The sequence below is a fragment of the Notolabrus celidotus genome, chromosome 18 (assembly GCF_009762535.1).
Source record: "Notolabrus celidotus isolate fNotCel1 chromosome 18, fNotCel1.pri, whole genome shotgun sequence".
NCBI lineage: Eukaryota > Metazoa > Chordata > Actinopteri > Labriformes > Labridae > Notolabrus > Notolabrus celidotus.
This window is the reverse complement of record NC_048289.1, coordinates 26,055,282-26,127,370: the sequence shown is the minus strand read 5'-3', so window position 1 is coordinate 26,127,370 and position 72,089 is coordinate 26,055,282.

Sequence of the window (72,089 nt, the reverse complement as noted above, 5' to 3'; positions counted from 1 at the left end):
TTAAAAGCAAGACTGAAAAGGTCGGTCTTGAGTTTGCTTTTAAAAATGTTGATGCTCTGGGCAGCCCTCAGATCCTCAGGCAGGGTGTTCCACAGGCGTGGGCCGTGATAATAAAAAGCTGCCTCACCGTGGGTCTTAGTTTTTACGTTTGGTACAATTAAAAGTCCGCTACCTGAAGATCTGAGGGCTCTCACTGGCTCATATGATAAAAGCAAATCTGATAAATAAGAAGGCCCAAGACCATTAAGAGCTTTAAAAACCAATAAAATAATCTTAAAATCTATTCGAAAAGAATTTACTGCAGGTGCTGATATTTTTTTCTCTTATATTGTCCACTTTGGGTCAGCACTGATTGTTTTTAATTATTTTTGAGTTAGCATGCCAATTCAGTTCCTTATTGATGTCTAACTTAAACAACCAAATGCCTCAATAAAAGAAATAAACTGTTTTAGGTGTTGAAATCAGAAGGTGTACAACGTGTTATTATTGTGGCTTGGTTGACTACTTGCTAGCTAGTTTTTAGGGGTGGATTCGGGTGGGCAGTTCAAGCTAAGGCCATGAAAACTTGTTTGTAAAGCTCCCATGAAGAACTTTGTTTGAGTCGATTTTGGCGCCTCCTGTGGACATTTTGGTACACCTTCTTTTTCTATACAGTCAAATGTATCACTCACGGTGAGTTTCTGCTGTGGAATAAACCCTTACGTACTACCATTCCAGGCGTGATAACTAAGCCTCTGTTAATCTTAGACTGTAATGTGTAACACAGAGGCGGAATGCTGGAGTGAAGGTGTTCTGCCCCTGACCCTCCTCAGAGGTGTGGGGGAAAACAGGTATGTCTGACGCTGCACAAGAAACCTCAGAAACGAGAGATGTTTTTGCGCAGATATTTCAGTATGTTCAGTAGGTATGACCTTTATGTGATGAAATCTGTACTGGATATTGTCCGACCACGGCGTTGTAAATTGTCATATCTGGAGCATATCTGATCTCCTGAACGGGACCACTTTGATACTATCAGAATATGGAGTTAAGATATTTATGTCATATGACTAATGCCATATATTCAATGCCACACACGTTGCATTGCTGATGTCAGCTCAGTATTATCTGCTTCAATGATTAGGTGATACAAAACCCCCATATCATTTATCTCAAGATAAGGCATGGGTGCATATTTGGACATTTTATTTAATGTGTATGTAACATGTGACATATCGGGACGGACTGTACTATGAAGCATATCAGCAAATCTCCGGATATAAATGCTCCGGATGTGATCCAGATTATTGCAAGAATTGAAAAAATACCCTGGATTCCTGTGGTTTTGGTGCAGTGTGAATGTGTGTGTATGTGTGTTCCTCTGTGTGTTTACAAGCTGTGCCTCTCGTGCTTCCGCAGCGCCGTTATTACAATATGAAAACACACACTGGGACATCAGTCTTGCTCTGTTTCAGAATGCAGTGTGTAAGTACAAAGGCGTAGTGGTGATGGAACTCTCCTTCAACGCTGTTGCAGAATTGTAGTGTGTAAGAGGCTTTGGTCTCACAGCTGCCCAGGTTCTGTGTCAGGCACCTTTAAAGAAATTGTGATCGTATTCATTTTTAGTCTGTTTCATAAGCTAAAACACCCAGTCTGTCGTGGCTTCCTATCACTTTCATATTTGCTTCATGTGTGAGCCATCTCATGACAGCATTTCTTACAGGAACAGTCTGTGTTACACGCTGCCTCCACAGATCAGTCCTGGTTAGCAGGAAGCAGGAAGCTGGCTCACACCTGTGTGTCTCATGGCGGATGTTTCTGAAAAAGAGGAAACGTAAATGTAGAGTCTGAGGCAGGTGCGCTCCGATGATTAAAGAGAATGAATGAAATAACTGAGTGTTGAACAGATGTGTTGATACACCTGTAAAAGCTGGCTCAGCGCATGTTTTTTTTTATTGTGTCTGGTTTTTCCATTTACGTTTGACTGATTTTACTGTTTATGTTAAGCTTCAACGTGCAGTCCATTTTCACTCCTGCTCTGGAAGAAAGCATCGCTGTTAAGACGTGTGATTTATTTGCCTTTAAAGCGTTTTATAGCTGCTGCTTGTTTGTGTCAGCGCTAACGTGCTACCCCGAGTCCCTGAGTAATGTTGTTGTTCTGTGTAGGTTTTATACACACTGCACACATGTGTGAACACAGCAGATGGTCTAAGCTCTTTGCATTTATACTCTCTGGGTATACAATGCTGCAAAAGCAAATAAACAAATGTATAGATAATTGTGTTTTTGAATGTGGTGTCAGCAGGGAGAACCAAAGAAATTACTGCAAAGTCTGTTTTGATGTTCCACACAGAGCAAAAGAAATTGCAATTGTGTCTTATGACAATCTGCAAAACACACATCATGTAACTCTGACTTTACTGCAGCATACAGGGACATGTGTCTTATGCCAACAAGCAATACTTTCTCCCTCAGTATGATTACTTGTTCACTGACTGATGCAGGCCATGGTCATGCTTTCACACCATTTTGATGCAGTCAGATGAAGCTCAAACAAACTAGCAGCTAACACTCAGACTAGGTGGCCCAAATATAGAGTGAAAAAAGCTGCTTCTTTACATTATTTGGATTAAGAATGGAAGGCTGAAAAACCTGGTGTTGTGTAAAATATTGTGGAAACAGATGTACATAAAAACTAGGGATGAGCGTTTTCATTCAGTGAAACAATTAAACACAGTCATCCTTGCTAATCGGCACCAGACTTTAATATTTTGATCATTGCAGGTCTTAAATGTTGCTTCTAAGCTGTAGCAGAGAAACCTTTCAGTAGCTGGGGCTGTAGCTCGGCTCAGTAATGCTGTATAGCAATGTTTCCATAGCAGGACAACATGTTTCCTGGACTTCTTTCGGCATTCTCGTAAATTCTCGACATTCTGCGCCCCTTCCTAAAGTTCAGCAGTGCCCCTTATAAGCCTCCTCAAATCAACAGCAACAGGAAGTTCAGCATCAAATTCAGGGTCATAAGCAACTGTCCTGTGACATCTTGTTGACTGGCTGCTGCCATAATGCTATAATGCTCTACTACCCAGATGTAACTAAGCACAGATGACAGAAGGTATCTTGTAGCGCGGTGCAGATTTGCATTATTTGATCTAGATTATGGAGAAAGAATAGAATAGATCATTATGGTCATTGTTGTGAAACAATGAAAAGCAATTTAGCACCTCTTCAAAATAGCAGCACAGAAATTAACATTTAAAAAAAACACTGACAATAGACATAAGAACAAGGCATGCTAAAATGATAAAATACGTTAAGAAATAAATAAAACAGATAAAATGAACTGCACTGTTGCATGTAAGTAATATATATAACATGCACAGGCATGTGGATGTTAACCTGCAAAGAGGACTGAAGGCTGGTGGTGCTAGCTCTGCAATTGTTAGTTTCCAATCTGTTAGGATAGCTGCATTCACACATGTACAAAATTCCTCAACACGTCACAAAATTTTCAGGGTGAGCTGCATGTGTGAATGCAAACACAAGATTTCACCCAAACTTTACCCAGATTTTCCCTGCCTGCCCCTCTCCTGAAGTTCTGTGAAATCAGGGTGAGTTGATGTGAGAAAGCACCAGGAAAAATTCACTACAAGCAAGTGGGCGGGGTTGATCATGTGTCTATCATGCAACTCGTGCGAACCCAGAAGAGCCGCATGCAATGGGATGAATAAAAGTGTCTAAGGCTGGAGAAGGAGAATAGTGAGGATGTCTGCAAATCCACTTGTTTGCATGTAGCGTTGATATAAATGCAAAAACTGTCTTCATAGCGTTGCTTTGTGTTGCTTTGTCCATCAAGTCAAGCATCACACTGTGGTGACTGCAGTATGCTTTTAATGCCATGTCCTACCTCCAAGATCACCCCCCTTGTCTGACAGGTAAGACTTCACACTGTGAGGGACATGTAAAAACAAGCAACTCTAAAAAATTTGAGGGCAGAGGTCTTGAAAATTTGTAGCAGGAGTGCACATGTGGAAGATGCTCATGTCTGTAAACACCTCCCTGTTTGCAGCCCCTCCCTGCATCCTTGTGTGTATTTGTTTGTATGAAAACATCACTTGTGAGTGCCAGTTCCAATGTGCTGATGCACACTTGATGATGGAGTGTGTGACAGAGTGTGAGCGAGCTGAAGACAGTGCTCCACGTGTGTGTGTGTGTGTAGTTTGATTACTGCAGCACCCCCCCTGCTGAGACACTTTAATGTGGTCAGACGCACGGCGACTGATGGCCATCAATAATGCACATGGCGGTAGGATCGAGCAACTCTGCGTTCTCATCAGGGACAATTGGTCCGTCCCTGCTGGACTCCCCCCTCCCCCCTTCATCTCAGCACAGACGGATGGCTTCAATTTCAAATCCGATGAGGAAGAAATGCAGTAAAAAAGAGAGAGAGAGGCTCCACTGGCAGACTAGCCCGGCCCGAGTCTGTGAGTGAGTATCATGGCCCATCTAATGTGTGATTATTAACATTAAGCTCCTGCAAGAGACAGCCGGGGTGTTAGCGCTGGAAAAATGGGGCTTTATAACGGTGAAAACATTCACTAACAGATGAGGCAATATCTCACAGTCTGTCAGCAGGGGTCCTTGCCCAGCTGTTGGCATGATAATGTGTGGGAGATGACACTGTGTGTGTGCGTGAGAGAGAGAGAGAGAGAGAGACTAGGAGGCACAGACAGAGTCAGTGATGTGGGTTGTCATTTTTTTGTGATTAAAGCCAAGAAAATGTAAAAAGATTCAGTATTTCAGCACATCATTTCAGCCTCAGTGCTGTTTATATCTAACGGTTATCATTCTGTCATCAGGAATTATGAGTTTATCTGATATCAAAGGAAAGCCAAAGCGTTTGAAATGAGATTTCTGGAAGTCAGACAGAGGACTGTTTGGGAATCTTTCAAGCTAGACTTGTGTGACTAATTTGATATTTTCCTGAAAGATATTTGTCTCTTTTGTCAAAGCGGGCTGTGGTTGCGTGTTGCACGGGTTTGTGCATCAAAGGAGAGAAGAAAACGTGGGCACGTCTGTATGTGTGTGTGTGTATACGCGTAGGCACATGTGCATGCTGCCGTGTTGCCGTCACTGTAAACCACTGCCTCTGCCTCGGGGAGAACAGAGCTACGTTTTATCTTTGTTTAGGTGATGTCACATTCAGACTTCAATTAACGCTTCCAGTGTGGCAGAGCAAATAAGTACCACTCTCTGGTCTGGAAACCATTGCCATGCCACTTCCTGCTTCTGGTCAATGAACAACGTCCCACTCAGAGTCATAATCGGACCCTGATGAGAGCCGCCCGGCGTTCCTGCACGGCTGAGGGGACGTTTGAGGTGGTTTTTTGGTGATGGAGGTGGTTGAAAGTTCCCAGTGACTATATCTTACCCAGGTCCTGGCATGGAGACAAGCCTTATTTGGGGTTTTTCCTCTGGAGACGCGTGGACTAGGTGGATGGGGGGCAATATAGATGCAAGTGAGCTTGCATGAACCACGAGCTGAGCTTTTCCTGCCCCTGACTAATCACATGTGGAAGCTTTGTCAGCTGTCCTATGCTTCAAATATGAAGCTCTTTGACTACTGTAGCATGAGTTTGGAAAGTTTGAGCATTGTGTTACATGTTTTTATTGAACTTTTCCAATACAGACACATAAAGCAAACAATCAGAAATTGTCTAAAGGGAAGCTTATGCACATATAAAAGAGATCATATCTTTAGTGGACAGTGTCTGTTTTACACTTCCTTATAGTGACAGCATTGAAAACATAAAAATACACAGAGCAATACAAACAATACAAAGACAACCTAACCAAACACACAAAAAAGAACAAGAAAAAAGAAAGGGGAAAAAAAAAAGTGTGGGGGGGCCACGGCTCACATCAAAAATAGAAAGTTACAACTAAAGCAATTTTGGAAAATAAATAAATCCGAGACAGTATCCAAGTATAGCAATTCTGCACAGTACACCATCAACACTCATGCCAAGGTACCTCTTGAAGTTCTTACATTCCACAACAGATATTCCTAACTGTGGTCTACCAGCCCTTTAAACTTGTATTTTTGGAATTATTTAATTTTTAATTTTTCTAATATTCTTGGGCATTTTTGCCTTTATTTGATAGGACAGCTGAAGAAACACAGGAAATGTAGGGAGTAGAGAGTGGGGGAGGACATGCAGTAAATAGTCAAGGCTGGAATCGAACCTGCAATTTCTGCGACGAGGGCCATGGCCTCTATACACGGGGCGCGCACCAAGACCGCCAGGCCAACGGCGCCCCCGAATAATAAACATGTCTAATAACTTCTTTAATACACATCAGTCAAGTTAAGTAAGTTATGCAATGTTTAGGAACAATTTTACAATAAAGCTTGCAGACAAAAATTTTACATTTTGATTATTTTGGATGAAAATGATCATGATATTCGTTCGTGTTGACAAATCAATCAATCAATCAATCAATCAAGCTTTATTTATATAACACCTTTCATACAAATCAAATGCAACCCAAAGAGCTTTACAGTGATTGAAAACAAGAAAGAAGCAGAAATAAAATAATGGCAAGACATATTAGGGGAAAATAATAATCATAATAATAAACAAAATTAAAATAACATAAAATAAGATAAAATAGAGACTAAAACTAGAGACTAATGCACACCAAAAATAAAATATGTGTAATTTAAATAAGTTAAAGCATCAAAATTAAGAATACAAATAGTTAAAATAAACAGATTTAAAAAGGATAAGGATAAGAGTTGAAAATAAAACTAAGGCTAAAATTATCAATAAAACTGAGTAGATAAGTAAAATAAATAAATGAATGAATAAATAAATAAAAATAGAAAAGATAACAGTTAATATTAGTAAAATAGTAAAGCAACATTTAAATCAATATAACAGTGAAAGGTAAGTTATAAAATTGTTGAACCCTACATAAAAGCCAAACTGAATAAATACGTTTTTAGTTTATGTTCAAAATTCTCAATATGGCGCAAGGTTGCTTTTATTAATGTACTAAAACCACTTAATTCAGTTTAGGAAAACATCATGATCTTTGTTCACTGGTATCACAATGTACAAAACTCAAGTTATGTTTCTACAGTTACTTGAAAAAACTGATGACACAACAAGATTATTCGTGAGTCATGTCATCGCACGGATTTTTCATGCCGTGAGCAGAGAGAATGTCGTTTTCCGGAGCTCAGGCGTGACTACTCATGTCATAACTTCCTCTGCTGAGAGTTGTGGGAAGTGACATAACAGACAATCCTTTAAATATATTCAATAAAACGTTTTTCCTCCAAAGATGGTGTTCCTGTTGTTATTTCCATCTTTAAAGCCAGCACAAGAAGCAAAGTCCCCCCCTCCCCCCCATCGTCTTTCACCAGTGCATGAATATTTTTCATTTTTCATTCTGATCAACTCTTAGGAGACTATTTCATTTATTTATTTATGTATTTGATTTATTTATGAAGAGACCACGTACAATATTGAACATAAGTGTTACCATTTGATGCATTGTACCAGTTAGCTTAATCCTCCATGTTTGTTTCTTAGGAACAGCAGTCATTTTCCTGGGCCAACTTGACCCAGGACATATTTAATTATCCAAAAGTGTCAGAATCCTAAAAAAAATCCCAATACAATTTTTTAAAATCTCAATATTAACTCCATTACTAACCATTTAAATCAATATTTATTGCAATGGTCTTCTTTAATTCACACAGATCATGATTCAATGAGGATAACTCACTTGTTTTTCATGTGTGTGTTCGTGATTGGGGTGAAATATGTCACAAAGTTGCAAAGAAACATTTAGTATTTGACACTTCTGACTCCTTTTAGCCTCCACTTTGACAGCCAGGTCAAATTGACCCACGAACAGTATCTATGTAATATAAACATGCAGGGTGGTTGCAAATATATCAGATTAACCATTTTTATTTTATATGTTAATTACGCTAATTAAGCCAAGCAGAGGAAGTTTCATACCGAAAAAATACTTTTAACCTTTTTTCCTTTTTTAACTTTGAAATGAGTCAATCTGACCCGGTACATAACAGGAGGGTTAAAGCAAATTTACATCTGCAGTCCCTTGTAGTCCCTTATTCCCATGGCCCCTTGACCACCACACCAATGGTCTTTGGCAGCCTCCATTCTGCCCCACTGGACTTCCACGCTACAGCAGAACAATAACCCAGAGCTAAAGGTGATGCTATAAGAGGGATGTACTCAGCACTGGTCCTCTGAACAGGCTGCTGCATTTGACGAACAGGAAGTGAGAACTGTCAGATATAATTTCCTCTCCCCTTAATGACTGTTACACAAATTGCCTGCATCAGTGCGGCGTTTGAACGTCACTTACAGTTTTAAGGTCAGTACATTAGTGGTATAAATTTATTCATAGCCTTCTCGTGGCTCCAGGGGCTGCTGGGCATCTCCTTTAATAAGGCGCTGACAACTGTCTGCTGAGATTGCCCACTGAGCATCATCTCCCACAAATGGAGGCCAGAGACCCCGAGTGTGTGTGTGTTTGTGTGTCATTGTTTCTGCAAACAACACACACATATTCACACACAGTCATATTTGGCTGCATGCCATCAACACACCATGGAGACGGGAGTGAAATGAACACATTACCTCAAGTCATTGAGCAGCCTGCCACCCATACAGAGTCATACCTGTATTTAGCGTCTGGTCCACCATGTGGCTGCTGTTTCTACCCATGATATTGAATACTAATGCATTTTTCTTTGCTTCAGTAGACACATATGTAACTCGCCATCAACAATCATTTGAAACATGCAATCTCTTCATTACATGGTAGATTTTATTTCCTCTTTCCCTCCATTCAACATCTTTCTCTACACCCTACTGCCTTTGTAATTGCACTCACACTGGCAGGCAGTGTTTCTGAGCAGATGCTAGTATATTCTATTCAACTCTATTCTATATGTGATATACACACATAAAAGGCCATTATTCCTTCCTCTGTACCATTAGATGCCATTCTGATCAAACGTTGGGAGTCATGGATAGTTCACCAGACTAAATTTATACATACTAGTTTTGAAGTCTGGTTCAAACGATCATTTTTTTTTCTGTCTTCAGGGCAACAGCTCCTTCACACTAGTTCAAAGGCGGGAAAGAAAAACCAAATGGGGATTATGCACTTGATTATAATGCTTTTGATAGTATCTGCATCACAGAGAATGGAGTCATGTCATAGTGCATATGTAAGGGTGACAGCTGAGTATATGAAAAATAGAACAGAGAAGGGAGAGGATAGTGGAGCCGCCATGAATGTAGTGTTGCATGCAGACATGTCAGCTAACATGTGTTGAGTTGGTAAGTAAACTGGTGGGGCTATAGTGATTTCACATGTGTAAGAAAATCCACAAAAAACAGCGAAACAAAGAGTTGATCCGATAAATTGGGTATCATCTGCATAGAGGTGGAGTATTGCTTGTTTCTCTCTGCTTCTGACTTTAAGTGTTTACAAACATTACGAAAAACATAAATAGGGCACACAAGTTGCACTCTAATGTATATAAATATGTGTTTAATTTTTCATGCAATGCCCATCAAATGACAGTGGCTATGAGGGGTACTGACTTTACATGGTTGGTATGACACGACAACCACTCACTCAAGTACGCACCATTTCTTTGCCCTGCCACTTCTAATCTTATTTACCTGAGGTACTTACTTTAAAGTATCATACTTATGTGATATTTTTTAAGTAATAAAAAAAATACACTACAGAGTGGTAAGATTTTAATTTTCTTTGCTTTATTTAAGGGCTTTAAAAAAATATTTTTGACCAGGTAAAAACTCCTTAGTCTCATAAGGACTAAGAAAGTCCTTCTGAGAAGAAAAAATAATTCCTCCTATACGGTACTGCAAAATCAAGAGGTCAAAGGTTAAAGCTCGGCACACAAACTGCTCTCTTGTTAGTTGCAAACCCCCCCCCCCAAATATATCCACATTCTATTCAAGCACCAGAGGACTCAAGAAAACCATGGTTGCTGTACCGGCTACAGTTAGTGCTTCTTTGTTTGTGCAAACCACTTAACTTTGAACTGCTTCAATAACGACATTAAGACAAGAAAGTAGGAATAACATTCATATTTTAATGTACCACTAAGAGACATGCTGTTGTAATTCTTGCTGCAACAGTTACCCCCTCCTGTTCAGGGTCTTGTTCTGGATCATACCTGTAGTGTAATCGTGTGGGTTTGGAGCGCTTGTTTGTTTTGGTGTTTTTCCACCTCTGCAACCTTCTGCACCTTCCCTCCTCAGGCAGCCAATCAGGGCAGTACCTCATTATCATAGCATCCACTCCCCCTCAGATCACTGCATGGATGGTGAGGTTAGAAACTGAGAGGCTGCAAACCCTCTACATGGGCTGAATTTGTGATGTTTTTGCAGTGCAATTGAAAACCTTGCTTAAAAGACAACCAGGGCATTTAAACAGTTAAAGATACCAAAATATGGAACCTTTAACATAAGCACTGTCTCACAAGGCGAATCAATCAAACACACCAGTCATAGTTTGGGGTTTTTAGTTGGCAGCAAGAGTGGCAAGTCAGATTCCAATGGGGGGCATGCCACCCATGGCCTCCCCTCTAGACCCGCCCCTCACACAATGACATACAGTGGTCTTTGAATGCATCCACTAATGCAAAGACTTATTGGAGCTTGCACATGAGAGCTTTTATTCGTAGATCTTTAAAATGGATGGATACAACGGGCATTTCCAGATTATCTATCCCCAAAAGGAATTTAGGGAAAGAGGAATGTGGTGAAAGGTTAACTATTTATTATTGCTTTGTTGTGTTTTCATGGGATTTCACAACAAAAAGAAAGCTCAAGAATACAGAGCCTCATTACCTACAAAAATAACACTTAATGGACTTACTATAAGAGTGCCTGATGATTTGTTTTACGCCCTTTTTTGGACAGGAATTCAACATCTTTTCCACCACATTTTTGTGACACCTCCCCAGTGCAGCAGCGGTAGCTGATGTTAATAACCCAGCAAAGAAGAACATTCAGTTCTCCCTGAGGAGAGCCAGTCACATGGTTTAAATGTAGCAGTGCTAGTCACATTTTTAGCAGCATGCTGAAATTTTAATGTGCTGTTTTAAGATCACAGAAGTAGCATAAAATTTCAACCGAATGGAATCATGTAAATACGGAATTAAGTGTTGCATAAAGTAGTATCTGTATACACGATATAAAAATACGAGATAGTGCAACTTGAAAAGGGCAGTGAGAGGAGCATACTAACCTCAATGCTGCTGAAGTCCATGTCCTAAAGAGTCTGACTCCTGATATAACAGCTTCCATTGGACCGTCCTCCAGCAGGGCTAAAGAGGTGAAGGACAGACACTAACAACATGGGTGGTGTCTTTATAGGGGTGTTTTTGTACCTCTGCATAAAATGTCTCTGGCAAAAAAAAGGACAAAAAAATGAGCAAAGGTGTGTAGCCTTGCATATTTTACAGCTGTCAGGGAGTGCAGAGAGTTTACATGAGTGCAAGCGGTGAGAAGATGGAGTAGAGGTGCCTCACGTTTTTTTTTCCTGCATAGAGAAGAAGACGGTAGGAAGGAAGGAAGTGTTTAAGTTGAGAGGAAAAAAGGAGGACATTAAAGAAAGTGCAAGAAAAAAGACGGCGAAATTGGGGGTGAGAGTCTGCAAAGCCTTTTTTTCTCCCTCCTCCTTGCTACCATATTCTGTCCATTAGTTTAAGTGCTGCTTTTCCACACTGTGGTTACTCCTCTCTCTTCAGGTTGACTTATCCCTCTTGAAGCATGCTGGAGTGGGGGGTTGGGAGTCAGAGGATGGGGAAGAAAATAGAAGAAATGGAGGCAGAGGTGGGCGGTAATTAGAAACATCATTGGAGGGTTATCTGTGCATCTTTGCTGCTGGTCCGTTTTTTTTTATACTGGCAAGAGAAATCACCCCGGCAGCCAATTACAGAGCCTTTCTCTCTCCCTGATAAGGGTGCTATTAATACTGTGGCACTTAACTGGCGATGAATGCCTGTGGATGAGCATTGAAAGTTTATCAACTCCTCCTGGAGCTCCACTTCTTTCTCTCTTTCTTCTAGAGAGAATTAACTGATACCACGAGGGCCTATAAGCTCCAGGCGTCTTATCAGCTGATTACTCACCAAAACCATCAAGTGCATTTTTTAATGGAAATAAGGGGAAGAGTTGTTTCTATGGCGAATTCTAAAAACAGCTCTGGGCGAACAATGCTGAAGCTCTGTCATAAATTAGACCAGTCGTGTTGTGGAGTTATAATCTCATCCTCCGTACGACCCGCTGGTTTGAGGCAGTGTGACGATGCTCTCCGTAAAGGATTTTCCCCCCCTCCAGGAAAGTTTGGGTTGTTCAACAAGCTGTCGCCTCGAAGACTTTTTTCTCTCTCGTCTTCGTTTTGTATAATATGTAGGAACGTGCTCGGCTCTGCAAAACACGAACAACACACTGGAATAACTTCAAAGTACATACAGTACCACACATTGTGTTTGATGGACTTTTCTGTAATAAGGTCCTGAATTGCCCAGAAGAGTCATTCATCCTCCTTGATTGCGCTGTTTTTTTCTTCCTGATTGAACAGTTATATAACTCCAATTATTTGTTTAAGTGAAACATTCCACAGCAAAGAGCATGACTCAACGTTTGTGCTCGCTGTTAAAGTGCTTACAGGAACAAGCACTGGTGTGGTTAGCACACAAATGTGGAAAGAGTACTCATGCACACTTGTACTATACAGTGTTTGTCCTTAAATCATTAAGACCACTTATGAGGACCAATAATACAATGCTGGCCTTCTTTTAGGTCTTAAACATTGAAACTGCTTGTTACAATATAACCCCCAATTCCCCCCAAAATTGGGATGTGTGTTTGAAACGTTGGTAAAAACAGATTTTGATGGTTTGCAAAACTTATATTAACTGAAAATAGTGAAAAGTCAATTTGTAGAACTGTTTGAGAACCCCTTACCATCATTACCTCTGAGACTCAGCCTCTCTGAAGAGTCTTTTATATACCCAGTCCTTCACTATGCTGTTGTAAATGTACCTAAGTAGTTAGGGGATGTGTTTCTAGGTGTTTCATTTTAGCATTACACAACATTTTCAGTGTTTTGTCGTCCCTGTCCCAATTTTTTTGAAACATGTTGCCGGCATCAAATTTAAAATGAGCATATACTCGCATTAAACAACACAATGTTTCTGTGTCGCCATTTGTTTTGTCCTATGTCGCATTATTTTCAATGTTTAAATATATATTAAAACATTGACATTTTTTAAGTGTTTGCTGTATGTTTTTGTTGATTGTTACTGTTCTGGATTTTAACTCTGTAAAGCACTTTGAATTGCTCTTTGTATGAATGGTGCTTTATAAATAAACTTGCCTTGCCTTAGATCAGGGGTGTCCAAACTTTTTTCAAAGAGGGCCACATATGTTGTTGTCAGAATACCTCAGGGTCAGTGGCTCCTACTGAGACTTAGGAATCCTAAAAGTTATATATGGAATATCTATTTAATAACAATATTTTTTTTTTGTTCTCAATAAAACAGTAACTAGGTAGTCCTAAGTTCTCCACAAGCCATGTAAGTTAGCGAACATTATCTTCTTCTGGAGGAAAATGTTTTTCATTAGGGTCGGGCAATGTGGGAAAAATATTGTCTCATTATTTTCCTATGGCAGGATCACGATCTGGATTTCATCACACTTATTTTTCATGTTGTTTTTAAGACTTTTCTGACCAGCAGACATTTTGTAACAAAATAATTATTTTCCTGAGTTCTGAACAATTTTGATGCAGCAAATTTTGCCTTTTCTGTACAATTTCATAATTTTGATCTTGAACTTTTAGAGTTTATCAAGAACATTTATCAGATTTCACATCTTGATAAAAACATTAATTTGAAAACCTGTCAGCTTTAAGAGTTCTTGTGTTTCTTCTTTATTGCCGTCTTGCAGAATCCCCTGTGCTTTGGCTTTTATACAAGTAGTCCACATGAAGCTTTTTGAGACGTTTCTGGATGAATTTAGTTTTGATTCAGAAGGTGAGTAATTTCTTTGCTATAAATAACACTATTTAAGATGGAAGCTTGGGGCCATAAATAAATGGACCTTGGGCCGGAATTGGCCCCCGGGCCGTACTTTGGACATGCCTGCCTTAGATAATTTGAAACCATCAAAATCTGTTTTTATTAACATTTTATATGATGTCCCAATTTTTAGGAATTGGGGTTGTACTTCACTCAGCTTGTTCTCTGTTGAGATTTAGCTTTAGAGTAATCAAGTAATCTGTTATGAAGGGAGAACTGAAATGAGACATAAAAGTTACAACTGATGAATGGTGAAACGATTAACAACCATTCATGTAACAAAGTTACCAAGTTCTGGCAGCATAGCAAGGCTTGGATTTGGCTTGAACTTGTAAACAAACATTTTGGAATCATGGAGGTCCAATGGCTTGCAATTGAGTCATTATTTTTGAGGAGTTAATGTTAAGATACGATTTTTATCTAGACTCATCAGGTCAATTTGTTCTGTCTTGTGTGTAACGAGATGTTTTGACAACCAATGAGACAACTGTGTAGAGCTTGGATCCTAAAAAACTGAGTCACTAGATTGGTGTTGTAATCTTTGAGGGAGAAAAAAAGAACATGTGCTTAAGTACTAGAGGTCAACGTTTCACAAGAATCCTGTTACTTAATGGTTTCTTTGGTATCCCACAAGTCTAACCAACCTGGTTGAAGTGGCAGATTTCGTGATTCAGTTTAAAAATCCCACTTGGCTAGTTGGAGCTGCTCCTTAGTCCTGACGCGTGTCCACAATCATTCATAAAAAATAAACAGTATACTCACAGGTCAACAGTTCATTCTTAGTTTATTCCATGAGTCGAAACTTCCAACAGTCCTTTTTGATTTCCATGTTCTTTCACAAAATACAACTCAACAAAGGCTTAAATAAGGTCACAGTCAAAAACATTAATCATGACGCTCCAACTAACCCAAACAAAGAAAAGGTTTTTACACACACCTGTGCCTCCTGCCTTATATAATTGCTGGCCCCACCCATAACCAAAATTCAGCAGGTAAAAATTCTCAACTTAAGTTAGAATGGTTTCTACACTGGTGGTTTGTTAGTTGTCTTACTCGCCTGTCTACCCACCAACCTGCACTTGCTCTGCCCGTGAACTCGTTGTGCAAGAGTGAAATCTTACTCTTGCTAAAAATAGCCAGCTAGTTACACAAAGGAAAGCTAGGTTAATGATGCACTGTGCTGCAACTCCAAACATTCTCTGTCATTGTGTCACATGTAGGAAGTGCACATTTATTTATTTGGGGGTGTGGCCTTTCTTTTTTTGGGGGTGGGATTTTGGGCACTCCAAAATTAGATTATAGGGAAGTAGCTGATTTAGTAGCAATACATCCACCAATATAATGCAAGTTTTTAGATCTAGCATGCTGTTATTGTAGTTGAATTAAAGGTGGGACATTGGACTAGTCTTTAGTGCATCCACAGATTAACAAACTGGCCTTGGCAGCAAAAGGACAGTTCTGTTAGTTCATGATTTAAGAATGATAGGTCTGTGTTTCAGTGCTGCTAACTGTCTAAAAAGTGACACTCAGTTAGCACGTTGATTTCCTGTGGGGACATCCCCACTGAAAAATCCACCCTCGGATCTGTAAGTCACTTTGTACTCCAGGGGTCGAAGCCTCTCCTCAGCTGCTGCAGAGACGAACAAATGAGTCCAGATGTAACACGGTAAACAGCCCATCAAGACAGAGCAAAGTGGACTCTCCCTCTCTTACTGTCTGGCTCTCTATTTCTGCCTCTGTGTGTGTGTTTTAGTGTGTTACCTGTCGCTGTGTGCATGCCCGTGTATGTCTACGCTCATACAAGTGAGTGAGAGAATGAGGCTAGCCATGCAAACTTGCTGCGAGAGAGATTCTGGGTAAAAGCGAGAGTGGCCCTTTAGAGGAGAGGAGAGGGAGGCGAAAGACACAGCTCGACTGTACATTTAGGGATGAAAATTTCATGACGCTAAATCTAGACAGACTTTTAGTGTCAGTCAGGATTACGGCAGCAGCCCGAACATTCATGAATTATTAAAGTGCGAGAGAGATCCCTGGGTGCTTGGACGAGGACGAGATGAGAGGGGGGAGAGAGAAGGAATAAAGCCAGAGGTAAATAAATAAATAGATCAATACATGCAAAAGCAAATGAAGTCAGTAAGTTTGGACATCCAGCTCGGCTGCATCAACACGGGGGAACTGAAGAGCAAGGTGTCTTAACTCTAGCTCCTGGAAGATGTCAGTGCCTGTCTGTGTCTACTCAGCTTTCAGGTTATAAGCTCACTGTGACAAGACGAGGAACTTGGGAGTGCTTGTGACTATAAATTTAGAGATGGGGGAGAGGAAGGGAAATGTGACGAATACAAAAACCTGTTCGGTGAAGGAGAAAATCCCAGAGTGTGCCCTGATAACCAGCTAGTTATCTCAATGCTAGGCTGCAGATAAGGCAGACTCATAGGTGGCTGACTTCAAATGTCTCCAGTAACAAATTTTGTGAGCACAGCGAAATGTCAAAATGCCCGATGTTAAATCATGGCATGAGATCCCCCATATAAATATAGGTACCAAAATAAAACCCTGTTTGTTTCTCTTTCAGAGCTCCTGTTGACCTGTTAGTGATCACCTAACACAAGTTGCTGCTTCATACTTTTCTTTGCTTGTCAGCGTGTTTTTTTCCCCACACTTTCATTTATACTGATAATGCATTAAATTACAGAAGCTCTGATATCATGGCAAAAACTGTCAAGTACCCAGTCTCTGAAGGACTCGGCCTTTGAAGCCTGCAAAGACCACTCAGGCCAAACTGAAATGAAAGGTTAAGGTCTAAGGAAGAGTTTTGGTGTTCATCATCAGCTGTTGGTACTATGAGCTGATCTTGCAACTTCGTGAGCTTCACAGGAACTAGCTTATGTCAGGAGTCATCACGTTACATCACATTCTATCACTTACTGTAACTTTAAAATACCTTCACATACAAACACTTGCTGTTATGTAATGTCAAGTACCGTCACGGACCGTCACTTACTGTCACTTAATGTCACGTACTGTCAGGTACCGTCAGGTGATGTCATGTACCGTCAGGTGATGTCATGTACCATCACTTTCTGTTACATACTGTCACGTATCATCAAAGACTGTCACAAACCATCACGTAATGTCATTTGCGATCACGTACTGTCACGTTCTCTCATGTACATTCACATAAGGTCTCTTACTTTCACGTATCGTCACGTCACGTATCGTCACGCATCTTCATGTCGCGTATCGTCATGTCGCGTATCGTCATGTCGCGAATCGTCATGTCGCGTATCGTCATGTCGCGTATCGTCATGTCGCGTATCGTCATGTCGTGTATCGTCATGTCGTGTATCGTCATGTCGCGTATCGTCATGTCGTGTATCGTCATGTCGCGTATCATCATGTATCTTCATGTCACGTATCATCATGTCGCGTATCGTCATGTCGCGTATCGTCATGTCGCATATCGTCATGTATCTTCATGTCACGTATCTTCATGTCGCGTATCGTCATGTCGCATATCGTCATGTATCTTCATGTCGCGTATCGTCATGTCGCATATCGTCATGTATCTTCATGTCACGTATCGTCATGTCGTGTATCGTCATGTCGCATATCGTCATGTATCTTCATGTCGCGTATCATCATGTCGCGTATCGTCATGTCGCGTATCGTCATGTTGCATATCGTCATGTATCTTCATGTCACGTATCTTTATGCCGCGTATCGTCATGTCGCATATCGTCGCATATCGTCATGTCGCATATCGTCATGTCGCGTATCATCATGTATCTTCATGTCACGTATCATCATGTCGCGTATCGTCATGTCGCGTATCGTCATGTCGCATATCGTCATGTATCTTCATGTCACGTATCTTCATGTCGCGTATCGTCATGTCGCATATCGTCATGTATCTTCATGTCGCGTATCGTCATGTCGCATATCGTCATGTATCTTCATGTCACGTATCGTCATGTCGTGTATCGTCATGTCGCATATCGTCATGTATCTTCATGTCGCGTATCATCATGTCGCGTATCTTCATGTATCTTCATGTCACGTATCGTCATGTCGTGTATCGTCATGTCGCATATCGTCATGTATCTTCATGTCGCGTATCTTCATGTCACGTATCTTTATGCCGCGTATCGTCATGTCGCATATCGTCGCATATCGTCATGTCGCATATCGTCATGTCGCATATCGTCATGTCGCATATCGTCATGTCGTATGTCGTCATGTCGCATATCGTCATGTCGCATATCGTCATGTATCTTCATGTCGCGTATCGTCATGTCGCATATCGTCATGTATCTTCATGTCACGTATCGTCATGTCGTGTATCGTCATGTCGCATATCGTCATGTATCTTCATGTCGCGTATCTTCATGTCACGTATCTTTATGCCGCGTATCGTCATGTCGCATATCGTCGCATATCGTCATGTCGCATATCGTCATGTCGCATATCGTCATGTCGCATATCGTCATGTCGTATGTCGTCATGTCGCATATCGTCATGTCGCATATCGTCATGTCGCATATCGTCATGTCGTATGTCGTCATGTCACGTATCATCATGTCGCGTATCGTCATGTCGCGTATCGTCATGTCGCATATCGTCATGTATCTTCATGTCACGTATCTTCATGTCGCGTATCGTCATGTCGCATATCGTCATGTATCTTCATGTCGCGTATCGTCATGTCGCATATCGTCATGTATCTTCATGTCACGTATCGTCATGTCGTGTATCGTCATGTCGCATATCGTCATGTATCTTCATGTCGCGTATCATCATGTCGCGTATCTTCATGTCGCGTATCGTCATGTCGCATATCGTCATGTATCTTCATGTCGCGTATCGTCATGTCGCATATCGTCATGTATCTTCATGTCACGTATCGTCATGTCGTGTATCGTCATGTCGCATATCGTCATGTATCTTCATGTCGCGTATCTTCATGTCACGTATCTTTATGCCGCGTATCGTCATGTCGCATATCGTCGCATATCGTCATGTCGCATATCGTCATGTCGCATATCGTCATGTCGCATATCGTCATGTCGTATGTCGTCATGTCGCATATCGTCATGTCGCATATCATCATGTATCTTCATGTCACGTATCTTCATGTCACGTATCTTCATGTCACGTATCGTCATGTCGCATATCGTCATGTCGCATATCGTCACATATCGTCATGTTGCATATCGTCAAGTATCGTCATGTCGCGTATCGTCATGTATCATCACGTCATGTATCGTCACGTCTTGTCGCGTATCGTCATGTACAGTACTGCCATGTACCGTCACGCCACGTACCGTCACATCACGTACCGTCACATCACGTACCGTCGTTGTTGGTACACAGTTAACAGAGGGATCACTTTCATGAAATTTACTGAAATTAGTAAATAAACTAACTACGATTTTAAATAAAGCTAAAAAGTGACCATATTGACCGCGGTTTTACCCTTGGCCCACATGTTGTGAAAATGTGTTCTTCTTGAATGCGTCCGTCTTATCAGGCATTTAAAGACCGTCAGTATTTGAAACTTCAAGGCCTGAGGAAAAAATGTCTTCATATTAAACGTCTGAGTGATAGCTGAGGTCTGACTTGCTGGCTCTGCAGACAGGAGGGTAAATTAAGACACGTACTGATACCCTGAACAGCTAAACAAATATTGTGGACAGCCGCTCTGCTCCCCTACTGTCCTCTGCTATGCCACAGAGCCGAGACCAGGTGAGCTGACACCCCCGTATCTGTCTCACTGCTGGAATGTCAGAGGGCGCTCTGTTGACCCAGACGGAGCTGCCACTCAGTTTGTGCATGTGTCTCTCTCTTGCTCTCTCTCTGTGTGTGTGTGTGTGTGTGTGTGTGTGTGTGTGTGTGTGTGTGTGTGTGTGGTATGGGGGGGTTTGGTAGGCCAGACTCCGTCTGCTGTTCCTTGGTGGCAGGGGGACGCCTGCAGAGAGGGGACAGATGCAGGGTCTGGTGGATCCACTGTCCAAACTGGATTCTCTTATTTCTCACAATTGACACATTCCTCTCATTCTCCTCTCACAATCTTCTTTAGCAGGAATGATTTTCCCTCCCTCCCTCCTCCTCACTCTGGGTGCTGCAGGGATTATTTTAGAATGAAAACAAATGAATCCGGTATCACAGAAATCAGATCAGCTGTATTTGGTTGTTTGATTGGGTTGGTGCGTTCATCCTGATAGTCAGAGTAATGGTTTTAATATGAGATCAATAATGTTAATGAAAATGCTACAAAAGGACACTTTCAAGCAAGCAAACTTGATGGGATAATTTCTGGACTAACATAATGAAATTAAGGCTGCGGTGATGATTATTTATGTCTACCTTTTAGAAAAAAAAAAAAAAAAAAAAAAAAAAAAAAACGTCCTTTAGGTTAATTCAAAATAAAGCATGTGAAATCAGCCACCACCAAAAGTGACATGACCATATCACTATTTTTTCAATATCTAAAATACACCCATAGAATATTACCTTAAAAGGACAAAGTCGTGTTTTTTCAAAGCTGGGACCAAAACTTATTTGCCCACACACAGCTTCAACAGCTAACCTTAGCATTCAATCAAGTACAAGTAAAAGTTTGGTTAGCTAGCTAACATTACAGTCAGCTAGCTAAGATTTGTATCCGCTGTTAGTTGTAACTATCCTATTTCCTGTTAGCTAGCTAACTTTATTGTACACAAAGATATTTAATGCAGATTGTTAAGGACAAAGACGTGTTTTTGGAAGCTAGGGCCAGAACACATTTTCCAATACAGCTAACCTTAGCATTCAATCAAGTATTTGCTAAAATTTTGGTTAGCTAGCTAGCATTATAGTAAGCTAGCTAATATTCCTATTGGTTGTTAGTTCTTACTGACCTATTTTTGTGAGCTAGCTAACTTTATTGTAAGCTTGCTAACATTACAGTTAGCTAGCTAATATTCCTATTGGCTAGCTAACTTTACCTGTAGCTTAGGGTTTACTTTTTGCCTATGTAACACTATCACAATTGCTGGAAATTGGTTGAATGCTATCAACTTTGGTCTAAAAATAACGACTTAACTATTAATAACTTAAATTAAAACAGCTTTGCTTGAACAAAAGTAGCTATGTAATGCTACAACCGGATTGTATAGTCCTTCAAGGATTACTGCAACAAAAATGCCCGCCATATGATTATAGTGACGTTAAGCCAAGTAGAAACTCCTTGGATATCCCTGACCTATGATCTTCTCCCTTTCCACAGTCCTGCTCTTAGCCTTTAGCCCTGAGCTTTGCCATTGTGTGAAGTATATATCTTAATATTCCATTGCTTTACTTGTATTGTATATATTTGCCAGTTGTTGACACTTTTTATGAAGGTTACCCAATGTGTTCAAACTCTTTGGCTCTATGGCAGGATATTATAGATGAGAATGGTGAAGGATATTTTGAATCGTGCATTGCTTGGTGGTGTAATCCTGCAGAAAAATTCTGAAACCATACTACAGAGTACAGCGGGTGATGGAGACACAAGCCGGAGATGCACGGGGCACACACGCGTCTATCTCTTGCCATCTGCTCTGCCGATCATTAGAAAGGATGTCACACTGAGAAGGGACCCTCACTGACGCATGTGCCCCTCTTCTCATGCCTCTCCCTCTCACTCATTCCTTTGTTGTCTTGGAGCTTAATTTCAGAGCAAATATGAGATTGAATTTGCAGGGGGAGTTGATTGTTTTTACTTAGCGAAGGAATCCCCATAAGATGCAGAGGTCGAGACACAAGACCGCGGGGCCTCGTCCCTTGTGGCTTGGCATGAAAGGTCAGATAATGCCCGCACGCCAAACACATGCATATTAATTTGCATTTACCCTTTTTTCAACATACTTTTGTCTCTTAGGTCATTTACATCTCCATACCACAGTCAGTCCCCACCTCATTGCCTCATCTAAGGATGTTGTCTACCCCTCCTCTTCCTATCTGCATGTGTTCCCTGAGCCACAAGGCTTCCGTCAGAGCCGTAACATCATGACTCACATGTACATCTCACATGCGTAACACTCAGGATGGGAAACACGTCAATGGAACAAACTGCGAAAATATTATCACACAAATGATGTAATCTTTATGATGTCAATGAGACATATGGCCCTAAGACTGATATTTCTACCTCTCATTGTAAACAAGACCGCTGGTGATCAACAGGCTTCTCTCTCTCTCTCTCTCTCTCTCCTCTCTCTCTCCTCTCTCTCTCTCTCTCTCTCTCTCTCTCTCTCTCTCTCTCTCTCTGTGTTGTTGTTTTCTCAGATCACAGAGATCCAATCTGTGACCTAAGAGGTGGCGTCTCTGTTCTCCATGCCCCTACAGACGCCACCAGGACTCCTAACAGCTTGGATGATAAATATCTAATCAATATACAACTGAATATGCATAGAAATACGAGGCTGGAGAGCTTCTGAAACAAAACACACAGAGCATTTAAACCAGATTCTCCCTTAGATTCAGATTTTACCTCAAAAACAAACAGTGCATCCTATTGGTTGATTTAATTGGTTGATAATTTAATCAACCAATAAATCCTCTACAGATGATAACCAAGTTTTATAGCCAACTTGGGTCCCATTGGTTTTGGCTTTTCTAGTTTGAGTTTCACTATTTTATACCTTTGTTTTTATGTAACCAACTACTCTTTTTGACTTGTTTCTTACCACCAGAATTACAAGCTGGTCAAACAAATTGTTAATAGTTTTCATTAATGGCGCCCAGAGATGCCAGTCATATGTTGCGTCTTAGCTGTATCTTAGCTACCTGCTAATAGTTGGGGCTGTAGCTCAAGTTAATGGTTACTGCCACAGTGTTTTGATACTGGTAGGGATGGGCAATAATTTTCAAATATTGGAATATTCAATCATTTTGTAAAAGAGTTACTTCGAACATTTTCAATGGATGCCAATGATTATCGAATAGTATTTTGGTTTGAAATGACCATCCCTACTACCCGGATGTAAACAAGCACAGATTGCACGTTGGAATCTTGTAGCGCGACTTGATTGGTAGTGTTTTCATCTAGGAAAGGGAGATAAAGTTATATGTAAGCTGGCAAAATACCACTGCCCCAGTGCAATAACCAGCACAGGCATGCAGATGTTAACCTGCAAGGAGGACTGAAGGATGGTGGTGCTAGTTCTGCTATTGTTTGCAACACTTGGCAAACCAATTTGGCAATGTTCGCCTGCCGAATCTGTGATCCGCATTTAGCCGCATCATATAAATTGTGCTCAGTTTTTACTTTTTTCAGAGTGTTTTCTTACCTTTTTGACTGGTATCCTAGTCAGAATTTAAATTTCTGATTTGATGATCAGGAAATGAGTCGCTACATTGCTACGATCAACACCGCAGAGTCATTTTGATACATGGTGTTCCTCCACCATTACTCTTTGTACAATAACACCTCAAAAAGTATTTTGTGGCAGTCATGCTCAAGGTAAGGTTAACTTCAAGTTTGGCTTGAAGTGAGTTAAAGGAAGTGAATGTGAGGACATCATGAAGAAGCTGTGAAGCAAACAGGAAGAAAAGCTTAAGGTGACAAAGTGCTGATTTGCGTCCTCTTAAGTAAACAAACAAGCACGTTGTTGATGTTTGAAAGGATTTGACCGAGCTTCAAGACCTGCTCAATAAATCACTATCTTCTGCCTCTGAGGAGAGACTCAGTTTACGACTTCTCCGACCACAGAGCTCTGATAAGAGGTGCAGATAGCAGGCTGAGGAGGTGGGATGAGAAAATCCAAGGCAGTGGATTTTAAGGGTTACTTCAAAGTGTTAGTTTTATTTTATTTGACAGTTACACACAACTTAATGTGAATTCAGAAATAACCATCAATTAGCTGTCTCGTTTTCAGCCTTTACATATGTGGTCTCAGCTTGTCCTGACGTGGGTGATCATTTCTGCCCCTCAGAGAGCCTCCTGAGTGTCATTCCTCGGACCTTTATCCAATGGAAGGTCAAGTGAGAGCACAGTCCACGCTCCATGTGTCGCCGGTTCAATCCATCATGTCAAAGCTGAGGTTCCCTCTTGATCCTTGATGGATATGGATGTTATACAAGCAGAAACACAAGGGATTCTCTCAGGTCATCCATCGGGAGAGCAACAACAAAACCGAGCTACTCATCCATCAAACATCTGATCACAACGGGAAAAAGAAATCTGGCTGAAGTTCTGTGGGAGTAAAATCTATAAAGATATTTATAATTCCATCTTAAAGGCACCCTGAGGAGCTTATAGTGTAAACAGAAACCTGTGTTTACGTTCAGTTTCTCAGCAGAGCTCACTCTGTGTGTCCTGAAGGCCGTGGAAACATGTTGAATACATTTACAGCACCATGAAGAATCTGCAGACGTTGTTTTCAATGTTTCTGAATTCTTGATTGTTTACATCAGCATGCAGGCTTTGTTTCAACGTTACCTTATATGGAAGATCAATTTAACTCTCTGTCATTGTGTGTTAGTAGGAGGTGCAGGTAGCAGATGTGTGTGGCAAATAGAGGCATATTAACATTCACAAACGTGCATTTATCATCCAAGGTAATCATCTTTTATTTTTTTACATAGAGAGAGAGGGAGAGAGCGAGTGAGAGAGAGCATCAACAAGAGGACGATCTTCTCTGCTTCACTGCACAGCAGAGACAACAAGATAGAGAGAGGGAGGGGTTGATTGAGTGAGAGAGATAGATTGAGAGGGAAAGAGAGGCAGAGATACAAAAAGACAAATATAGAAAGCGGAGAGAGAGTAAGAGACAGAAGAATGAACAGATGGAGGGAGGAAGACGGAGAGGGAATGAGAGAAAGAAATATGCATTAGAGAGAGGAAGTAGAATGAACATACAGTGAGAGAGAGGGAGAGAAAGAAAGGAAAGGAATTGAGAGGGATGGATGAGAGGGATAGAGATTTGAAAAGTGAGAGGTAAGAATGAACAGAGGGAGAGAGAAAGGGAAAATAAAAAGAGAAGGGTGAAAGAGGGGGAAGAAGAAGATGGAGGGAGAGACATGGGGACAAGGACAGGGAGAAATAGAGACCTGCACTGAAGGAGAGAGAGGAACAGTGATGGACAGACAGAGAGATGAAAAGAGAGGGGGATGATTGAGAGAGATACATAAATAGAGAGAGATTGAGAGAAAAAGAAAGGCAGAGATAAAGAAAAGATGGAGATGGAAAAGGGGGGAGAGAAAGTGAGAGAGAAGAATGAACAGAGAGAGGGAGAGAAAAAAAGGAAGTGAGAGGGATGGATGGAAGAGAACGAAGGCGGAGAGAGACAGGAAAAATAAAAAGAAGAGAGAGTACGAAAGAGGGGGGGAGAAGGAGATGGAGGGGAGAAGGACAGAGAGGAAAGAGTTTGTGTGACAGGGAGACGGGAAGAAATAGAGACCCACACAGAAGGAGAGAGAGAAAAACAGATGGACTGAAGGAGAGATGAAAAGAGAGAGGGATTGATGAACAGATATATTCAGAGACAATGAAAGAGAGAGAGGGGTAGGAAGAAATTAGGAAAAGAGAGAAAGACATGGAGAAAGATGAAGAAATGGAAGGGAGATGAGTGATGAAATGATAGAGGAAAAGAAGAATATGGAGAGAGAGAAAGATGGAGAGTGAGGGGCGAAGAAGAGGCAGAAAAACTGAGAAAAAGGGAGGGACAAGGAAAAAAGTTGGTGTGAGAGAGGGAGAAGACGGACAGAGACAAATATGAGGTAATTAAAAGAGAGTAGAGAGATGAAGAGCTAAAGAGGGAGGGAAGATGGAGAGATGGAGAGAGAAAGATGAAAGAGAGAGGGAGAAAAGGGAGATGTATAGAGAAGGAGAGGGAAAAGACAACAAGAGAGTGAGAGAGAGAGAAGACTGATGTGTGTTTTTAGAGCCTGTGATACAAACAACTCAAGGATCAACAAATCAAACACTGCTCTACAGCGCCCCTAGTGGTCAAAAATCTCACTGATACTTCAAATGTAAAAACCCTATCTTGTATTTAAGTGTTCTAATTCTAATTATTCTAACCAAGCCTCATATGAAGGACTTTTTAGGAGAAAGGCTTATAATGAAGAGTAAATCAAAGCGTGTAAATCAAGTCTACAGTCTGTATCCTCAGTGCTTCTAGTGAGATATTTTCATCCCTCGCTAAGAACCGGGATTGGCCGGGACATAAGTGTGGTATTTATTTTTGAAAGTGTCCCCTGAGGAAGCTGCCAGAAGGTATGAAAGAACGCGAGAAAGAGATGGAGGCAGAGGGCGAGGATGAGGGGAGAAATGGAGGAGAAGTAAACTACAAGCTGGCTGACAGTCCCAGCACTTCTCCGTCACTTTACAGCCGTGTTCAGAGCGAGCCCAGAGAGCCGAGCTGCACCCTGCGGTGAGCCGCCCCGACGACAGGCTAACAGAGAGGTGTTATCACCCCCTTTAAACACAGAGAGGAGAGGCATTAGAGGCTGAGGGGAGGAGTGATGACAGTTCTCTGCAGGACAGGAGACAGGAGCAGATAGGGAGTGATAGCAGCTCTTCCTTTAGGACTTCCTCAGGTGGAGGGTGGAAGGGGGGTGCAGCAGGGCAAGAAGCTGGGAAATAACAAGGGAACTTCATAACGCCCTGAAGAGTCCTGGAGAAAGTTCACGAGCACAAAAGCTTTAAAAACGGCACTACCAGTGGTGAGACAGTGTGAATTTGGAGTGGTGGAACTTGTAGGAGATTTATTGTGATTTTGCCAAAGAGGAGGAGTAAAAATTAGGCAGTGAGAGGAGAAAAACAAAGAGAACTTGCTCCAGTTATGCCAGAGAATCAGTAGTAAGTCAGAGTTGATCAAAACTTTGGGAAACAGAAGCATCTTGGCAGAAAATGGAGCAGGAAACAAGCTGTCCTGGTGAAAGCACAAACATGGTTTCAAGCTTCAGGCATCCTCAACTTCATATAAGTTTTCGGATTAACTTCTGAAAAATGAAGTCTATAAATCAGTGGCGTTGATTAAGTTGGGACCTCTAGATGTCGACTGATGCAGCGGAATGAAAGCCGCTGGTATCCTCCATAGACTGTATAATTAATGGACGTAGTATCTGTGACGTCACTATCTGAAGTGCTGTTTTGAAGCCAATCGTCAGCGGGTGCCATATTTGAAAACCTGAACTCAACCTAACTTCTTCTGAGCTAGTGTGAGGTAAAGAGGCGGGCTTTGAGCCTCCTCGCCAACAGCTACAGTGTTCCCGCCTGTCAATCAAGTCAGCTGTGCCTCTCAGTATGGAAAACTCGTAATCTTAATATCTTCAAAACTGCCGCGTTATGATATAATGTATTGCCCGCACAGTGTGTGTCGATCGAGAAATGAGCTATTCAGCCTAAACTACTTTTTTGTACCAGGCTGTAAACATGTTTATTTTTGCTGTGAAGATCGGCTTTTTTAGAATTTGTGTGTATGTGGTTTCCGGTACTTCTGGAGCCAGCCTCAAGTGGACACTCGAAGAACTGCAGTTTTTAACACTTCCACATTGGCAGATCCCTCCACTCCAGTTTGCACTGAAGTTTCTCCCCTCCCTCCTTTTGTCAGTTGAGTCTCGTACTTCCTCTGTAAACTCCATTTCATAAAGGTGTCCTCTTGTGTCCACAGTAAGTGGCATGGCATTGTTGCCTTCAGAATCCCTGGTTTTAAAGTTTGGGTGTATTTTTTGACATTTGACATTAGCTAAATTACAAGGTAGCTTTGACCCTGTCTGAAGCAGTTGATAGCATAGCTTTGGTGCCAAGTCTGGAACCAGTTCCTCAACAAAGGGGCCCTGCTGTCCAGGATGCTCTGTGGGTAATTGTTGACAAGTACCTTATAAAAAACCCACTTAAAAAAGAGAACTATCCCTTTAATGCAGGATGACCGAACAAGGGAAAAGTTAAAAGATTGGAAATGATGAGGAAGACATTTGAAAATAAGAGTTAACAGAAGAGCTACTAGAAAAGCAGAGAGATGAGATCTGGATTGGATGTATGAGACGTCTTTAAAAAGATGAAAATAGGGAAAGGGCAGAGAAAAAACTATGACTTCAGGACAAGACAGAACAAAGGACAAAATACGGTAAGGATGGTAAAGAAATGACTGGAATAAGGGTACAAACACAGAAAGCCGTCAGCTGGAAAGATAAGTGTGTATCGTTTCATTTTTCATGAGGATTCCTGGCATAGAGCATGATGGGATAGCTGTTACACAGAGACAAGGAGGTAGTGTGCGGGGCAATGTTCTCATAAATGAAATGTGACCTGGACCATGTAAAAATATCGTAGTGCCTGAACCCATCACAGCTTCAGTCCATTCAGTCAGTGTGAAATCATTTGGTTCTAAGTATTTCAGAATCTGATGCATTAATCTGATTGATTGATAGTGGAGTGAGCAGGAAGGTGAACTTGGACTGACCACTCTTTCCACCAATGGTGGGGTGCAGATAACTTTGAAGGTTCCTGGTATCCTGTCCGGAAGAAGACAGGAAAGAGAGACTGATGGATCTGAAACATGGGAAATAGAAAGAGAGAAAGGTCCCAGGTGGAATCCGTGGTCCAGAGTGTTTTTCTGTTCATGCCTGACGAGGACAATTAAAGGGACAAATTCATGCTAATTGCAGCTGCACGTCCACCACTCTCTTTGCAACAGGCCACTGCAGGGGTCAGTCCAGCATCAATCACAGAGCGGTGGCTTCACAAAGCTGGTCCCTCTCCAGAGACCCCCACAATGGGTCCACAATGAGCTGTGGTCAGCCTGAGTCGTCCTATAAGAAGGGGTGGAGGGGGTCAGAGTGTCCTGAATGGACAGTGGCCAGCAGTGACCCTCTCTTTATTGGTATGTAGAATAATGGACAGTGGTCAGTGACGTGGGGGGTTGTGGGAACGGATTAAGTGGTAGAGGTGATAATGGCCCATTCTCACTTGTCTGAAGTGATTTCAGCTCGTTTAGTGACCCGACTCTGGAAAATATGACCACTTAGGTTTGCTTGGTCCATCCTTTTGGTGATGTTTTGGTGATGCGGTGAAGTCATAGAGCATTCAAGTCCGCTTTGGGTGGTGATTTTGCTCAGTGCATGGGTCAAACACAAACAAGACTTTCATCCTGACTAGAGGTCCATTCTACTGTGACACAGTTACCCAGTGTTTCCTTCTTGTTGACATAATTTTCAGTAAACAACATTGCTTTGGTTATGTGTTGAACTTTAATTATGTATATTGAATACATCTGTTGTTCTAACAGAGCCAGGATCCATTGATTTGGTGCCTAAACATAACTTAAGTGTGCTGTTTGAATATGTTAACCAGGTGTGAACGATAGAATCATGTACAAACCTCTTCAAGGTTGGAATCTTTCTAGGCATGATTATTTGGAAAGTGGTATTGGATGTTGCTTGTGTATTATAACTAACTCGACCTCTTTATTCTTGGAAGTGTAAGGCACTTGAGTCCAAAACAAATTTTCCCAATGGGAAAATAAAGGGCATTGTATTGTATTGCGTCGTATATCATATTGTATCATATCACATTGTATCGCCTTGTCTCATATCATATCGTATTGTATCAGCTTGTTTTGTTTCCCATCCTTTCATATTGTTTCATGTGTATTGTACTGTATTGAATTGTATCATATCAAATTGTATTGTATTATTTTGTATCGTCTTGTATCTATTTTGTATCATGTCATATCTTATTGTACCCTATTGTATCTTAACCGATCTCATCTTATTTTATCGTATCTCATCTTATCTTATTTTATTGTATCGTATCTTATCTTCACATATCACATTGTATCTTATCTGATTGTATCGCATTATATCTCATCTCATCGCGTTTTATCGTATCTCATCTTATCGCATCTTATCTCATCTTATCGCATCTTATCTCATCTTATCGTATCTTATTGTATCCTATTGTATCGTATCGCATCTTATCTTACCTCATCGTATTTTATTGTCTCATCTTATCTTCACACATCACATTGTATTTCATTGGATTGTATCGTATTGTATCTCATCTCATCATGTTTTATCGTATAATATCTTATCGTATCTCATCGTATTGTATCGTATTGTATCTTATCTCATCGCGTTTTATCGTATCGTATCTCATCTTATCATATTTAATTGTCTCGTATCTTATGTTCACATATGTTCATTGTATCTCATCGTATTGTATTGTATCTCATCTCATCGCGTTTTATCGTATCGTAACTCATCTTGTCGCATCTTATCTCATCTTATCGTATCTCATCTTATCGTATCTTGTCTTGTCATATCTCATCTTGTCGTATGTCATCTTGTCGTATCTCATCTTATCGTATCTCATCTTATCTCATCTTATCGTATCTTATCTCATCTTGTCGTATCTCATCTTATCGCATCGTATCTCATCATATCTCATCTTATCGTATCTCGTCTTGTCATATCTCATCTTGTCGTATCTCATCTCATCTTATCTCATCTTATCTCATCTTATCGTATCTTATCTCATCTTGTCGTATCTCATCTTATCTTATCGCATCTTATCTCATCTTATCTCATCTTATCGTATCTTATCTCATCTTGTCGTATCTCATCTCATCTTATCGCATCTTATCTCATCTTATCTCATCTTATCGTATCTTATCTCATCTTGTCGTATCTCATCTTATCGCATCGTATCTCATCGTATCTCATCTTATCGTATCTCGTCTTGTCATATCTCATCTTGTCGTATGTCATCTTGTTGTATCTCATCTCATCTTATCTCATCTTATCGCATCTTATCTCATCTTATCTCATCTTATCGTATCTTATCTCATCTTGTCGCATCTTATCTCATATTATCGTATCTCGTCTTGTCATATCTCATCTTATCGTATCTCATCATTTCGCATATTATCTCATCATATCTCATCTTATCGTATCTCATCTTGTCGTATCTCATCTTATCACATCTTATCTCATTTTGTCGTATCTCTTCTTATCGTATCTCATCTTATTGTAACGTATCGTATTCAACTTCTTCATTTCAAAAAATGATTTTCTCATTCTGGTATTTTATCTTCAGAAACAATGCAAAGAAAATACAAGTTCGTATTCATATTCAAGCAACAGAATATTAATGTTTTAACTTAGGACAACTTACCAAATCAGATATCAAGATTTATTGGGACAACCCTGGTTTTAAATTACAGCTTTCATACATCTTGGCATGCTCTCCACCAGCATTTCACATTGCTGTTTGGTGACTTTATGCCCCTCTTGGTGCTAAAATGCAAGTAGCTGAGCTTTGTTTGAGTCCACTTAATTAGTTCCTCATTAAGAAGAATGAGGTGTGCCTGTCGTGAAATTCAATAGACAGTGGAACAGAAAAACGTCCTTGCATTAGGAAGGGAATATTCATGGAGATAAATATAGGATGTCTCCTGACCATTATCCTTTAAAAGCTCACTTCCTGAATCAGAACTGATTTCAGATATGCACCTGATGGATGCTATAAAAGGTATATTTCATATTCATCACTTCCTGAGTCATTTCTTCTAATCCCTGTATATCTTTCATCTTTCAGGATTCATCTTTTCAATCTTCAAACTCTCTCAACCTCTCATGCAGGGGTTGAATAAACATTTCACTTTGAATCAAAGAGCTTCTTTTAGTAAACACCGTTCATACTGAATCATTTATGAAACTATAGCTTCTATCAGTCTCTGTTGGGTTGTGCATACTCTCTGAAAACTATTCTTAACGTGTCCAAGATGGATTAAATTAGCTTATTTATAAATACTTTCAAATAACCACTTGCATGGTGAGCAGTTGGTGTTGGTGAAAACTAAAATCTTATATTAATAACAAGTGACTTTGCTGCTTGTAAATGTTTACAGTGGAACTGTAGAAACCAAAAACCTGACAGCTTCACTGGACTCTGTCCCACACTGTGTCTCCTGATGGGAACACTGACGGATTTGCAGGTCATGCCATAATTCCTGCAGTTTCACCTTTCCAGTCTTCCAGCTCTGGTAATGGATAAAACACCCGGGGACGCCCCCAATCCTTACTCTCGAGGGCCCAAAAATCTCAGTCCCAGTCTGTTTCTTCTCTGTGCCTCCTTTGTGTTTCTTGCATTCTTTAAATCAATGTTTCCTGTTCTGTCCAATCAAACTCTACATCCTCTGTATCATCCAGACAGCATATTGTATTCTCTAATAAAATGCTTTTCCTCATGGTCTGTTTTTGACCTTTGTTTGGTTATCTCTGCCAAGCAAAAGTCTAGAGGGGTCTAGATGTCCGGTGCTGTCTTTCAGCAGCTAATCTTGTTTTCAACTTGACCCATTAGTCTTGTAAATTTGTGCACATATGTGTGGTTGCAGTAACTTGCAGGTTCTCACTGTGGCTACCCAATTTATTTATGGAACAGTTTAAACAGACGTAGGAAAGTATTACGAAGACTCAGTCAGTCACTGGCTAAATAACTTTCCAGTTTGGGATCAACAAGGTCCATCCATCCATCCATCCATCCATCCATCCATCCATCCATCCATCCATCCATCCATCCATCCATCCATTTACATATATCATCGATCCAGCCATACAACCATCCATTTATATGCACCATCCATCCATCTACATATATCATCCATCGGTCCATCCATCCATCCATCCATCCATCCATCCATCCATCCATCCATCCATCCATCCATCCATCCATCCATCCATCCATCCATCCATCCATCCATCCATCCATCCATCCATCCATCATTTACATAAATCATAGATCCAGCCATACAACCATCCATTTATATGCACCATCCATCTACATATATTATCCATCGGTACATCCATCGGTCCATCCATCGGTCCATCCATCGGTCCATCCATCGGTCCATCCATCGGTCCATCCATCCATCCATCCAATGCTAAGTGACTTCTTGTATCACAGCCTTATCCTGTTTGTTGGTCCTTTATACTAATGCTTACATGATCATCATAGTATCCGGATTTTAATAATCATTGTGCATCTTGATTTCTCACCATCTTAGTTTCTATTACCAATAGAGCATAATTATAAATTTGAAGAAGGTTTTAAAATGCCACATTTCCCCTGTTCTGGAGTGTAGCAGGTCAAATATCCAGATTTCTTTAAAGGATAACTGCAAATCAAGATTCATAAAACCAGGATTCAATGTATGAGTGTCCTCGATGAGGACTTTAACCTCTGTACATGGGGCGCACTAAGCCAAATTGGGACACCGCAACTGTGGTGATTCTTTGCAGTCTGGTCTTGATCTACTAAAACTGGTCACAATAGTCAACATTCTCATTTTTGTTATAGTCCCTGCCATCCTGAATGTAAGGAAGCCTGGAGGGACAATTAGGTGTAATTCAACTCTTCTTTGTTAGGCCGGGGAGAAGCAGGGAGGGAGGAGGAGGTCTTCTTGTTGGCTTATGATCCCAATGACCCCACTGTACCTATCTTTACTGCATAACCATGCAATATTATATCATATGTGATATTGTAGACTTATCAGAACAGGCCAAAACTAACTAAATCAGATTACAAAAACAGTATGTCTGGTCGCTTTCCAGTGTGTCTGGTTCTGCTCAAGGTTTCTGCCTATTTAGAGGAAGTTTTTTCTTTGTGCATTATTGTTTGGTCTCCTTGTATGAGTTCACAAAGGTTACAATTTAGGTTGATTTACTTCAGTTTTAGACTGATTAAATGTAACGTATTTCAAGTACTTCAAGATGGTTTGATTTAAACTAACACCTGCCATCAACTGAACAACTGCCTTATTATTGCATGACATCCATTGTTGTTTTGTTGCAGTTATCAGTATCTTTGTCTTCACTTGCTGTATCTGCTCTGTATCTGCTCTGTATCAAATTCCTCTCTTCTGTCCAATTTCCCCACAGGCGTCTTCCCAACCTAGCTTGATATCTAATCTCATCCATTACAGCCAGATGAAGGTAGACACGTTTCCAAAACATGGCCCGTCTTCAGACAATACGACATCTTCTAAGTGTTTTCAGCAGCTAAATCAGATCCATCCTCCGCTGTGAGAGTGACTTTTATGTGGCACTTTAACAGCTGGCTGTGCGACTGATCCCTGAGAGTTACACAAAGAGTTATTTTATGGCAATGAGGGGATTAGCTGAGCTGTCATTTTTTTTCCATACACAAAACAGTGGGCCATAATAGACATTGGAATCCTTTGGTCAACCCAATTGCCTTCAGCTAATTATTCCTGACCAAAGATTAAAAAAAATACAGAGCAGAATAGTTTTTGAACTTAAACGTGGTTCTGATTTTCCACCTCATTTCAGTACTTGGAGCTAATAGAGCTGGCAGAACATCTTCAAGAGGAAAACATATCAGATTTATTATTGTGTTGATAGACAGGCCTTCACTCTAATCCGTTCCTTACTGAACATCTCACTGCTCTGTGGCTTTTTGTGCCTCAAAAATCTCATCATTGTATTATGAACATTTGTGAACTCGTTTGAAGAAGGATTGGAGAGAATGGCGGTTGGTTTAAGGTCAAACTTTGACCTCCGACTTGTTCAACTCTGAGTTGATCGAATGGAACATGCCAGGGTTTAATGTGAGAGTGGTACAACAGCATTCTTTCCCATCAGTAGAAGAGAATGATACAACATTCCCAGGAACTATCAACCGTTCAGTTGGCACAGTCACGACAGCAGAATGAGCTTGAATTGTTATCCCAAGATGCCTTACAAATAGAGCAAGTCTAGACTCTGTTACATTATTAACAAAGACCCAACATCAAGGCAGGATGTGATCCAGTCCCATTTTACAGACAGGACTCAGTCTGATCTCCTCTTAATCCACCATGAGCAGAGCACTTTGCAGCATTTAGCAAATTACAGCGGCAAGGACAAACTTCCTTTGACAGGCAGAAACCTCGAGCAGGACCAGACTCATGTTAGACGGCCATCTGCTAAGACCGAGTTGGGGTTGGAGAGAGGGATAGAGGGAGATGCAGAGAGAGAGATGATAGTGATGAGACAGATAGTAGTAGTTGTAACAGCTGGAGTCTGGCACGTCCACAGCAGCGATCCAGAGGAACCTACGAGACAAGGGAGCTCAGGGACTCCAGAAAGGTCTATGGTTAGTAACTTAAATGGGAAAGGGAGAGTTAAAGTAAGTTTTTGGCAGACAGAGGAGAGAGAGGGGAGAAAGGGGATCTCAGTGTGTCAGTTCCCCTGGCAGTCTAAGCCTATAGCAGCATAACTAAGAGCTGGTCCAAACCTGAGCTAACCCTAACTATAAGCTTTATCCAAAAGGAAGGTAATTAACATCGGGATATGGTCTCAATGTATTTTGGTATCAGCAGTAATATGATTGTTTCGGGTTAATGTAGTAATGTAGTTCTTTACATTCGGTTATAAAACGCAGTTTTTTCAAAGCAATTATAATTTGGTGTTTGGAAGGAAATAAGCACTTCAATGAGAACACAATTTTCTTTACATGAGTCAAATGTAGCTAACGTAATGATACATAAAAACATACATGTGCTACAAATAGATTGACATTAAATAACTTTCAAGTCAGCTTCTCAAACTATGTTGACTTTTTGTTAAATTGCAACCCAAATATCCTGAATAAAGTCCCTTGATATTATTTTATCCATATTTCCCCCAGCCTTAAGACATGACATCATCCAATTTTTACCCAATGACCTTACAGGGGTACCTTAAAGCTGCTGTTGGTAGTCGTGATATAAACATTTCGACTGTCAACACTACCCCTCCCCTCTCTGCTCCCATAGCCCTGCCCACAAAAGATCATTGTGCACGTTCAATGAGGAAGTAGTGGCTTCCCAACTAATCAGGGCGACGTAGTGAGGCCGCCACTCGACCAATCAGGGCACAGGGTCGGGGAGGAGCTCTGATTGGTCCGTGATAATGGGAAAGAGGGGAATAATAACATTGCTTGGTACAAAGGCATTGGAAAACACAGAGATATCGCCATAATCTCAAATTACTTCACTTACTGATGGGTATTACAACCATTTCTCCAAACCAAGCAGAAAAAAAAGTATTGTTTTTTTACTACCAACAGCAGCTTTAAATATCATCTTTCGATGCCTTGGGCCACTAACTGAGCGATTAAATAAACACTGGGTGAGGGATCTGGCTGCTTATTGAAGGCAACAATTCTGTGTACAATTTATTTAAGTTCAACAAGTTAAAGTTTAATAAAATGCAATATTCGACACAGCAGCGTCACTTTGAGGACTGCATATGGGGAGAAAAGCTGTATACATATACTGTATATATAAAATCCATGTTTATGCAGTTTGATTTATTTAGCTTATTTGCATTCAGACCCCCAATGCAAACAGTTTGATCCTCAGTGAAGCTCCATGCAAATACTGCAGAGCAACTGCAGCTTACTGAAATATTTATATAGAGCATGCTGTTGCTTCTGCATGAGGAAACCCTTCAAGAGGAGATATGGCTAATTTGGGCAGAAAATGCACCGTCTATTAATATGTGTACTATGAATATTTGAATGCCTCTCTCCGTTGTGTCTGACACCAGGGACAGGTGATGTAAGCCGAACAGGAAAGATGGAATATGAGACAGGAAGCTCTCTTACTTCCATCTGTGTGAGCGGTTTCTGGTCTGCTCTGCTTTGACTGGTTTCTGGGTAGTAAAAACAGACCAGTGTACCATCTGACTGGCATCAAGTGTTTGATTCAGCTAATGTGAAACATACCAGCAGAGCAGAGGGAGCCCACGGCCCTCCAGAATGAGATTAGAGAGCTTCACATATGGCTCCTAATCCTCCTGATTTAAGGGCCAGTTAAAGCATTTCCTATTGATATGTTTCCAGTTCCTGCCAGATAAAGCCATATTATATGTTCACTCTGTTTACTAGAAGAAGGGCTGATCGCATTACTAAGAGCAGTGTTTATTCTTACAAGCATTCGTTGTAGGGTAACTCAAAATACCATGCAACACCTGATACATGTCCCACAGTGACGCCATTATCCTGACATAGCAATTCTGGACTAACAAACTAACAAATTCCAAGACCACCACACCATGATACATCACAGTGTCTGATTAACTGGGGAATGCAAAATCAATATTTAGTTCTGGGGATATGATTATTGTATCGCACCAGTCAGGATGAGGCTATAAAGTTGATTCAATATTTTATCACACCCCTAATATCCACACCCCTGTATCCATAATTTGGCAAATTTCTATGCATGGTGTGATTCCCCTAGAATTACATTTAAAAGTGGGAATAAAAACAGAAAAAATATTGTATCAAAATAAATGTTCAGATCAAGTTCTTAATGTATCTGAAGAGGAATCGCCATAATTAAAGCTCCTGTTGGGGCATAGTTGGGCCATGCGTGTGCCCCATATACATAGGCTATAGTCCTCATTGCAGCGTTCACAGGTTTGACTCCTGGCCTTACAATTTGCTGCATAATAAAGGCATAAACAACCAAAAAATAACTTAAAAGCAATAATAATTAAAGCTCCTGTTGGGGCACCGTTGGCCCAAGCATGTGCCCCATATACAGAGGCTATAGTCCTCATTGCACAGGTTCGACTTTCACCCTTTACAATTTGCTGTATGTCTTCCCCTCTCTCTACTCCCCACATTTCCTATCTCTCCCCAGCTTTTCCCATCCCATAAAGACAAAAACAACCAAAAAAATAACTGTAAAAAATAAAATAATAATTAAAGCTCCTGTTTTTGTTGATTTTGGCCCCCTGTAGAGAAGCACTACCTCTCTTTTCTTTGCTAATTTTGACATGTACTTGTGTATGTTGTGATTTTCTCACCCTGCTTTCTTTTTCATGTCAAATCTATCCCTCATTAATAAATCTTTGCCACCGACAGTTTAAAAAAAGGCAATTTGGGAAGCATGTTGTTAATGACTTCATCTGACACCTACCCCCATGGCAGCAGTTTTAGGAATTAATTATAACAATATAAAACACAACCAATCTAGTCGCTGATGGTCTTGTTTGCTTCTGTATGTCAAAAAGAGGCATCAGTATGAATTTCAGTCTGTTTCATCACCATTTAAAAATTCCTCACAGGAGCTTTAACAATGAGGTGGTATGAGGTAAATAAAACAGGCTTTCTTCCAGATTTTCTGACCTTTTCATATCAATCACATCTATGTATTCCATGGAATTTTCCAATATCTCACACGTTTAATATGTAGTCTGATCTTTCTCAGAGATGATGTAAGACTCCAACATTGCCAACATTTATTTTCATGTGTGACCATGAAAATGAATCAAAGTTAGAATCAGCAGTGAGGTATACTAGCCTTCCAGCATTATACTGATATGTAGGGGTGGGCGATATGGCCTCAAAATTATATCATGATATTTAGCAATAGCAAAAGCAATAGCAATTTTATTTATAAAGCACATTTCATGACATGTAAGTCTAATGTGCTTTACATGGGTAATTAAAAACACAAAGATTTTTTTCCAAATAGAATAAATAAAAACAGAAAACAATAGATACACCCAACATACATCAAACAAACAGCAATCAAACAAACAGCAATTGTTGCTGCACATGCATCCAGTCACAACAGTCATCATATCATTCATAAGCTTGAGAAAATAAATATGTTTTCAGTCTTTTTTTAAAAGTGGAGACAGTTGTTATGGACCTGAGGTCAGCAGGCAGTTTGTTCCAAAACCTGCCTGCAAATTCAAGCAAATTTGGGATAACTAAATATATCATGATATTTTCCATCAGAGCATTAACTTTGCGTAAACCTAAAAAGCTACTCATCATGTTTAACGGTCAATTATTTTTTAACCATTAACATTGTGTAATGGCATGGGACTTAAAATTCATCTTTTGATATCAGCAACAAGATCTGGTTCATACAAATTGCTGGATGTAATTTTAACAAGTAAAAATATGTGATGCAGCTGTAGTCATTTTGTTCTTTTTATTGAACTCCAGATTGTCTTTAAACCTACTCTGGCTTATATGAGGATTAAACATTTCCGTTGCCTGTTTGAAATAAACTGCTTTTGTTTGATCCAAAAATAAAACAAAATGTTAGAAATAATCCATTATTAATACAGCATGGTAACCTAATAACACAGTTTCCATTACAGTTTAACATGACTTTATGAAATTGATTATCAGTAATACCACACACTTACTCAAAGTGCTGACAACCAAATCTAAATTGTGCAGATGTAGCACAGGTGTGTGTCCCTCAGTGGAACTGTGCTCAGCTTATGTTTAAAAAGTAAACTCTCACAACAAGTACAAATAAACACACTTGACAGAAGTGGGATTTTAGTAGAAAGATGCACAACAAATTCAACATATGTGACATATTAGCATCAGGAAGGAACCATACAAGACACACAGCAGACACACAAACAAGCACACATAAATCAGAGCAGGTGTCCTCCACACTGAACCGAGCTGGACTTTTAATTGAATCCATCTCTAGCAGAGCCGAGGGCAATGTTCAGCTCATCTTGTTTGCAGCGCTGTCCTTCACAGACTGCAGACTTTAACTTTCAGTTCATTCAGTTTCAGAGTTCTTCTTAAAAACAGAACAGAAACAATTAACAGGCAAACATACCGTCATGTCTGGCTCTCACATTCACTTTCACACATAAGTAAAAATAAAACCGATATTTCCCAGACTTCCTAGTTTCTTCATAAAACTAATACTTTTGTTTTTCCAGCTCTCCAGTTTCTGCAGACGCCTTAATCCCTTTTAGCTCCATGTTTGTCATTAAAGCAACAATGAGAAAGACAAACATCCACAAAGACAAACAGAGCGCGTGCAGCCCGTAGGTCGGGCGTTTCCTGGCAGGCAGCTGGCCTGATGAGCGCCTGATGAAGGCCGGGTGCTGACACTGATCACATCCTGACCACAGGCGAGCGCTTCCTGTCGCAAGCTGGAAGTGCTGAGAGGTGGACAGACATCTGCTCAGGCCTGCGGGCACCCACCGGGCCAGATTATACAGAACACACATACCATACCTACTCTGACAGGTTTCCAGAGCACAGAAAAAAAAGCACCTTTTTTACACCCAAAATATTTATTCTTTGGTACCTGATCATGGCATGGTGGAACTAAAATTAGATCCTTGAGTTTAAGAAAGAAAAAGTTTGACTGTCTTTTTATCTCCTTAAAATAAAATGAGTTTTTATCCACTAAAATTAGAGTAGTACTACAAAAGGCACAAAAGACCAATAGACTAACATGTAATTCAAATAAATTAGCATTTGCTCTTAAGACTGAGACTAAATCTAAGAAGCTCCCAAAATTAACATTTTATCTTTGTACCACTGAACACATTCACTGTGAACCGCAGGGAATCATGCTCTTATAAAAGACATCTCTTGGTCCTATAATACATAGAGGTAGTCTCAATGATGTCACCCATTGGTTTCTGAAGCAGAGTTTTGAACCCCATCGTTGGTGGACACCATATTGGAAATGCTGACTCAACCTAACTTACGGTCCACCTAACTTGAGGCTGGACTTTAGCCTCCTTGCTAACAGCTACAGTGTGCCTGCCTGTCAAGTTAGCCGAGCCCCTAATTATGCAAAATTTGTAACCTAAATATCTTCAAATCTAATGATTAATAAAAAAATTCAACCCTTGAACAGTGTGTACAAAAAGAGGAATGAGTGATTCAGACCAAAATTGTATTTTGAACCAGGCTGTAAACATGTTTAATTTTGCTGTGAAGATGGGATTTTGAGAATGGGTGTGAATGTGGCTCCTGGGGTTCTGCAGACAGCCTCAAGTGGACACTTTAGGAACTGCAGTTTTTGGCACTTCTGCATTGGTTTCATTTCTGAAGCCTGGAGGTTGCCGCTTGGGCTGAATGAGCTGTTTGTCCTCTGACGCCACTTTCACATAATTTCTGTCTCAAGATCATAGACTGTATAAAAAATGGACGTAGTATCCGGGAAGTCAATCATTAGTGGGTGCCATATTGGAAATGCTGAACTCAACCTAACTTCGTCCTAGCTAGTGTGAGGTAAAGAGTTGGCCCTTTAGCCTTTTCGCTTATAGCTACAGGGTGACCGCCTGTCATTCAAATCGGCCATGTCCTTATTTGGGCAAAACTCGTAAGTTTAATATCTTTGAAAATAAGGAGTTATAAAACAATTCACCTCCCGTACAGTGTGTGCCAAGAGAGAAATTAGTTATTCAGACCTAAACTGTTTTATGAACCAGGCTGTAAACATGTTTATTTCTGCTGTAAAGTTTGTCTTCTTTGAATGGGTGTGTATGTGGTTTCCGGTGTTTCTGCAGCCAGCCTCAAGCGGATGCTCCATGAGTTTCTGGCACTTCTGAAAGGGCTTCATATTGTAAGACCGGAGGTTGCCGCTTGGTCAAGATGCAAAGAATAAAAAAGAATGAAAATCCAAATGAAACAACATTAAATTGCCATACTTTTGCCGCATAATGAAAATAGTAGGTCTCCAGAAAGCTGAGTTCAAAATCTATTACAGATGAAGAAAACCATACCCCTGATGTTTACAGCAGTGCAGAACAATGGATACTATAATTTTAAAAATCAAAGAAGTACATCATGATATGCTGAGGAAATTGGGTTTGTTTTTGGTCAGATTTGTGGAAAAGTTGCAAGGTCACACAGAATGCATTGTTGATTTCAAGTAAAGACAAGGATTGACCAAACCTTACAGTCTGTCTGAGACAACATGCTTGGTGGAAATCTAACTTGTTGACAGCACTCACAGTCATTAGAAAAAACTGCAAATATTGAATCTTCTGGCTCTTACTTCTGTGGTGTATGCAAAGGCATCAGTACATTGCGTGTATGTTTAAAGCCCCCTCTCAAGAGGTTTAACATGCTATCTCAGGAAGGATGAACGGGTTGGAGGAAAACCTGTCATTGCATGTAGGAGAAGAGGTACAGATGGACGAGCAGAGGGACGAATGCTAATCTTTTCCGTCCTCTCATTCTGTCCATAAACTGCAATATGTCGACTAAACGCTCAGGCAGCAAACTGCAGGTTCTCTTCATGGTACACACTAATCTGTATTTCTCTCACATTCACTCTTCTGCTGTTGAAGTTTGAAAGAAGATTTTGATTGAGGGAAAAAAAGGCACAAATCCAGTATAATCTGACTTTACTTTGCATTTTGTGACTTACATAAGGCAGCAACAGGGACCTTTTTGATCTCTCTAATCCTCCTAGACTGTCCTTTTATGAACCCCTCAGAGTCTGCACTCTTCCAGCCCCCTGAACCTTAAATCCAGGCATTAAGATAAACACTGGAGGAAATTCTGCTTCCTTGCGCAGACCCTTTGGTCCTCTGATTGGCATTATATCCTCTTTTCCTGTATGCCTCCAACTTCAGCGAACATTTCTTATCACTCGCTCTCTTATCTTTTAAACCCAGGTCGTCAGAAAACTTTGTCTTACTTCCATCATTTTCCTCCTCTCCTTCTCTTTTGTGTCGTTTCAAACTTAATCTGCTGTACAGTCGTCATTTCCTCTGCTCTGTTATTACAGCAGGTCTCTGCCTCCTGTGTGCCTGAAGTCCACCCCAGTCCCCTCTCCCCTCCAGCTCCCAGACCCTTACCTCTTACCTCAGCTCCCCCCTGCCCTGCCTGGGCTGATTAGCCCCCTGCTGAAGCAGAGCGGGGGGGGGGGGGGGGGTGTGTGGGTTTATGATGGCACTTTATGGGGGGACTATTCAGGCCTTATCATCACAGAGGAGCTGCTCTGTGGAGGGCTGAGGGCTGATTCTGCACCAGGAGGTTCATGGAGATTACTAGTAACCCAGATCTCAGACTGGCAGGCAACAGATTGCATGAACCTGGGTTGGGGTCTGGTAGAAGGGGGCAGATGGCTTTTTTTGGTTGAGTTGTTGCTCTGCAGGATGCAAGTGTGCTGACTGCAAGGTGTCAAGTCCGGCGAATGCATTGCTACAGTGTTTTGCCCTATTTGTCAGAGGTGTGAAAAGAGCACATTTGTTTGCTCTTGTTGAAGGTCAGATATTTGTGTTAAAAACACCTCAAAGTGTGTTTAACAAGCAGTATCAGCAGCAGTAGTCACAGTAGTATAATTATGGCCCAAAAGGCATCACAAGTGAAGTCTGTTGTGAAGTCATTGACAGCATGGCAACACTGCACCTTCTATCTGTAAAGTTATATCACTTAAAGTATGATCTGAAGCTTATAAGCTAAATGCTCATGTATGAGCAAAAGCACAGCTAAAGTTGACATGACATTTTTCAATGCATCAGTTACTCTTGACAATCCTTTTAAAATAATGGTGGCAAAGGGTTCACATTGGTGTGATGCAGAGGTCAAGTGTTTATTTTAAATTTGTGCAGACACAAATATTGTCTCTGTTGTTGTCCTGTAAACTGACACTGAGATTGTGCTTCTTATAAACTAAGGATGCTACATGATGACGAGATACCATGCATGTGTTATATAACGACATGATGATGCATGTACAAGAGGTAACTCCGCACAGACCCACTTGGGCCTGGAGTGATGCAAGTGCAGGCCAGCAGAGTAATTGGGAGGGGGACATAGTACCTAGCCTGTACTGAAAATGTAGAGGCTGTAAGTAGAGACATTTTTGGCAGAAATTTAGCAATTAAAGGAAAAAAACTAAAGTTAAAAAAAATAAATACTGAAGCTAAGATCAGAGAACTAGAGGTACTCAAAGCTCCTGTGAGGAACTTTCCTTGTATGTTGATTTTGGCGCCCCCTGTGGACAAAGTCATTTTTGCTGATTTTGATCCTGTAAATGTGTATTCATTTTTTCTTCACAAAACTTGTATAGTGCTTTCTTTTAACAGTCAAATGTATCACTCATAAATAATATATTGAACATGACAAAATAAGGCTGCATCATCTGCATATAGTTAATCACTTGGTCCCCTGTCTGTGGTTTCACACATTAAATATAACCACATAGAAACAATCGGTCTTCTCGGTGATGGCCTTTTTTGCTATTTCAGGTCATAAAGAGGCATCAACAGTACTTTCAGTCTCATTCATAACCATCTAAAAACTCTTCACAGGACCTTTAAAGTATTTCCATTGTGTTACTACCCCCCTTTGCTTTTTGTTACCTCATGATTTTCCTATTTGTCAAACATATTTGTGTGATAGAGAGCAAAAAACAACCCCACTGCGATCTGGATCATCTGAGTCTCAGATTAAAGCTGAAAAAAAAAATCTGATTAATGACAGAAACATGATCACATCAAGCTTTATTTGTAAATGAAGTCATCAGATGTCGCCTCTCTGATCTAGATGTTTAATACAGAATCAGGATAAGTCTGATTTAAAGAACAGGCAGGCTCGTATTGATCTGTGCTTGTCGAGGAGGCACATCAGTCAGGTGAAGTGCAGCAGCAGGACATTAAACAGAGTCGAGGGAATATCTGTCATCTATCAGATTGGACAGATCTATAAACAGCGGGGAGAAAAGAGTCTGGTGATCTGATCTCTGACAAAGAAAAAGAAGAGTTTTGAAATAAGCTGTAACAGCAGCTTGGATTTCAGAGTATGAAAAAGTTTAATATCAGGTTTTTTCACGTCTATTAGAACACTTCGAAAGGAGGCAACTGCACTGCTCTAGTATCAAACTCATTGAAGCAATAATGTGGTTAAGGGTAAGGTTTGGCACCATTAATTGAGCATAGCTTTATTTTGGGCAGGCCATGAAGTGAACTCAGCCGGTCACCTGCCTGCATAGTCTTCCTGCTTCCTCCGCAAGCTGCTTTGCAACCCGCCTCTATCCTAGCTCCTTCTTTTTAAACTGTCTGATTTTACCAGCGTCATATGTATTGTCCCTGGTCGGTGCTCTGATCTGTACCCCTGGGATCTTTGCTGCTGCTCGTCCTACCTTGGAAGGGGAGGTGTGCTCTCCCCGCCTCAGACTTTGACATTCCACATATGCATGTAGAAGGGTAGGTAGCTTTCAGAAAAGTGCTATAACCACCAAATATAACTCATTAATGTTTAGAAAAGCTTATGTTTTTGGCAGGGGAGGTGTGCTCTCCCTGCCTCAGACATTGATCCTCCACATATAAATGTGGAAGGGTCGGTAGCTCTCAGAACAGTGCCATAACCATAAAATATAACTTAATGCATGCATATGATAATTATTTTTGATAAGAGAAGTCCTGACTGAACTACATACTAAGGTTTAGAAAAGGTTATGCTTTTGGGAGGGGAGGTGTGCTCTCCCTGCCTTCGACTTTGGTATTCCACATATGCTTGTGGAAGGGTAGGGAGCTCTCAGAACAGTGCCATCACCACCAAATATATCTTACTGCATGAACATAATAACTCTCTTTGATGAGAGTGGACCTGACTAAAGGTTTAGAAAAGGTTATGCTTTTGGGAGGGGAGGTGTGCTCTCCCCGCCTTCAGCTTTGGTATTCCACATATGCTTGTGGAAGGGTAGGGGGCTCTCAGAACATTGCCATCACCACCAAATATACCTTACTGCATGAACATAATAATTATCTTTGATGAGAGTGGACCTGACTAAAGGTTTAGAAAAGGTTATGCTTTTGGGAGGGGAGGTGTGCTCTCCCTGCCTTCGGCTTTGGTATTCCACATATGATGGTTGAAGGACAGAGAGCTCTCAGAACAGTGCCATCACTACCAATTATAATTTATTGCATGAAAATAATAATTATCTTTTGATGAGAGTGGTCCTGACTGCACTACATACTAAGATTTAGAAAAGGTTATGCTGTGCTCTCCCCGCCTTTCCACATATGCATGTGTGAAGATTATGCTTCTGGTTTAAATCCGGTAAAATAAGGTAGTTTCGCCAATCTGTGTAATCAACTGTATTTACGTTAGTTAACATTTATTAACTCTGACCTTATTCACAAACCTCAAACCATTTCAGCTGGCTGAATATCGGCTAATCAAACCGAGTCTGGCTAAAGGTGCAGATCTGACTGTAGCTGAAAGAACTGTGCCTCTTAGTTCCCACTGTGTTGTAGAAGTACCCCTCTGCCCAGTTTAAGAGGGAATCATCAAGCCTTGGTCGGAGTAATGGAGGGACATTTCTGGACTACGGTTTACAGAAAGTAATCTGAGACTCAGGATGGAGGGCCTTATGATATCAAACAAGTTTTCAATCAAACAAATCCTGCCCTGATTAGAAAGCCAGAGCTGCCACTCTGATGTAAAATCTGCTCAGTGCAGTGAACCGGTCTGAACCTTTAGATTTCTTTCTCAAAAGTACTCCAGATGGAGACAACGAAGAACAGTCGAGACCCACACTAGCCATAACAGTTTGAGCGCTGAAAGGTGAAGTGAATATTATTTATTATCTCTTTAAAACTGTACCTGCCAGTGGATATCAGGTACACCAACAGTGAATCATACTGTTGGTGTACCTGAGCAGCCTACCAAATGTTCTTTATAACTAATTACTTGTGTGTCCATCAGTCTTTATGATTATTCTCAAAGTTTTCAAAGGGAAAGGTGTTGTCTGACGTTATGCTTTGTGAACCTATACTGCTCTAGGCCCTAACTCCCTGCCTCCAAATTTATGAACAGTCTTTTTCCTCTATAATCAGATCATAAAACAGCTGTTGTGTGTTTGATCTTTTTCCTGCACTCAGTATGTGGTCCTTTAAGATTTTACCTGTAGAGAGGTGAACATGAATGGAGTTAAGAGGCAAACACACAGAGGGATCATCCCACTTTTGCCTGAGGAAATCATATTCGGAAGTAAAGAGGCGGCTCTGGGAATGTGGGGAATCCCACACTTTGTTTTTTAAGCAGTCAGACACAGAGGGAGGAAGAAAGTGGAGGCATCCTGAGGTCTTCTACAGGTGGAACTATAAAGCATCACCTGGTAACATGGGTATAAGAAGTCACATGGCTTAGGTAGAAAGAATAAAAACAAGTATGAGTTGAAAATGCAGGTGTAATTATCTGTAATGTAATTAAAGTGCTGTTTGCATGCATGTGCTCTGCATATTGTATGATTGCACACAATCAGATGTGAAAGTGTCACATTGCTCTGCATAGTTAATGGGAAAACAGGCTGCATGAGTGACTCCCCGCAGACAGTCTGATGGCCTCATACTGCGACCATTAATCAAATTAGCGGGGTGGGAGTCTGATTTAATAAAATGCATTCATCCTGTTCAGGGGGTGGGCAATTACCTTCACATGTTATATGATGTAATTTCATCAGCATTTCAAAAAACTTTTTTTTCGTCTCCTTTTCCAGCGAGCCGGATAAAAGCTCGACACAAGATGAATGTTTCGGTTCGAAAACATCTGCTTCATTTTCATCAGCCATTGAGTCACATCGATCATGCATCACAAGCATGTTATTGGCTCATCCTGAGGGAAATTCCCACCTTTCAGGGGAAATTGCACAGCGCTTTCAGGTGAATGGGGAAATCATTCACATGCTCTTTTTTTAATTCCAACACCTGATGGCCTTATTAGAAGTTTCAAATGAGTAAAGTGGATCCAACTTTAAAAAAAAAAAATCACATGAAGGAGGTGATAAAACTGTCATTTTTTGAGAAACGCTCCAAGGATAGTTGGATGTTCAGAGGTTAAACATGTTACAAAAAGTCCAGATAAGATCCATCAAATTTCTGGCGCGTATGGATTTTGTAGTGACTTCTCTGGATCTAATTTAAGTCTGATTTAGAAGTGATCAATGCACTGATTAGGCACTGCAATGTGTCCACGAATCCCCCAGCTGAGGACTAGTGAAACATTTCCCCGGGCAGCTGTGCCTGCATTGTTATGGTCAACTCCGCCTCAACACAAATCTGATCCATCAGCGCTTCAAAGCTCTTGCTTGTTCTTCCAAATATCTTTTTTTGCTTGTGTTTTATCATCTAGTTCTGAAGACAGGACGTTAAAAGATCGGCTTACAGTTTCGTGTTTTGTTTTCATTAAAAGCATTTCTCTGCCGAGGCCTGAAAGTGAGCGTGAAGAGCAGACAAAGTATTTCTTTTTTGTCACAGTGGGACTCGGGGTCTATCCATCACCCCTGTCAGTGTCCAAGCTGCACCCTCGCATGAGTTACCACAGACACATCTGCAGAAAATACGCCATGAAATTGTGTGGCTCCTGCTCCAGTGGGGCCATCTGCAACCCCTCTCCCACCTTTGTAGCTGTCCCTCCTTGCAGTCCACTGGGGCTGCACGTCAGTGGGACAGCTTTACCCTGTGGGCTGCCTCAAGCTCCCGTTGGACAGTTTCTCATCTCTTTGCCAGGAAGAGGAAACTGGCACCTGGGCAAAGTAGTCTTTAAATGTGTGTCCACCAATAAAACTGGACGATATTGAGTGATATATTCTGAGTATGATTCTAACTTAGTCATCCCAAAATAAACTGAAATCATGACCAAATTATTTCTAAATCATCCCCCTGTGGTAAAAGTGGTAATTATGGGAAATGGAAACTGCAAATGCAAGTACATTCTTCCAACATTAGCTCAAATTGTGAGGTAAAACTATTGAGGGTATATAAATGTGGACGACATGCCCTGCCCATTGTAAAAGAGGTGAAGCCAAAATAGTGTGAGAACACACTGCTAATATATATTTTTAAGCTAAGGCATGCACAGTAGCGATCTGTGTGGTTGAGCCATGGTTTTTGACATCACTCCCTCATTAATAAAACGTCTACAGCAGAACAGATTCATCAGTTTGAAGTGGATGCTCATGGTTCTGGAAATTAAAAGACTCATGTTAGTCTTGGTTAAATTTTCTCTGTTCCTCCTCTGGTCTTCCTATTTGGTTTACTTGAGCTGCAGGAGCCGCTTTTTGTCAACAGAGCTGTCCATCATGGTGTCATGGCATCTTCATATACAGTCTATGGTTAAAACATCTGGGAACTACGTCTTCTCCACAGAAACAGAAATGCTAAATTAAAGAGCAGCTTCCAATATTGAATTTTTTTTAAAAAGCGTTCATCTTTTTATTAAGTTCCTTCACTGTGCTTCAAAACTGAGTAAGCCTTTGATTACTCTTCATCCCTCTTTGGAAAACATTTTCAATTTTCTCATTGTTTGTACAAATTCCTCTCTCGTTCCCCGGGGGGGTTTCTACATTTTTGTGTATTTTTCCAGGAAGCATCCACTCACCCTATTGTTTTTTAGGCTTATTTAATGGTCATGGTGTGGAAAGTCGTGGTTTGGTCTTATTTGCGAGTGCCACCAACAACATTATGTGGTACTTCAGCAGCAATTTCACAATCACTCTTGTAGAAATGTGGTTTGAACTTTGAAGATCCTGCATTCTTACCCTCATCATGATGTCTTTCACTATTACCCTTTTGCATGTACCCTAATCTGTCTTTCATCTTGGTAGAGCAATGTATGTTTTGTCTTTGGCTAATGCTAACCAGCCCCTTTGCTATCTGTCCTTTTACTTAGCTTAATAAATGATTGCCGCTTTAGATAAATATTAAATACACATACATAAGAGTGGTGTCTATCCTCTTAGATAGATAAAGCCAGGAAAACACTGTGAGACTTTCAAAAGATGTTTTAAAGTCTGGAAGGTTTTTTTCAGTTGTTTGCAGGATATGCGATGAATGGGGTTAGCATCACTAGCTAAAAGGATGCTAGTAAGGCACTTTCCTACTCTCTACTGAGTTGATTTCAACATGTAAGTACAGCTTCTTTAATCACAGTGTGCCACACTATTACTCTTTTTCCACATAATTCAATCTGTCTTCATCTTAATCTTAGCTTCGGCTAACCCATGCTAGCTATCCTCCTTTCTTTCAGTCCTAAAGCTAAGCCAAAATAATTGATTCTGACTCTAGATAAAGATTTAATTTACAGACATGAGATTGGTATCAATTTCTATTTTTGCTAAGTCATCAATGCACAAGAATATGTTCTTAAAACATTCAGAAGATTAATAACAAAGTGCCTGTGCAGCAGTTTTCATGGACAGCTTTACTAGCTAGCAGGCTGCTAGCAAGGTATATTGCTCCTTTGAATCTTAAGAATTTTAGATTTTTATAAACCTTATAATTTCTTACTTAAGTTTGTTTGCACTCTTCTTTATATATCCATGGAGGGATAACAGAAGGATGGTGTATTTTCTTTACTTTGGCTAAGCTAGGCAAGCTAACCTCTTTCTTCCAGGCCTTGTGTTTAGCTGAGGAGCATGTCCTGCTTTGGATTAGTATTTTGTGGAGAAGTATGAAAACAGAAGCTTCTCAACAAATCCAAAAATAAACTGGGAGACTTTTTAAGCCACTTTTTCAGTAGTTTCAATGTCTGCCATAAGCAAGGTTAGCATGACTAGCTAGCAGGCTGCTAGTAAGCCTTTTTTTCTCCTCCCTTGTTGTTACTCAGCCTTCGATTTTAACCTGGAAAACTAGCAATTAAATACCCTTGCACAGTGTCCTGCACTTCACTTTTTTTGCATGCCTCTATCAGCCTTATATGTTTATTGAAGCCTCGTTCTCCCTGAGAGCCCGGTGCTCATCTTTATCTTGGCTCCAGTGCAGTAACTGATGTCCTAATAGAGTGCAGTAATTGAATAATGGTCCCAGGTAATGAATTTAGCACATTTGGTCCGAGACAACCCCTCTCAGACCAGACAGTTATTATCAGCACAAAGATCCTGAGGCTAGAGTTGCCAATTACACGCCACACACGTCTCCAAACCAATGAGAGGAAAAGAAAGGAAGAGAGAAACAACTGGCAGCCATTTTTACGGCCTGTCTCACAGGACAGGCACCACGTCCGTCTGCGTGTGTGTGTGACAGAAAAAGGGAGCGCAAGAGAGCGATTGAAATGAAACAATCCTCCCCTTATGTCAAATCAGATTGGAACATTCTTGCCATTTCACACTGCCTTGCCGAGATTATTTGGGAGTCGTAGGAAAGGCAATCTAGTCTCCCTTCAGGCGATGCGGCGGGTAAAAACGCTGTGATGTGAGCTCGGCCCTGACCAATTCATCCACTAAATTCCCACATGCCTCTGTGTGTGAATGTTATGAGAATACTTGCCCTTATACTTAACAAGGTTAGGCATTTTTATTATTCCTTCTTAAACAGTCTGTGTTTTAGCTGGAACGGGAGAGATCTCAGGGGTGCCCGCCTCCCCTGCTCAGGTGTCGCTCCTCTGGGGGGTTTCGGCTTCCCCCCCCTACCGCTGCTTCTCTCCATTCTGCCACACAGAGAGGTATGTGCGGTTTTGTAACTGGATCGAGACTCTCCGGCCAAGCAAAACAAAAGGGAAAACCCTAATCCAAATTTGCTGTCTGAACAGATAATTCAAATTCTCATTTCTTTCAAGTGTTATTCAGTTCTTCTCTCCTCGCAGGGCGGACTACTGTGTCAGAGAAGTATGCGATGGGATTTTCAGAGGGCAGGAGTTGGTATGCTTTTCTTTGATCCTATCAGAGGAGAGTGAGCGTGTCTGCTGGGAAATGTGAGATTCTCTTAATTAAATGAAATTGATTTCCCTCATTTTTTTTTCGTGACAGTGAGAAAAATGAGAAGAAAACATTGGGTTTTATTAAAACTCAAGTTTGTTCATGTAAAGCAAATGAAGACCAGCTGAAGGTATATTTACAGTATATGGTGGACGCCTGATAAAGTGGATTTACAAAGATAATAAGTCTTCATAGTGCATGATGCAGGGTTAGCTCAGATTGTTTTAAAGCTACGCTCCTTAAGATTTTGCTGTAAGCTGATGAAAGCATTAACAGTCTCTGATCACTGTATTTACAGAGCAGTTTCAGTATTAGTCTTCATCCCACATCACAAGAATGCCTCTCCGATTGCATAAATTTACACCAGAGTATTCAAATCAATAATTGTTAATGTAAACAATATGAATGCTAACGTGAATGAAGCGTCCCTCAGCTGCTAACGCTCATGTGAGGAGGGTCATATAATCAGGGTCATCCTAAAGTCAGGCCAGTATGGTTTGTCTACTCTTTGATGGTCTTACTCTGAGTATGGGTTTGGTTTTGTTTAATGACGTATCCCTCTTTATTTACAGTTAAACATATCAGTTGCTGTCATTCTTTGCTGATGACATTATAATAAAAAAGTCAAACTCCTACAGGCCACAGCTCCACAAATATGAGGATTTAATGCTCTTTTCTGATGGGTATCATTTTATCTTAAATATTTTTGTGTTGATGGATTATAGGACAATAAATTTAAACAATTTACGGTATCATCATGGTAGCTTGTAATAGACCATTGGGACTGAGGAGATTATAAAGTAGGGGGAAAAAAATCTTCAAATTTCTGTAGACAATAATAGTTAATTGCTGCCATATATTTTTTATTTATTTTTTGTTTTTTTATATAACCTTTATTTAACCAGGAAATGCTCATTGAGATTACAAATTTATTTTCCAAGAGAGTCCTGGCCAAGATATTTGAGTCATTTGTGCAAAAAAGATATGTGAAAAAAAAGCGACTGACATATTGAGAAAATAATAAGCGACCCCTCATTGTTGGTACAATGTTGCTCAGAGCCGCACACAAGGACTAATCGACCAATTAAAAACCCACATATTTCTTTGTAAGTTAATAAAGGCTAGAAGCAGCATCATTTCCTTAATGGGTCACACAACAAAGTAAAGAAGAAAATTGATGATGTTTTTTTTTTTCTATGATTTAATCTAAAATTTAACAAACACATTTTTTCAGTCAAATATATCAGTTGCTATCATTCATTGTCAATGACATTGTATAATGTTAAACCAGCTACACAAATGTGAAGATTTACTACTCTTCAGTTTGGTATCATTTTATATTATTTTTGTGTTGACAGATTTATTGGTCAGTAAAATTAAACAATTTGTGGTATCATTATTGTAAGCCTTGATGGGCCATTTGGACTTAAAATCCATAAAATCCACAAATTACTAGGGACAATAAAATTTAATTGCTTTCATATTTGAGTCATTTGTGCAAAAAAGATATGTGAAAAACAAGCGACTGACATATTGAGAAAATAATAAGATTCAAACCAAGCAGCGACCTCCGCTGTTTGAAAGTTGAAGCCATCTGGAGTGATAAAAACTGCAATTCCTTGAGTGTCCACTTGAGGCTGGCTCTAGAACAGGGGTTCCCAGACATTCTAGCCCCACAGCCCCTAGAATAAAGGTGCCTGAGAGTGGAGATCTTGCACTGGTGGTTCAATGTTGCTCAGAGCCGCATGCAAGAACTAGTCGGCCAATCCAAAACACCTACATATTTATTTGTCATTTTATAAAGGCTAGAAGCAGCATCATTTCATCAGGAGTCATATGGTAACAAAGTAAAGAAGACAATTGATGATGTTTCTTATTTCTATGATTTAATCTAAAATTTAACAACATTTTGTACAGATTTTTTCAAAAACGGATAAAGTAAGCAATTTCAGATAATTCAAAATGTTCAATATTTTTAGAAAGGCATCTGGGGACCCCCCCCCCCATGAGTGTTTCGTGACCCCCCAGGGGGTCCTAACCCGCACTTTGGGAACCACTGCCTTAGAAGACAATGAATCCTCATACGGCACCATGTGAAACATTGTTAATTTCACAGCAGAGATAAACATGTTTTTAATCTGACACAAGGAAGCTGAACCTCATGTCTTTCTTCTTCTTCTTAAAGACGACTATAAAGAGAATCATAAAATCTCACATTTCAAAGGAGAACATTTTCTGTAACCTAATTGTTTTGGTTATAAAAAGGCTGAGCTTTATATATAATCATGCATAATTTAGGAGGGGACTGACAGGTGGGCAAGTTGTATCCAGCAACAAAGATTCATTCGCCCCGACTCAGCTCCTCCTCTTTGATGGTTCCTCGCCACACCAAATTTAATCAGTCATCATTTCCAATATGGTGAACATCATCTCTTCAGAAACCAATGGCTGACCTTACTGAGCCTGCATCCATTTTTTATGCAGTCTATCTTTTCTGTTGTTTGACTGCTAACATGTTAAACTGCATGGATGAAAACTGTAAAGATTAAGACTGTCCTCACAGATCAGATACTTTGCAACACTTACACCATGCACACACACACTCAAACCTTAACACACACACAAACAACCTCCCCATCCCCCCCTCTATGTGTCTATTGACGCCTTTGAACTCAGATTCGTCACAGCTGAGGTTGTTTTCTCTCTCCTCCCCCCCTCCCTCCACACTGCAGCTGAAGTAACTGCAGTCCACTTGTTGCCGTGATCCCTGTCTGCACCTGTCAATCAAACTCCCTGAGGTATAACCCCCCCTCCTCTTTGAAGCTCCGCCCACTCCCAACACCCTCTACATCTTCCTGACGCCTATTTTACTCCACTTCCGCCCCTTCTTTAGAAACACTCGGGCAGGTGTGGGGTCAAACATCTTGAGTCAACACTGTCCTGGGACTTTTTTCGAGCTTTGTGTTGGTCACATCTCAGCAAAATAAACAATAAAAAGTTATTCCAAGGAGAAGAAAGTGTGTTTATAGAAGGAGAGGGAAAGAAAATGAAGTGTTTAATAGTTGTGTGATTATATTTTCTGCATGTAAATGCCTAAAATAATATAGTTTTCCCTCGTGGTAACTTCTTTGCGGGTAGGTCGTAAACATTTCTGTGAATTCCTCTGAAACGTCTCTGTTCCCTCCAGCTTTTTCCTTGTTTTTTTAATCCTTTTCGTTCTTCTACCTTCAGTTGTTTGTCGGGGATAACGGTCAGAGGTCAGATGCATGTAAGGAAGCTGGCAGGGCTCGTACTAAACAAACAGCAGCGTCTGATTGGTCACGGAGACACAGAGTAAAGCAGCCTGTTTGTTTGAACTGCTCTTGTATAAGTAAAACCACAACATCGTAAGGAGCTCTTATAAACTTGGCAGTGTTTGGCGTATAAAGTTTACAGTCAAATATGTATTTCGTATTGCTTTTATACGTTTTTCCCAGCTTAGGTATGCTTGCTTTCCAACATATATTTGTTTTACTTCCAGTAATCAAATCAATCCCCTCTATATTTAGAGCTCATATTTACATTGAGTGCAGAAAGTTTGCTTTATAGACATTGGCGACTTCTAAATATGCAAACAAGCTGCCCACTTTTTTATGACCTGTTGGGTCTCTGGAGGGTTTGCTCAGGTTTGTGTGCTTTTTGTCCGACCGCAGAGTGGGAATGTGATCGACACTGACGTAAACACAGAGTTAAAACAGCAGCAGGACCCTTTCTGCTCCACTTCATTTTATATGTACTGGCACACGGTGAGTACACAGCTGCACAGGCATCATTATGTCATACTACGGGTGTTTACCTTCATGTGTGTGTTGTTGGTTTGTTTTTGTGTTTTTAGCTATTTAATGAAACAACATGTTTGATTCTCTTCATAGTTGTTGTAACTTAACAAAAACTGAAACCTTTATTATCTGTGCAGAAACAAAGTCCACAGATCAGATTTGTATTTGCAGTCATGTGTTCATGGTTACAGAAACATGTAGACACACAGCAACCAATCACAGGTGGACCGTGATCCACTTGAACCATCTCCCACGGTTCAGACCACATGTGATCCACAGGTCAATGATAAATGTATCATCATGGTGTTCAATAACAAGTTGCGACTGTTGTCTCGTGTTACCTGAAGCCTTGTTGTTGAATCAATAGATGTAACGAATAGAGAAAAAGATGTCTGTCTGTGTAAGCTCCGCCCCTGCATGCTCAGAGTGTGTGAGTGAGGAGAGAAGTTAGAAAGGTAATCAAAAACAAGAAGAAGAGTCACATTTTACTGCACAAGAGAGGTGATCATCTATAGGCTGCTTCAGAAAACACCCAAAATAGGCCACGCCCACATTTCTGGACACAAATTGCACCTCATTAGTCCAATCCTCCTATACAAGCTGCTGGTCAGAGACAAAGCATTACCGAGAGCAGGGATGAGAATGACGCACTGTAAAAGTACTAAAGTGCTGGGAGGATTTAATAAACTGAGACAGAGTAATGCAAACATTTCATCTGGTGCAAACAGACACACAAACACACAAACATATTATGACCCTGATTTAAGTCAAATGATTCACCTGTTTTGTTAAGGGGAAGCCTTTTTAACCCGGCGGTTGAACAATGTTCCTGGAAAGCTCTGTTGTCAGAGAAGTAGCTTTGATATTGCAAAACATAGCACGAGTTATGATTCAGCCATACCATTAATCACCCCCCCCCGCACCAGATCCCCACCCCACCCAACCCTGAATGGCAGCATGCATAGAAGAGAACACGGAAAAAAGAAAAGAACCCTAACAGATAGTTACTGAAAAAAAAGGAAAGGGGAAAAAAACAGGAAAACCCAGTGAGGAAACACTGGGAATTAGGATGTTCAAACTCAAGATAGGAAATTAAACTCACCAAAATAAAATAAATTGATAGAATAATAAAAAAGTAAAAGATTAAACGAGTAAAAAGCAAATTCAGCAAAGTAAAACAGAATAAAATATTAAAATGCTGAGAGGTAATCTGTAAAAATCACTTGAATAAGATGAGAAAATCAAATTAATAACAAATAAATAATGAGATAATCCACAATCAATTAATGAATGAATACAAATGAAAAAATAAGTGAATAATAATAATATATATTTATCTATAATAATTCAAAATAAGGCAGTATATGACTTTTAAATTGACTGAAATTTGAACTAGATAGTAAGTAAATAGGTAATAAGTTAAAGCAAGACTAAAAAGGTGAGTCTTAAGATATTTACATTCTCTTTGCTTCATGATTTAAACATTTCCTTTAAAGGTTGCAATATTTTTTACAGTCTGAGCTGTGAAATAAAGTATTTTTCTTTGGTGCCACAGTTATGTTTTATATACAGTATAATATCTTTTTTCTAAGAGGAGATTGGACTTGTTATTTTTAAAGTAATGCTACCTTGATTAAAAAAAAATATATATATAAACATATATCTCGGTATCTCTCCAGGAAACAACAACAAAAAACCCACTTCATATTTTATGAACCTGTTCCCAGTGGTTACCTTCAATGAGCCGCTGAGTCGACACCACCGCGAAAACATCTTTTGCCCTAAAGACCAACAATCGGCTACGATTACTAATGAACCTCTTTCATTCCCAACGACAAACAGTCACTCCAGGGGTCCAATCAGTGTTAACACATGTGTAAACACTCACCATCCCTTAAAAATCTTATATTCAGCACATTCCCTGATTATGGCGAGACTTTCAAGGTTTCACTTCCCCTGAATTAAAGAATATCAAGAAGGAGCCGCGAGCGAAGAGCAGTAAAGGAGAAGTTTCAGGCTGGAAGTAAGGTTTGCTGAGTGTGCAATGAAATCTCTGCACCTCCTTCTACTTTTGAGAAATACTGTACATACTTCTTCTTTTTTTTTGCTTCTGTATGCAGAAAAAACGGTCTGATATCAAGCTTTAGAAAGTGCATTCATTGGTTTCAGTAAGTTGGAAGGGGGACTCTTTAAGTAAAGGCGTTTTTCAACTGGAGGAACTTTACCCTGGAACTAGGGACTTTACCCCTGAACTACATGCGTTTCGACCGGTGGAACCAGGGTCTAAATTTAGTTCAGGGGTAGATAATCTCCCCCCTAAAAAGCCCCTGCTAGGGGGGGTAGTATTTTTCAAAAAGCCCCTGGGCTTTTGGAGGGCAGGGCCTGTAATGCTGAACGTGTCTGATTGGATTAACCGCATTGTGTTTTTATTCCGCCCGCCGTCCACAATAACATCACACACATCTGTGATTCACTTGATTTCTCTTTCTTTCATTTGTTCTATTTTTATTGCATGTGTGTGTACTTTTCAAAAGAAGAAGCTGTGATTCTCTTGATTTAGCAGCTTGGAACAGTAGTCTTCTTCTTAGCCCACCGTGAATGCGTCTCTCCCGGTGTTACGGTTTTAAAAGTGACCCTGTAAACTTGAGACCTTCAGCTGAATGTAACGGTGTTTGTGGAGTTTACACAGCTGTTGAATCACAGAGGGAGTTTTAAGATTCAATATCCTCATCAGATAAGTATTGAATGATCGTCATCTGGCTGAAAGGCGGCAGTTAACAGGGTCGCTGTTTAAACCAAAACACCGGGCGATCTCTGCCACGGCTTTTTGAGTTAAAAAGGATTTTAAAGCCGTGTTGAAACGTCTTTGCTACTCGCGCTTATCTCCTCTCACGTGTTGATTCAGTGAATCCATCTGTGATGAAATATAGCACCTTCTAAAACAGTGCGAGCTGAGTCTCTTTCATGCTAACAGGCTAACTGTTGTGATACCTGCCAGCCCGTCTTCCTCTGTGGTGTCATCTGTGATGAATGGCATTCATCTTTGACTTACTGCCCTCTACTGGTCTGGTGGTGTACTGCCTTTACTTTTTATTTCCTCCATACGTCACTGGCCTGATTTGCACAATCTACCCGGGGCTTCGGCCCCGCGGTCGAAACGCAGACAACAATTGGGGGCACAGAACATTTTAGTTCAGGGTAAAGTAGTTCTGGGGGCTGAAAGACCCCGGAACTCTTGGTCGAAATGCACCTGAAGCATCGTCAAGCGAGAAGGTGTGATCGCACATTACAAGTACAGGATTCAGACACTTGAAACAGGAAAGTAAAGGACCATTTAGTGCAGGAAGGATTACATTAGGATAGTTAGAAAAGGAGAAACAAATCAAACTTCATGATTCAGTCAAACCAAGCTCCAGAAATGTGTTCCAACAAGCCGTGAAGTTTGCTTTGGTTTAATTTGCCTCAGTTTTCAGATATCAGCAGATGTCTGCCGCCACAGCAATAAAACCCAGATCATTTTCTGCTTGGAGCCCAAAGTGTTGAAGAATTATATTTAAAACATTTGTGTATCTTTTCAGGAAACCAGTGTCCCAGTTTCTCTTGGAACTACTTTTTATCAAAGGAAAACTTTGGAAAACCACAAAAACTTAGTTTGAAAGTGTTTTTTTCATTCTGCTCCAAACATCGTATTACATTCACTGCGACTCTGTGAAGAAGATGTTTAAACTCCCAGAAAGTAAAACCATAACTATGTGCGTGACTTGATACATTAGTGAGTGAGAAAATATGATTTTTGGACATCAGAGAGGAAGAAGCGCTGTGTGCTGTGGCTTTTTGGTAACCTTCCTCGTATCACTGATATCCGCCTCACGTTGAGCTGCCGCCCTGCTGCCAAGTGCAGATAGTGATGGAGGGGAAGGAGGCAGTAGGCCCAGGGATAGTGGCTGACAGCTGTGTGTGTGTGTGTGTGTGTGTGTGTGTGTGTGTGTGTGTGTGTGTGTGTGTGTGTGTGTGTGTGTGTGTGTGTGTGTGTGTGTGTGTGTGTGTGTGTGTGTGTGTGTGTGTGTGTGTGTGTGTGTGTGTGTGTGTGTGTGTGTGTGTGTGTGGGGTTGGCACGCTGCTGACATGCCTCACAGGGATGCCCACCTGGCTAGCCTTGGCTCTGGCTCTGGCTCTGTGCTGCTGGTTGGGTAAAGGGGAGATAAGCCCTGAGAGGCAGCCTCTGTCCTCAGGGCCCAACAGCGCCACAGTTCCCTGGAAGGAGGCTCCGGTTCTTATCAGCCCGATAAGCCCACACAGGAACCAGTGGCTCCAGGACCTGATTGAACAGGAAGACAGAAGGTCAGCCGGACTGGAGGAGGCAGGGTCTGATCCGGTTAGACGTGTGTGGGTGCTGAAGAGAGCTTTAAAAGGAGGAAGTATCAAAGGAGGGTCGGGGTTCTATGTCTGAAACACAACAGTCTCTCAGAAAGTGAAGAGAAATTTAATTTCATCTCATTTCTTAGTGAAAATAAACATCTCTGTTCTCAGCAGTGGTGTTTTAGATTCCCACATTTTCTGGTTGTGGAGAAACATCATATTTAACCACATTTAGGCCATGAAGTTCCTCAGGACAGGAAGATGTGTCTGATCAGTCCAAGAAGCCAGATGAAGAGGTGATCTGAATCTCTGAGTTTCTGCAGGTTGCCTTTAAAAAGGTGAAAACTTCAGTGTGTGTGCACATCATGTGTGACTCTAGTTTACAAGGCTCTCTATAGACAGACACAAATGAAGAAGACGGCAACAGTGCAATACTAAAGAGTGCACAGGATGATAAGATAAATAGCAGAGTACTCTATGTTCTATTATTAACAAAAACCCAACATCAAGACAGGATACGATCCAGTCACCTCTTACAGACAGGACTCAGTCTGATCTCATCTTAATCCACCATGAGCAGAGCACTTTGCAGCATTTAGCAAGTTACAGTGATAAGGACAAACTTCCTTTAACAGGCAGAAACCTCCAGCAGGACCAGACTCATGTTAGACACACATCTGCTGAGACTGAGTTGGGGTTGGAAAGAGAGATGGAGTAGATGAAAAGTGTGAGAGAGAGAGATGATAGAGGTGATTTTCAGCCTTAGACAAAAATGACCATTTTTGCCACAGTATCAACAGGCAGATTAATAAAACAATGCATGAGTGAGTATGTGCTGGAAAGCAATCAAGCAATCTTTATTTATATAGTGCCAAATCACAACAAACATTATCTCAAGACTCTTTACAAAAAGAGCAGGTCTAGACCATACTCTGCTATATTATTAACAAAGACCCAACATCAAGACAGGATAAGATCCAGTCTGATCTCATCTTAATCCACCATGAGCAGAGCACTTTGCAGCATTTAGCAAGTTACAGTGGCAAAGAGAAACTTCCAAGGCAGAAACCTCAAGCAGAACCACACTCATGTTAGACACACATCTGCTGAGACCAAGTTGGAGAGAGGGATAGAGGGAGATGAAGAGAGAGAGATGATAGGGGTGAGACGGATAGTAGTAGCAGCAGCTGGAGTCTGGAACGTCTGTAGCAGCAGGCCGTCTGTGGCAGAGATCCAGAGGAACCTACAAGACAAGGGAGCTCAGGGACTCCGGAGAGGTCTATGGTTAGTAACTGTAATCTGCCTCGACCGAGTTGGAGTTGGAAAGAGGGATAGAGAGATGATTTTCAGCCTTAGACAAAATTTACTATTTTTGCCACAGTGTCAACAGGCAGAGGTGAAATGTGCTGGACTCCTTTACGCCAACGGATTTGACATGACATTGAATCAAGTTGTCTCTTGCTGTTGAGAGTTAATCTCTGTTAGTGGGTTTTGACCAATAAGAATCAAGTATTTCAATAATTATAACAGTTTGAAATCTCAGAAGTGTGCAACTCAAAGGCTTTTTAATGTGATATGTGATAGAAAAACTAGAAAACTGCATCACTTTGAATACAAACATGGAGGACACTGTCAGATAGCAATGCAGAAAAAAAAAATCCAAGGACAATAGATTCATAAAGTCAGTGAACCAGCACTGTGTGTGAATCAGTCTTTCCATCCTCTCTTGATTATTTTCTTCTTTGTTTTGCAAAATCTGCAAAATATCTTCCAAATAAGAGCTTTTTTTTTAAGAGCGCTGACAGGGATTGTGGGCTTTTATTGTCTGGTGTGATTCAGAGTCCTTATTGTAATTCACATTTTATTCCAAGTGTAGTTATGTCTGATTGTTTGACAAAGATGCAGAATTAACCCTTTGTTCGCACAAGATATGAAAACTAGTCCCCTTTAAACGAGCATTATGTTATGAATACCACATACCTGTCACTAAATGCAGAGTTCCCCTTGCGTTTGTGGACCTGTTCATCATAAACTGCCAAAATATGAGGCAGTTATATGATTATTCTGCAGAGTGAGTTGGATTCTTTACTCTGGCTGGCTTGCAGGACTAAATGTGCCTGAGTATGATTTTTGGGGGATTCTTGTGGCTGCGAATGGATCAACCCGCAGATATTTTGGGGCTTTTCCTTCAAGCGCTTGATACTGATTTTGTCCACAGTTGTTGTGGGTTCTTTCAGACGGGGTATTTCCTCTGTGCAAATGCACTCCATTCAAAGAGCATGCAATCAATAAGGTATGAGATCTTTTTTTCATCATGAACAGAAAACAGTAAGCAGAGCTGACATGAACTCGGAGCCAAGCCAGTAGCGCATGCCCGTGCGGCCACATTCGCAAGTTTTGTCTGCGATAAATCATCATATTAGACGTTGTCACGGGGTTAACATCACTTTCACAAAGCATTTATCCACTTTTTTTTGACGTTTGAATATGAGCCAGATACTTTGGTCTCAGTGCCAGACAAGAGACAGCGAGAAAAGACAGAAAATGACGGTGAAAGGGGAAAAAGGAATGAGACTCAGAAGTTAAAGTGAAACAGGTGAAACATTGAAAGGGAAGAGAGGGCTGCTAAAGAATTAAGCAGCAGATTTAATCCTATATTGTGCGTCTAAAACAGGATTACGCTGCACCTGGAAGTCTGCTCTATTACCGTTGCTCTCTTTGAGCCAGGATGTCAACAGCTCCTGCAGCAACACATTGCTCTGATGACACAAGCTAAGTGCTTTCTACTGTTTCCACCTGCTACAGACTTTTTTCCTATTGTTGGCTTGGAGTCACATTTTAAATCCCTCTTCTTAATTTGCCTTCCAGACTTTCCTTCCAAAGATGTTTCTGATCTGTTGACGTGATGGTTGGAAAAATAATCTGTCCTTTAGCTTACATTGTACGGAGAAACAAAAGATCCTTTCATATTGAGGTGGTCTCTAAATCTCCTGACTTACAAGGTTAGTTGGTCAACTCATGTTTTTTATATAGATCGAATCATGTATGATTCAATAGTTTACAAAGGTTTGGAAATATTTACATGTGAATTAATTGGGAAATCACCAATTTAAAGTGCTTCTTTCTTTGTGTTTTCTTGGCGACACTTTCTCTCCTCCAAATTCCTTAATTGCAGAACGGCCCCTTCGGCAAAGTTTCCTGTCTTGGAATTCTACCGTGGATTTCCTTTTTCCTCTAAGACTTAACTGGTAATTATTTCCCTTGGCCATTTCAACTCTTGTTTTTCACCATGCACACAACCCCCTCCACATCCTCTCCCTACCATTGAGGTCCTATATTAGTTATTATGGTAAATATGTCTTAGAGAAAAGACTGTCTCTTTTTTTTTAGACTTTATTTTTTTTGTTTTGTTACAAATATTTTACAAACAATACTGAGGACATAAGACAGACAGGGTCATCATCATGAGTGAGTAAAAACGTTTGACATGATATACCACAGTAAGGGACAGAGAGGAGAAAAACAAACAAACAAACAAACACACAAACAAACAAAAAGTAGGGTGGCTAGCTGTGTTATTCAACAGCATTCATGTTCAGTTCTTAAGTGTCTGAGAATTTCTTTAGAGTCCTTAAGTCCGGTCAGTTCAAGGTTGTCCACAGGAGGCACAAACAAGGCATTTTCCACAGCAGAACATATGAAAATATAGACATCATTACACATTCATATAAGTTGTCCAGTTCTTCCAATATTTTTCACCTTTTGTCGTTGCATATCTTAGTGAGGAAGTCAATTGTTCCATACAATACATTTTTTGAATAATTTCTTTCCATTCCTTGATTGTTGGGGATTCTTTATTCAGCCATTTCCTGGTTATGTCTTTCTTACTACCAGCTAATAGTAAGAGAAAAGACTGTCTTAAAGGAATTCCACCATGGAGATATGAAGACATGATCTACTCTGAAACCATTCAAATTTGGGGTTAAATGTGCAAAATAAAATCAAGTAAACATGGGAACATTTAGTCAAATTAATAATAGAGCGCTTTTAATCAAAATGTATACCATATATCACACAAAGACACAATAAGAAGGGACATCAAAGAAATGAACAGACAACCTCAGGAATCATGCACAACATCAAAGCAGTGAAAATCGATCCCAAGAGAGCGCAGAATGTGATCCAGTGGTGCCAGCCACAGTGAAAACAACAGTGGACCCAGGACAGACCCCTGGGGGACACCATGCCTTACATCCCAAGACTTAGAGAAAATGTTATTGAATAAAACCCTCTGAGAATTGAAGGCTGTTTTTCCAAAAAAAGTCAACCAGTAACACCTCCTAATAGAAAGCACTGGACCTTGTGTCACAAAGCTGTTGCAGAAAAAACTCCAGAGCCTGCTCCTTCAAAACCAGACCTCCTCCTCTAATCTTTCAATCAGTGTTGAGAGAAATAATCTCCTCTCCAGCCTCTTTACTCTCTCCCTCATATGAAACTTCACCCAAGCTGTGGGGTATCTGTAAATCTTCTACTTGTTTGGGTTTGTCTGCGGGGCTCGCCGGCTCTGCGACTTTGAATCCCCTTCTGAGAAACTCATCCTGAGAGCTCTTAATGTGACAGGTAGGAGATTCAGCGACCTTCTCCGCTTACTTTTTGAGAGAGAAAATCACCACAGCAGGTCTTTCATCAAAGGATTTCTCGCAAAGCCTATTATTAAAATACTTTTACAAGAATCTTAGACGACGGACTTTGAATATGATTGATCGTAGGAAGGATTTTCACTGCTTAGTTTTCCATGTACTGAAACTTGTGCATTTTAGCAGTGCTTGATATTAAAGGGAAATTGCTGCTTTAACGAACATTAATCACAGCGGGGCATGTTTTATGTCCACTAAATATGACATGTCCTTTAGTTTTTGCCATCTTGTGACATAATCTCCCAAGTTGAATGTGGGCAGAGGACCTTCAAGGAGAACTGGTCTGGTTCTCCTCTTTTTTGCCTTGGGGAGCAATCTGAAGCTCAAAAGATGACTGGACTTCATGTTTTTGGGCCAATCTATTTAGGGGACTCTAATTAGTTTACAGTGTACATGTCATGTTGTACATCTAACATCGACTATTAAAGAGACATTACAACAAAGCAGAGAGTGAGTCACTGAGTGAAACCAATATAGACAGCAGTACAACTAAGAACTGCCAAGAACCAACTGAACTAGTTCACCATATTATGTTGTAAACCCAGTCTTAAACCTGATACCCACACGATTTTTTAAACGGCTCAATCTTCTTTAAAGGTGACATATCATGCAAAATTGACTTTTTAATGGTTCTCTACCTGAAATATGTTTCCCTGGCATGTCTACAAACCCCCCGAGAATGAAAAAAATCCATTCTGCCCCTGTTTTGATTTCTCCACCTTTCTGTAAATGTGTGCTGAAACGAGCCGTTTCAGACTTCCGTGTTTTTGTTACGTAACAACAATATCCGGTCTGTCACGGAGTCAGAGCTCGGAGCTTGTTCAGCCCATAGACTGTATAAAAAAATACTGAATCCCCCCTCCGTGTTTCATTACCTGCACAAATGTGTGCTAACAAGGAGCTTAGGAGGGAGGCATGCTAGTTGTAGGCTGTCTTAATAAACACAATGGTCGGTTTTACTCCCCACGTCTGCAGATTTGAAGATCTAGTGGATGGTTTTTATTTATCATGGATAAGTGCTAGCGCTAGTTAGCATAGCTACATAGCTACATGTCGTAGCTGTAGCTGTGTACCAAGACACACGTCTACATACTGACAAATACAACAACAAGAAACACTAAATCTGTGACCAATCCTTCAGAAAAGGTCCCACTGCCTTTCTGGCAGAGGTCGGTTTTACTCCCCACGTCTGCAGATTTGAAGATCTTGGTCTTCTGGCATGCTGGTTGTCCCTCGAGCTCGTCTAAGAACAAAAGGTGACCGTGCTTTTGAAGTGTTGGCACCAACATTGTGGAACGCCCTTCCTGTAAATGTTCATTCAGCTGTCTCTGTTGTTGCCTTTAAAAAACTTGTGAAGACACATTTATTTAAACAGGCCTTCGACTCACGATGTACAGAATAATGTTTTAATTATGCTATGGCCTGTTTCTTTTAATGTGTTGGATATTTTTCTGTGAAGCACTTTGTGATTTTATTCTATGAAAGGTGCTATACTAAATAAAATTTACTTACTTACTTTAAGTGAAGGATTATGTATAGTGAGCAGGTGGTTATATAGATTAGGATCCCGACAGGGTTAGCAAAAGTGGTTTTGTCTCACTTTGACACAGTAACCCACAGCTCGGTTGTAAATCACATTAAACTTGACGTTTTTATTCACAGTTGAATCAGCGTTATTGTTTGGCATTTCCATTGGCATTTTGAACAGATGCATACGATGACTGCAGCACCTACTTAAGGTCTTCTGCTCCGTGACTTTTAAAGTCTTTTGATATTTTCTTTTCACACCCTCAAAGCCATACCATGTTCAGTTTTGTTTGCTTCATGTCTGTCCTTGTTCAGCTGCTTGTGTTTTGTGACCTTCCTTGCTGGTCGTGCCCTATTTTGCTCCTCTCTTCTTAATTTCTCTTCTTGTGACTCATCGGCTTTTAACCATGAATCTAGAGTTGTATTCTCTCCAAATAAACTCAGAGCAATATTAAAAAAAGTCATAATCATTGTTTACCATTTTAGAATGCTAATGGAAGCTACTGATTTTGCCACAGTGTCAACAGGCAGAGGTGAAATGAGCCAGAACTCCTTTGGGCGGATTGATTTGATATCGGATGTTGACTTTGTTGTTGAGACTTAATCACCGTTGTCATGAGGTTTTGACCAATCAGGATGAGGTATGTGACAAATCTGGATAATACATTTTACTAAACACTGACTGTGTGGGATCACAGCACATCTACATTTCTTTCTTTTTCATGACTTCATTTAAAAACAACTGTCTGGACTTGTTTGGCAACAGCTCAATAAATTACATGTTCTGTTTTTCAAGTCCTGCTGAACTTGATGATGTGATAAGGGGCTCAGGCACGCAGCCAGAATCCTCCTCAGGCTGTTTAGATCTTTTGGGTCCACCACTGAGAGTCTTAGAAACAGACTAAATACACCCCCTGGATCGACCAGACATTCATCTTCCTTCATAAAATTCAGCAGTTTCTTTGTTCACTTCATCCTATGAGGTTTACTCAGCTGGAAATCAATCCCACCTCCATTGAAGTTAACTCATAAACCTGCTTTTCAAACCTACAGGATACCTTTTTCCCATTCTCTTTGCAGAACAGATTTTCCATGTAGTTTATCAAAGGGCTCTGCTCAGACTCTTGTATCAGTTTGAGTTTGTTCACAGCGATTCTTGATGCATAGATTACAGCAGCTAACAAATTCACACAGTCTCTGTGGCTTTACATGGATGGACGGGCGAATGTTCACAGGATAGCGTATCAGCCTCCTCGGATCTCCTGCCACTGAGAGCCGTCTGAGGAGCTACTGTCTGTTCCAGTGTCTGGCTTAGTCATCAGAGGACGAGTATGAAAGCCTGATTGTAACTGAAGAATGCAGCTGAGAGGAGCTGTGTGGCGTGCAGCAGGATGATGAATGGAGTGACATCCTGGGGAGCGGATGAGCAGGCAGACTGTGGATGTCTGGAGTCAGGGCACTTGTCTGCCCACTGGACCCCAAAAATATCTGTCCTGTGCCTTATTTTCACTGCAGATCTCTGCTCCCTACTGATGCTGGTAGTTTCTAGGGCCAAGAAAGACTAGTGAAATAGTAATCATTAGGTTAAGCTGTTAGCCAACTAGTTAGCCCATGTTCAAGTTCTAGTTTTGGAGATAATTTTAAAAGTAACAAAGCTTACACTATGCTGAGTATTATGGGCGTCCTTTAGAAGTTTGAGCTCCATTAGGCAGAGCCAATGGTTGTTGGTTAGTCAGGCATAAGTTAGTATTTAAGTGATCCAACCTGAATTCTTCTAATTCATCACCAAGTTACAAAACATCAGAGTCAAACTAGTAACCTGCTGTGTGTGAGTTTTCTGTTATGTGTGTGTATTATGGTTGTAATTGAGCACGTGTGTGTTTGTTGATGTCCGTGTGATCCGACGCAGGAGGCGGCGGCGTGATGCGTCTCATCTGGTCTCTGAGATCATTAGGCTCCTGTTCACAGGGTCCAGGGGGAAAAGGAGGCCGTCATGCTTCACAGGGATCATCACTCGCCCTCACTTCACATCAACATTACATCATTTCTCAGGCTGGATAAATAAATAAAATAATAAATAAACTTATTGGAGTTACAGCTATATTACATGTCCTTAACATCCCCCAAGCATACTGGAGACTCATTTTCAATGTCGACATAACTCACACTATCTAAAATTGCTAGTTTCACCACTAATAATAATAATAATGATGTCATTTTAGAGAAGCCAAATATAGTCTGAAAATAACATTTTTTGACCTCTCTGGATTAGACCTGCAATGACTCAACAAATGCAGAAAGGAATATAAATTTTATTTTGAAAATTAAAAAATTATAAAATGTCAAGAAATTATAAAGTGAGACACACAATATTTGTAAATAGTTTTGTTTAGGTTGTTTTACAGGAAAATCTCAAAAAATGTAATATTTAATAAATAAATAAATTTTACCAAAAAATGTATAGAATAAAGAGGAACATGAACTAAAGCTGCTGTATGTATTAGAATGAAACAAATATATGTAAATAAATAAAATAAATATATAAATAAAAAATGAAAATAAAAAGATAATTATCTATATATTATTTTATATATTTATTTTTTCCCAATTTTGATTTTAAAGCTCCTCTCAGGAGTTTTGATCAGGTAATAAGACAGACTGAAATCAATAATAATTTAATATGATCGACAAAAGCAAACGAGATAATTAGCTAAGCACTAATAACTGTTTTTTGTACTTTTATTATTATTTTAATGTCTAAAACCACCACCAGGGGGGTAGGTGTAGGACAAAGTGATTGACTGCATGGCCCCGAAACAGCCTTTTGTTTCATTTTCCACAGCAAAGATTCTCAATGAGCGATACATTTGACTGTTAAACAAACCAGGAGGAGACTTTTTGTTTAAAAAACACTACTATGTGCTGAACAGAATAAACAAAGAGAAAGAGGAGCCATTGTTTGTCCACAGGGGGCGCCAAAATTGACACAAACCAAAAGTTCCCAACAGGAGCTTTAACCATTTCTGTACAGTAGTAAGTCTTTCTTGTATAAAGAAAATATATGTATAAAAAAAGTATCTTGTTCTATAAAACTACACTGGAGGTTAAAAGTCAATAACAGAGGGCAATCTTTGACAGCATTTTTTCAGAGCAAGATCCGGTCGATACGATATCAAATCCATCTGTGTCTGGTTAACGGTCACAGGGCACACACACACACACACATACAGTAGACACTGAACACACAGACCCATGGTGCTGAGACAACACACGCACAGACTCCATGCAGTCAAATGACAGTTCAAAGCAGAGGTGAATGGGAGTTAATAGAGATGAATTGCGTGGCGTCCGCTCCCGTGGCTGCTCGTCATCACTGACGCTTCCCAGAGTCGGTCCCACGTCTCCACGTCTTCATCACACTGAGGCATGGACAGCTCTCTCCTCTGTTGCAGGGCTCCCTCCCTCTTTTTTCCCGTGGCTGGTTCGCATTATTTTCTCCTTAGAGCAAAATGGGATCTTTCAGTCCGCGCTCCAGCGGACTGGCCTGTATCAAAGGCGCTGCATGCTCTGAAACCCAGCGGCAGTTTGATCAGCCTTTTCTTCCATTTCCATCGTTAGAGGGCTTTTTCTGCTGGGTGGCCTGCATGTAATGCGGTTGGATCATCTCCTGAGTTACTGGTTTTAATGGTGCCAGTAATATATAGCCTACGGTATAAAAGAAGAAAATGTCACGGTGTGTCCGATGAGTCATCAAACACACACTCACCTGCAAAAACACACACAGACATACACACGAGTACAATGTGTGACGCATGAGCTGAGCACCATTGACCGTGGATGGAGAAGAAGGGAATGAAATGCACCTTGTGCTTAACGTGAGCCGTTAGGTTTTAGGGTTTCTTTTTGATCCGTCCCATTGGAGACTTTTCACAAACGTGCTTCTCAGCCATACATTGAGGTAAATGGTATTTGCAGACAATTCATGGGTTTGGGTTTAACCTGTTTGAAGAATGGGGTTTGCCACAAATGACAGTGCCAGGAAGAAGTACTTTGGTGCCCTGGAAAATCACTTTACTTCACTGTATGTGATTGAAAGCTTAATCTGATACCAGAAACACTCTAATGTAAATGGAAACCCTGAATATTTCACACACATCCTCTTTTGACCAATGTTCTACACGCTGACAGAAGACAGATTGTTTTTGTTATTCCTAACTGGTTGAAAGGTGACAGAAACTCCCAGAGGTACCAGCCTGTGATATTGTGCATGTGTGTGTTTCTGTGTAAAGTGTGATAAAGATTTTTTGTCCTGTTCCCAAAAGGGAGAAAAAATGAACAAAATTGACCTTTTTTTTTTTCTTCAGCTAAGCTCTCAAATTCCTCTCCAAAAATGCTTCTGGATTTTATTTCCCTGCTTGATTTTAATGGCTGGAGAGTATAAAGAATGGATATGGGCTTCAGGATGAATTCCAAATGGGGGAATGTGAACTCCTCTGTTTCTGTGTCCCGCGGCCTACAGTGCCAATAAGTATGAACAAACTGCTCTCTTTCAAAAATAAAAGGGAGTCTCTGCCTTCAGCAGTTGCAAATGTATTTTCATTTCATCGAGAGGTTTCACAGACTGAAAATCTTTCCACAAAAATGCCCCTGAGAGACTCCCAACATGTTATGTTCTCTCTGTTCATTTTTTTAACCAGTGTTGAATCTTAATAGAAGTGTTAGATATTGAAACTGTAAAGCAGTGTTGAACAGGCCGACATACTGTTGTACAAATTGAGGCAGCCACAGTGGTGTCACACGACACCTTTAACATGCTGCTGACTTTGTTCTGTTTGAACAGAGCAACTTCCTTCTGTGTGTGCTAGCAGCCCACAAATGGGGTGCTTGGTAGAGCCCCAGAAGTAGAACCAAACTGTGTATAATACATGTAAACATAATAATTGTTACAGAAGGTGGGCCATCAGTGAAACCAATAGAAGCATGCAAATGTGTTTATTACGATTCCTTGTTTTATGGCAAAACACAATAATGTGGCGCGCCATCAAAGCCACTTTTATAGATAAAGACCAAGATTCTACACACTTTCATTCAATGTCAAGGTCTTTGCTTTACGCCTCCCAAACTTGGAGTGGATCAGATGAACGCCCGGGGAGGTATTTCTCCAATATCAAGCTTTTCAAATTTTTCTGGCTGGTTGCATGTGTGAGTGTAAACAGATGTTTTTTGCCCAAACTTTTTCCTGCCAGTCCACTCCTAAAATTTCTGCAAGAAGTCAAGCAGGTGTTGATGAGATTTATATCATCTGACTGGTGTGAATCAGGAAAGACGACGCATAACAGGTGAAAATAACATTCGAAGTTAAAGAGGACTCAATGAGGAAACATGCACATCTGTTCATTCGTCTTATTGCTGCTTCCTGATTGTCTTGCTCCATGTATTTTATGTCCATGGACACTTTCTCAAAGACTGTCATGTCATCTCCTTATGTAGCTTTTAGTCATTTTGGTAACACTTTATATTAACTACACACTTTTAAACATGAATTAATACTTAACTCATCATCTGTAAAGCATCTGTTCATACATTAATACTCATTTATATATCATGTACAAACACAGTTATAAATGTTTTATTATTCATGAACATGACTCTATAATGTGTTAACTAACTCTTTGTTCATACTTTAGAAATGATGGATTCACCAATTACAAATGAGCTATTATGGTCATTATAAAGCAGTTATAAACACATTTACAGGTTATGATTCTAACATTTAGTAAGGGTTAGTGAACACCTTATTACATAGCAAATTATGATTAATTAAGGTAGTAACAAAGGACTTATAAGCTGCTTGTTCATGGTATTTCGAGCTGATCTAAAGTGAGGACTTTTTATGCTTTACAAAGAATTCATTAATTAGATTTAAGACCAGCAGCACCTTAAAACACAGATTCCAAGTTATTGTTCAGTTTTGCAGCTGCATGTTAACTTGTGTTTACAAATGGTTTCATACAGCCAGCTTTTAAATGTTACTGTCTTTTTATATATTTGATATGTCATATTTTATTTGAGTTTT